Source organism: Pleurodeles waltl, chromosome 1_1 (genome assembly GCF_031143425.1).
Source record: "Pleurodeles waltl isolate 20211129_DDA chromosome 1_1, aPleWal1.hap1.20221129, whole genome shotgun sequence".
Taxonomy (NCBI): domain Eukaryota; kingdom Metazoa; phylum Chordata; class Amphibia; order Caudata; family Salamandridae; genus Pleurodeles; species Pleurodeles waltl.
Window position 1 is genome coordinate 821,928,519 of NC_090436.1, and position 72,089 is coordinate 822,000,607.

Consider the following 72,089-nt stretch of genomic DNA (forward strand, 5'->3'; position numbering starts at 1 on the left):
GGATCCATGTCACTGGCGAGGATCCAAAGTGTAGAAGGAATGACTGACTGGAGCTCCGTTGCACCCTTAAAGTAAAAACAGTATGAGCAGGCAGCATACGGGGGAGTTTCATCTAGCTGTCAGGGGGTGGAATCCCAAGGCAGAGTTGCGGGTCCCCTTGTTCAGTGGAAGGAGCAGTCATCAACCTTGCAGTGGCTAGCCCAGGGGTCTCATTGTTGGCCAGCATCAATTCATGGTGAGGTCAATGAAAGGGTCACGCTGATGTAGTTGTTGCAACAGAGCTGAGCACTCTCTACGTGTCTCAGTTGCTCAGGGCTTGCTATTCTTCTTGTGTGCTGTGGATCTAGGCCCCCCCACGGCATGAGCAGATGGTGAGCGGGGTCGCTGCTTTTGTGATGGAAGGAGACCTTTCTCCTCCTGCTCCAGTTCCAGGATCGGCAGGCTGCATCCAGGCTGCACACAACATGCATCTTGTGCATCTAGCCAAAAATAAGACAGACTTGGTGCCCCCCCACTTGTATATGACTCCTTTCTCACTGAGCAGGGTGGTGGCTGGTTCTAGGGTCCTGCACCACTGGAGAGTTATATAGGAGATAGATCTAGACTTTTGATTTATCGAAGGTGACCAATCCCTGATCCCTCACTCCAGCCATGATCAATTTCTTCTGGCGGTAATTATGAAGACAGGTCAAAATATCTTGTGGAGTCCCAATGGCACCTAATGGGTGGCCTGCACTGTGTGTGCAGTCCAAAATGAGTTCTTTGTCTGCAAGTTCCAGTACTATATGGCAAAAGAGGCATAGGATGTAGTCTTCCAGTTTGCCAGAGTCAGCCTGCATAGGGACCCCTTTTATTCAAATGTTGGATCAGCGGAACATGTTCTCTAAATCCTCCAGATGATAACGGAGATCTGCATTTGGATCCTGGAGTTCGATTAGCTGGTGTTGGTACACCTCCAATTCCTCCTCCCTGGCTTTACTACCCTGTTCCAAAGCATGGCCCCTTTGGCCCATGTCACCCAACTCATGATGAACCTCCGTAATATCTCAGCCTACTTCCTGAATCGGGCTGCTATGTCGTCCAGCAATGTAATGAAAAGAGTTTCCATAAACCTGTGTGTGACTGGGGCATCTTCGTCCATGTGGCTCTCTTAGGAGGAGACCGAGAGGGACTGTGAAGGAGTCACATGTTCTCAAGTTGAATCTATACGTTTCGAGGCAGATATAGAAAGCATGGCCTTTAATGGTGTTGTCCCTCTTGCCCCGATGGGTTGCCATGGCTACAAGCTGACCTTTCAAAGTGCAGGGTGTTCGATGAGGTATTGTGACAAAACGTGCACAGAGGATGGGGAGGACCCCCCAACCAGAATAAGGACAAAGGGCCTCCTCCAATTCACCACTCAAAGGCTCCATGTCACATCAGTGGATCAGAATAAGTGCTATCCAATGGCTGCCATCCCACCCTTCACTTTGGCCTGGAAATCAATATGGTGCATGGCAGGACAAAAAATGGTTGCAGGATGCAACACCCCGTGAGCCACCACGCTGTGTCACCAAAGCCTAGATGTCCTTGAGTGAGCAGGGCAAAGCACAATGGCGGGTGGAGGGATTCTGAGATTCTGTTGTGAGGGATCACACTCGCACCAACCTCCCCACCACACAACATAGATGAGGTCCCTTCTTTTGGTCCACAGCGCCTCCAGTCACCTCCCTGCAGATATCGCCCCCAAGCATGGTTTGGCTCTGTCTCACTTGGAGGCTGGGATGTTGAGATAGGCCCAGGCCCTGTCACTCACTCACCCACAGGCCTCAGGTAATGGCTGCTTGTCTGTCTGTGTGAACTTCAGCACACCCTCTAAGGACTGAGGGGAGGGTTGCCGGTTGTCCACAAGATGCAGGTTCCTCATCAATCTCTATGCTGCATTGCCGGTGGTACTGCCTGCCCGGTTTATGTTGCCACCGAGCGCCACTTAGCAAGGAACGGCATCCCAGGGGGATCTGTCCAACTTCTGTAGGGCCAGACCCTAGATTCCCTTGACAGTGTGTGGCCTTGCGGCCTGCAGATTTTTTTTTTACGGGGTCGAGTGCATGTCCATTCTCTGGCCTGTGTTTGGTTGCCTCACACCTCTTTCAGTCTACTGGCGGCACAAGCTGGTGATCCAGAGCTCAGCTGCTGCTCTAATTGCCTAATGGGGATTCCCCCTCACCGCAGCAACAGCAGACTCCTGGGTGGTTATTGGCAGGCCTTGGCGACCCTGTGCGTAACAGCCACCATCTTACAGGTTGGGACCATCGGGCGGCTGCTCGCAGTGCAGGAGTAGGGGGCTTCTTGTCCAATGTGATGGATCAAGGTCGTCAGCTGTTCCCCCCACTCTTCGGGCTGTAAGTTGTAGTGGCAGAGGTACCCGAGCTGCTCATTGCCTATCAGGCTTGGCAGAGCTCCAAGAGTAGGCTTCTACATGGGTGTCATCTTGGAAACGTCCCCTAGATGACTATATATAGTAGGTTCCCCATTTTCATATAAGTGCGACAATTCACTTGGCAAGTTTCAGGTGCTGATGTAGAATCTGGGTGTGCCTTTGGCACCAGACAAGGCAGTGGGCCCAACTGAAGTTATAACATTTTTAGGTGTAGAACTGGTTTCTAAAAAGATGAAAGTGTGGTGGACTGATGATAAAAAGAAGTTAGCAGCACTTTTGGACCTGATGCTAGCCAAACACAAGGATCAAGTCAGGGATATACAGTTCCTTCTGAGACATCAGAATTTTCCTTGCAGTGAGGGCAAGGAGAACTTTTTTTGGCATCTGAGTCTGGGTTTGTTGGGGGTCTTGTTGACCCACCACCGGGTTCGACTCATTTCAGGAGTGCAGGCAGATTTGAGAGCCTGGAAGGTATTTCTGAAGGGCTTTCATGATATACCCATGCAGCGATGGGGGAAGAGGCTGAAGGGTCTTTGGAACTTTTTTATGGGAATGACATAGGTGTGCTGGATCTTGACCTGAGGAATGGAAATGCAGGGACCGAAGCATTGTCTTTTTGGAATATTTTCCATTGGTAGTGGCAGTTTGTCTATGGGGCCACCATTTCACCAACAAAAAAATGCTTTTCAGTATTGACAATATATAAGTGGTCAACACAGTCAACAGACAGTCAGCCTGAGATTTATAAGTTTTACAGTTATTTGCGACTGTTTTAATGTGACATTCAGGGCAAGACACTGAAGGGGTGAACAATGGAGATGCAGATGCACTCTCTCATTTGCAGTGGCAGACATTCTGTGGGCTTGCACCCTGGGTAGAAGGGAGGAAAGTAGCAATGCCAGGGCACCTATGAAAGGTTCGAGGGGTCGTATGATGCAACTGATCAACGGTTCTTTATCAGATTCCACAAGACTGGCTTATGGTCTTGTGTGGGTAGAGATTTTGGCTTCAGGGGCTCTGAGGCAGAGCCTGACAGTGGTGAAGAGAGGAGGGTGGGAATGTGGTAAAATTGATTATGCTATTAAGTGAGCAAGTTTATCTTCACTGATCATCGCTGGTAAGTTGGCGGTCTTGGCATTCTTCGGCAAACTGTATTGGGAATATGAGCCATCAGCAGGTGAGATAGGGAAGCGGATATTGGAAGGCTGGCCATAGGAAAGTGGAGGAAGGGGCAAGGTGTGGAGACCGGTGACTTTGAGCATTTTGATGTAATTTTTTAGAACCCTTCCAGAGGAGTGTGAAGATGGGCAGGATTATTTATTAGTTTCTGTGAATATGGAGTGGTTGTATTTAATGGAATTTAGAGCGGCAGAGGTGTGGGTTCAAAGGGGAAACGGGGAAACGGGGTCTTTGGGGTGAGGACATTTGGGTTTTGGATAAAGTGGTTCAGGTGTGGTTGCCATGGGTCAAAGATGGATCAATTAGGTCAGGGAAAATGTGTCAATTAGTGGTGGTATCAATGTGAGAGAATTTACCCTCTGCATTCGTGGGAAATGTTTTTACATGGGGCGACCAGGCATGGTGAGGTTTGAAGCTCTCAGTGTCTCAAGTCTTGGGAGTGATGAAGACGGTGTTATTTGCAATGGGTTTACTGTGGCTGGATTTTGGTACCCACTCATTACGCATTGGCAATTGACTCAGAACTGCGGGAATGGTCCAGTGCAGAGATACAGTTTTTGGGGAGGTGGAGGCCCGATTGCTATAAGAGGTACTTGAGGTTGGAAAGGTCCCTACAGAAGAGTTTTCGTTTGTTGCGAGATATGTTGCAGGTCCCAGGAATGAGCACCTCGAGACCTGGATTTGTGAGTACTCCTTCATAAAATGGGCAGCTCATCAAGCCAAACAGCGAAAATGTGGGAAGCAACTTGGGTTTCATAACCTAACAAATAAAATGGTTTGGAAAAGGTGGGATGTATTGGCACAAGCTTCTACCGAAGTTGGAATTGCTAATGAGAGCATCTCCTTGCTCAAATGTATTAGTTATCCATTTAACAGTTAACAATTTTGTACATATGAAAGAGGATCTGTTGGTAATAAAAAGTATGTGGGCAGGGACAACCATTGTTTGGGCAGAGATTTTGCAGCATAAGGAGTAGAGAGGTGCCAAGAAGCCCAGAGCTATTGACAGGGCATAGGAAGTTTAATATGGAAATTAGGAGGTTTTGCAGAGTAGAAGGGATTTTCATGGTAGAACTTCCAGACAGAAAGTACAAGATAGTTTACTTCTTTAGGGATGATGGAGTATATCTATCCATTTTTGAGCTAGAGCTCAATTTGCTCCAATTGCAGAGTGTTTTGGAAGAGTTATGTTTGCCTTGCTAGGTGGTTGGAGGTGGCAGAAAAGCGCAGGTTTTTCTGGTGGTGGTTGGTTGAACACGTTTTTCAAGTTCTTTTAAGGACATTTGTCAGTTTGAGACCCATTTGAGAGATGCGGGGGCAGGGAGGGAGAAGTTGGAAGGCTAGAAGAAGACAATACTTTGAGTATGCGCAGTGATGTCTGATTCAAAACGTTCACTCGGAATGTTCATTCAGGATTGATATTTAAATCGCGCGCACAGATGACTATTGCTGTTTATGTTCAAATCGTGCACACAAAATGCTTAATGTTGCTATTTATATTCAAAGTTAAAATCGTGCACACAGAATGCTTCAGTATTGCTGAATGTAGTTTGGGTTTGCAAAGTTTGCCTTCTAGGGGGAAGACAGTAGGCCCCAAATGCCTATTGGCAGATGTGTTTGACTTCCTGCAGTATTTGGAGAAGGGGCGAGTAGCCTGGACAACGTTCAGGAAATGGTTGCTGTTTAAACAGAACGGCGCTCTTAAAGCAATAGTACCTCCCAACAGTGCGAATCATGCTTGTTATCCCTATTTAGTTTGACGCCTAAATGTTTTGAGAAGTTTATTGGGGCAGGCGAGGTGCAAATGAGTGCGGGGAATTTTCTCACAGTCAACTGTAATAGATTGCGGGCGACACGGTTGCTGATTAACCTCCTGGCCTGGGTACTACAGAACAGTTACAATCCGTGTGAACCGTAATGGCTTTTTCTCAGCTCCCTGTGAACCGGGCCACCTCTCCTGCATTATTTGTTGTATTTTTTCACTCTAGCACTTCGGATGTGCACATTCTTCAGCAGGGAGCCAGACGCAAGCAGAAGATGTCTCCCCAATAAGGTTATGTTTATGCAGCCTTAAGATTCACACATTGGGTAATATTAACAGATGCTATTTGCAGCGCTTAGAAACAGCACGCATGCAGTATGGAGTGCTATACAGAAACAAGTTGTTTATTTTTATTGAGAATGTGTTTGATTGTGATAGAGATCAAATATTACTCATACATTAATGGCATAGAGGTTAGCATATGGTAATTTACAGGCCTTCATTTAAAAGCCTTAACAGAGAAATTATCATGAAAATGTGCACAAATGGTGGTGGACAATGTGAACTCAATTCGTATTTAACATCGCATTTTGCTATGAAAGATTATGGGGGTGATTCCAACAACGCGGCCAAAATTCCGCGGCCCCCATTCTGACATTCCCACTGGGCCGGCGGGCGCTAACCAAGTTAGCGCCCGCCGGCCCAGCGGGAATGAGGCCGCAACACAGGAGCCGGATCCGAATGGAGCCGGCGGTGTTGCAGCGGTGCGACGGGTGCAGTTGCACCCGTCACGCTTTTCACTGTCTGCCATGCAGACAGTGAAAAGCAGGCCGGGGCCCTGTTAGTGGGCCCCTGCACTGCCCATGTGGCATGGGCAGTGCAGGGGCCCCAGGACACCCGTTACCGCCAGCCTCTTCCTGGCGGTGAAAACCGCCAGAAACAGGCTGGCGGTACGGGGGTCAGAATCCCCAGGGCAGCACTGCTTGCAGCTCTGCCCTGGCGGATTCTCCCAGCCGGGGCAAAACGGCGGATGACCGCCGGCCCCGGCAATCCGACCGCGGCTTTACCGCCGCGGTCAGAATGGGGATTGAAGCACCGCCAGCCTGTTGGCGGTGCTTCCGTCATTCGTGGCCCTGGCGGTCCAAGACCGCCAGGGTCAGAATGACCCCCTATGTGTATTCATAGTCGAGTGAACTACTGACATATACTAATATTAAAAGTACTATTCTTAGAGGAACAATAGAAATAAAGTATATTACGGGTATTAAATGAACATGAGTTGATCTTACTTACATTAATTTTAAATTAATTTATCAAAATGAGTTACATGTGTGCAGAAAAATAAATGCACATTTAAGCTGTTTCTAATGTCCTAAATGATGATTGCAATTAAATAATTTGCTTTGCATATTTGATTCAAATTGTAAGGTGCACAATAGGATTTATGTGTTAATAGTACTATTATGTATTTAGACTTTCTTAGCTAGACTAGGCCTGAAGATTCATTTTTGCAGCAGTACAGGAAACATACTAATCCATTCTGTTTCCATTAACCTGAATTAATCCCTAGGTTGCTGATTTGTTAGTGAATGTCCTATTGTATTAAAGTCAGAAAACATGTCTTGATCAATAACAAACGTAACAGAATTTGTTCTAGCTGCCAAACAAGATAGGAAGTCTTATTAATTTCACATGAGAAATGGTATGGTGGTCATACTGTGTTTGTTAAGAACCTGGTAGCATTTTCAATACAGGGTCTCTCTCAGAACTGAGCTTCTTGTCCTCAGGGGGAGGCCTGGTTGGTCGGGAAACCAACTAGGCCTGTGGGAGGGAAGGAGTCATGTTTGGGCACAAAGCAGGTGGATAACCTTGGCATCAAGAATACTAGGAAAATGGCGCACAACTGCACTAGCACAGTTGTGCGGCAAACATATTAGTGCGAGCTAATGCCATAGCACCATTTTAAAAAGCACCAACCCACCTTGCGTCAAATTGCGACAATGATATGCAAGGTAGGCGTCCGCTTCCTAAAAATGACGCCAGCGCCATATTTACCTCCTGATGCTAAAACAACGCTCACTTAGGAGGCAGACCTAAAGAATTACACTTAGGCCGATTGGCATAAAAATTTTATGCCATGAGGAAAAAACCATGGTGTCATCATATTGGGCATATGGTTGCCTACCCCAAGCCCCAGCATCACCACCACACACACCACTGGGACACTACAGGATGAGCGAGGCCATCCCAAGTGAGTATACATGCTTGTCTGTTGTGTGCCACTAGGGGCCACTTACATGGGGCCCCCTGGCTGGCATTGGTTGTGTTGCGGTTGTCCTGGGGACATTTGTCCCCTGTGGTGGACACTGGGGTTATGATAATGTCTCCTGTCTATGTCTATACTTAGACAGGAGTCATTTTTGGGCTTCTTGTGTGACATAAAATGACACTAAGCTCAAGAGTGGCAGAATGTCTGCAGCTAATTGGTCTAGAGTCATTCTTGGCCCACTAGCACCATTTCTCTGAACGCCATCCAGCACCAGCTAGGGTCATTTTCAATTACGCTAATCATTCCTTCGGGCCATTGTGCGTCTTTTTTTAAATATGGTGCATGGATGGCATTAAGAAATGGTGTTAGCTTGTGATAATATTTTTGATGCGCAACTATGTTAGCGCAGTTGTGCATCATTTTCCTTAAATATGGGCCTTAGTCTTTATGTTATGAGTTTCCCTTTAGTCTTATATGTCCTGTTACTTATGCTGTTCAGTACTAATATGCCCAATATATTCTGAACTGCAGCTCGTGTTCTGCACATGAACGTCAATTCACCAAACTGACAAGGGTAGCAGGAGTGACATCACTTGCCCTTTGACCTTCAGTTTCACTAACACACTCATGCTTAAACTCAAACACATTGACACATGCACCCACTCCCTCCCAAATACATACACTTTCACCTGCAAGCACCCACACGCAATATATTTTTAAGCTAATTTCTTTTACTTACCACACCTGCCAGGGAAGGTCATATACCATCTAATTGTACTCCATGTTTTATTACACTAATAGTGGTAAATAAAACATTATTCACTATTAGTATAATAAAAAAATGGATGTGGGTTAGGACTCCACTCTCTTTGTTTTCTCTTAATTATTTATTACACTAATAGTGAACAATGAAACATTGTGTATTAGTCAATATTGTTTCATTAGTCACTATTGGTGTAATAAAAAATGAGAGAAACGAAGAGTGGCGCCCTAACCGCTATCCGTAAGGACGAGCTTCCACTGTGTTCCTGGCACTGATTTTGCCCTCTGTGAGGCCAGGAGTCGCAAATGCAGTGCCTGGGGTCATAATGGGCAGGCCCGGGGTCTTAGATGAGACCCCTGGCAACCCTCAAATGACGTCCATGTTTCTGGAATGACCTGATGCAGCTGCCTGCTGATGCTGGGACGGTGAATGCTCTGTCTTGATTAAAACTTTCCTGTCTGCTGTCCCATGAGGAGCGGTATAATCTAAATGTAGTTTCTTGTTTTTTTTTTTAGCTTAGATAATTACCCCAGTGTATTTTTATAATAAGTTACCCGAATTAGATGATTTTTCCAAATTAATTTTGTCTTTTATTTTGTTTTGTTCAGATGTGTAGTCCTTTCCCACACATACAAGTCGGAATTCGTATTAGAGATAAGGATGGCCCAGCTCTTAAAACTAATTGTTAATAACAGATTTTTGATGATTTACTGATGTCACCATCATCTGCTTTGAAATCGGATTCTAATGTGCATATTATAGTTTTGTTAATTTGTGTTATTCTTTTGGAGTGTTTAATAGCATTGATGTTTAGCAGGCAATATCGTTAGACGTTTTGGTCATCCTATGGTTTTCATAAATTTTTATAATTTTGTTTTGTGCACCATTTACGTCACATTAACTTTGTGGTTGTAATAAAGCTTTATTCAGTTTGGAGTTTGATTTTGTGTTATATAATAAATTGCATTTGTATAGCGCTTACTACCCCTGGCGAGGCATGGAAGTACTTTGCATACGCTACTTGGGAGCCAAATTAGTGGTCAGTCAACCTGTTATTGGGGTTAGTTTTGCATGCTCATTCCATGCATTCTATGGTTATGGTCGATATAGATGTGATCATTAGAGGGGGGCCAGGTGAGACACAATAATTAGCTCGAATTATTAGATATTGTTATGGATTCCAAAGAGTTTTAAGACAGTTAGACATGATACTTTTTGAGTGAGACAGAAAGTAGAAAGAAGCAGAGGTTGATTTCAAAAATATAAGTGACAGAAGGCCTATTTTTCATGCAGGATTTTAAGGGTTATAACAGGTTGAAAGTTTTTGCATGCCATTTGTGGATGTAAACCTGTTGAAAGAAACAGCTTCAAAGATACTTTTCACAGTTAAAAAAAGGAAACACAAGACACCTTATTTAATACTATGCTATGAAGTTTATAAAAATTATATGCACCATAAACAATACATACCCACCAACTTAAAAATATAACAAGGTAATTTTAATGAATATAGACACATTGCAGTAACCATTAGCATATTCTGTGTCATGTTTGTCACCCATTCAGTGTCTGGTTTGGAAGCTGCTGTCCCCGCCTTCATCTGCCCCAAGAGCACCCCCACAGAACAGACACCATGTCCAGCAGAATGGATGTGTCTGGGGTCACCTTCTGCCTCCAGCATCCGTCTTTCCTTTGTGGTTAAATTAGTTATGCTATTTAAATTTGTTTATGTTTCTCATGTTATTGACTTGTGTTAAATGAATACAATTACCACACTCCTCACTAAGTCTAAAGATCCAGGCGACTTCTAGTAGGTGGGATAAGTTATGGTCTGACACCAGAGCGCGTGCTGTTTCTGAGCCCAAGGCAGGAAGAAGACCTTCACGGGAGCTCCAGCATTTGCTTTGGTGTAATGACTAATTTACTGTTTTGGTTTTGTTTCTGCCCTGCACATGTTGTTTTACCACAATAGTTTAAGTGGAATGAAAACGGTGGATGGTGTCTCACAGGGGTGTGGCTAAGAGGCATAAGTAAGACGTTTTTAGAAGCTACTTGATGGTGTAGTTAAGGGTGTGGCTCAAAATATATCAGCTGAACACTGAGCTAGAAACAGCATGGTGCTAACTAGCATTGGGATGCCTTCATATGTGTTTTCATCCAACCATATCACACAAGGAACACATGCACTTAAAGCTGACCAATTGGCTTTACCAGTGCTAGGTAGCATTGATTTTTGTTCAATATAAAAAAATGAATATCTAGTGATATTGTGGCTAGTCAGAATTACAAATACAGTATTTCAGACTAAAAATAAGAGAGTCTGAAAAAGTCTGAAAATATGTGATTGTGAATGGAAAAGCACGGTCCCCACATGGGAAACATCATGCATTAGGGGGCATGGTGGGTGGATGGAACCATACCTCATCCACATATGCCTGACCTGTGTTGCAGAAAGGGGTCTTTACTTCAAGGTGGGCTGGGGGTGGCGGCAACAAAACATCTGGGGAGCTGATGCACCAGTCTTAGTTTCACAGAAGTTATTTGTTTACAGGGGCGACAACAGGGCTATAAGGGCCCCAGACAGCAAAGGAGGCTTTCTTGGAACTAGCACCACCAACCTAGCTCAGACTTCTATGAAACATTGTGTGAGTGAACCAGTCCCCCTTTTTACGTCTGGATTTGAGAGAGCAGCCGCTGGCTGAACATATGTGATCAACAAAAATAGCTTACAGAGTACTACTGAAAGGGGAATTTAGGCTCCACTCATATGTTGGTTTCAATCAATCAATTGATATTTGTAAAGCGTGGCTACTCACCCATGAGGGTCTCAAGGCGCTGGGGGGGAGGGGCCTCATCCAAAGAGCCACATCTTTTTCCTGAAGACAGTGAACGACGTGCTTTGTCTGAGGTGCAGGGGAAGGTTGTTCCAACTCTTTGCTGCAGTGTAGGTGAAAGATCGTCCTCCGGCACTAGTTTTGCGGAAGCGAGGGATGGTGGCCAGAGCCATCTGGGTGTAGTGGATGGATCTAGCGGGGGTGTGGAAGGAGACGCCGCAGTTCAGGTAGGCTGATCCTAAGTTGTGTATGGCTTTGTACATGTGGGTGAGAAGTTTGAAGGTGATTGGCTTCTCGACCGGTAGCCAGTGAAGGCCTGGTGACAGGATTTGATTGGGCTAAAGTTCTGTAATTCCTCTGAAAAAAAAACTGCTTGTATTGCACTTTTGTCCTGTGGCAGGGCTGAATTGGTTATGGTGGTAGACCAGTGATGGTAGCTGTAGGTCTGATCCGTTTATGAAGCATTATGATAAAAGTAGTAGGATTTCTATATTTATTGTGAAAGACGTATGTTATCATCAGTCAAATTTAGGGTGCATTGTTATTAATCTATCTGAAAGCCTTTGAGGAGGATTTTGTTACATAGAGTCATACAGATTGTTGAAGTAGGGGAGGTTTTGGTGGCGTTTCCCTCCTGTGACAAACCATGCGCATAGAGGATTGGTTCTGTGAAAATCTTATTTATTAGGGTGAAATATTAGCATAGCTGGGTTTTTATCAGTGAAGCAATTAAATATAGCATTTCATTAGTTTGGTGCTTGTGTGTTGCAGGTTTTGTCGGGGTTAGAACCTCATCCTCCAAAAAGGGCCACTAACTTCAACAAAGGAAAAATGTAATAATCATGCGGACAATTGTAGACTTTAATTATTTTACCTGTATTTTTGCCTGAGGGCTGGCACTGGTGCACTAGATTGCCACAAAGGCACTGGTGTCCTGGAAACTAGGCATCAGTCTGTGGCAAAAGAAGGCGAATCCAGGATGCCAAGCAGGATGTTTGGCAGCTCCTGATCATTCTGCAGCCAGTGCTCAGGGCTCCATTGGTTACCGGAAAGGAGCACCCCTCCACAAAAATGTTTTTGACTACATAGTCTCAATTTTTGGCACACAAGTGGAGAGTGTTAATGGTTGATCATATGGATGGTAAGCAAATGGGTAACCACCCTGGATGAATGTGTGGCAATAGTAGTTTAGAAAATAGGGTAGGGGCACTGCAAAACAATAAAAAAGTATTCCTTTTCTTATCTGCACATATTTTGTATGCACATTAGCAGCTTAGGGACAGAAGTCTTGATTAAAGCCAGAGGCATTCTAGGCTGTAAATAAGTGGCTGAAATATGATGGCATAAAAATGTGAAAACCACTGTAGTTTTCTCACATCAAATAACTATTTAGGTTTTTTATCTTACAAGGGACATGGAAACTACAGGTCCACTGGAGGGTACATTAGGTATATTTAGTTATTTCTCGGTGACTCACAAAAATATTTGGTCCATAAGAGCTCCCAAAGGACAAATTAGGGAGCCCAGATAAGTACCAAACTGGCCTATCCAGGGCAATAGCTCCATGAAGAAGCATGCAATTATAATGAGTGACAGCTATTCTCCAAAAACCTTTTGGATTGAATGTCCTTTTTTATAGCACACATATTGGAAATATCGGATATAAAGTAATTTTCTTTGTTGATAATAGAATGTTAATGGTGCCCAGATATGATATGTTTTGATGCATTGCTGTCAAATATGTATTAAATGCAGCATTATGTTTCCACAGAAACACTGAGGGGCATATTTATACTCTGTTTGCGCCGGAATTGCATCATTTTTTTTAACGCAAATTTGGCGCAAAGCTAACACCATATTTATAATTTGTCGCTAGACCCGTCTAACGTCAAAATATCCCAATGTGCTGCATTTTCTGGATGCGTGAAACCGCCTTGCGTTAATGAGATGCAAGGTAGGTGTTCCTGTCCAAAAAATGACTTAAACACCCATGCGCCATATTTATCCAACCGTGCAAAAATGGCACACGGCTGGGAGGTGGAGCCAGAAAATGGCACAAATCCCGATTTGCGCCAACATTTAACGCCTGGGTCAAGGCAGGTGTTAAAATGGGGCAAACACTCCAGTACTTAAGGAAAACCCACGGAAGCAACACCAGAGCTCAAAAAGGAAGACATGGAGGTGCATGGAGCATGCACGAAGACGCAGAGCACAGGAGCAACAGCAGCACCTTCCACCACACCAACAGGGACCCCAAAGGCAACGCCGAAGACAGGAGAGGATATTCAGGACCAGGACAACCCTTCAGGGCCTCTGGGAACATGACATCATCCAGAGGTACAGACTAAACTGGCAAGCCATACAGCAGCTGCTGCACCACATTGAGCCACAGTTGGAACCCATCTTGCAGACACCCCACATCATTCCACCAGAGAACAAGCTGCTAGCTGTCCTGCAAATGTTGGCAAGTGGCTCTTTTCTAACCACTGGTGCCCTGGTTGCCGGGAACTCACAGCCCTCATTCTCTGCCTTCCTACACAAGGTACTGGATGCTATCACCTCCCTCACACCCTGCCACATCAGCTTCCCCAACACACAGCAGAAGCAGCAGATTTTTAAGCATATGCCTAAAAAAATATTGACGCAAAGCCCGTAAGCGTCATAAAATTTCATGCATCAATATAAAACGCACCTCATTTGAGACAGGAAGTGATGTAATAGGATATCCTGTTTACAGAAATGGTACAGTGGATGTACTTTCACTTTCGCTTTGCAGTCTGTGATTCTTCTAGACTGTGGGGCTGTGTAGAGAGTTGTATCTGTCCATATTGTGCTTTTGTCTCCTGTGTGCCATTTTCATTGTCATCTGTTGTTTTTGTAAGTGTCTGTGTAAATCAGTGTCAGTGTGTTTTTGTCATTTTTTGAGATTAGATTTGTCTTTGTACTGTTGGGAGTATGTTGGGAGTATGTTAGTGGGTATTGTTAGTTGGGGTATTGCTGGGCTGTTTGTGGGTTGTTTAAGTTTCCTTTCCATACCTCCTTTTCCTGTATTTCCCTCTTCACCCTTTCCTATCCCTATTATTTCTGAGATGTTTGGAAGGCCACGTCTGGGGAGAATGGGTGAGGAGACTGGTGTGCCACTTCCTCCCCCTGATGTTGGAGGCTGGTGGCAGGGTGATACAGGGGTATCACACCGAAGCTAGGAGGCTCAAGTGGTCAAAGGTGCTGTTCCACCTAAAAAGACTGTTCAACAGCCAGCGCAACGACCACCAACCGAAACATCGCTGGGCTGACATGATGGTCAGAGAGCAAGACCTGCTGGGCCACCTGTGTGTGGTGATTGGTGGCCCTGTTGGTGAGTACAAATTAGACTAATACTGTATGTACAGTCATATGCTCTGTAGTGACAGTAGCAGATTTTGTGACATGCTGCATGCAAAGTTTGTGGACATGTGGAATGTAAGTTGAACAAACTGTGGCCCTGATGAATACTATTTTTGTTATGCAAAAATTGCACAAACTTACATGAGACAACTTTATCTTGTTAATAAGTGCTGCTTTGATGTCAATAGATTATGGTAATGCGGCACAAACAAAAATATTATTCAGGGCCTGTGAGTGTACCAGGAATGAGATGTATTTCACATGCTTATGCAAGTAACCAAAGTCGTTCCCACATTTTTTAATACATGTCTGCACAGTATTCATGGCCCTACGCACAAATATCTTCCTAACCTCTGTTAATGTCTTAGGCTGATAATTCAACTTGGTTTGTGCAGCATTTAAATTAACAGGATGCCAATGTAATGCACACTTGATAATAGCTAATTTTTTTGTGCTACTTTCCATAGCTGTAGCATAAACAAGTGAAGCAAATGCTACACATAAAAAATAATAACATCTGGCCCAAAGTTCATTGTTTCTGTGTGTTTACATCTGGACAGATAATCTTTCACATGGCCAAATGTAATTGTGCCTGGATTCTACCAGATTGCAGTTGCAATACACAGGTTCCTCTTGTGGCTTTTCGGAGTAGGTGTAGAATTCCTATCATTGAGTAGCATGGCCCAACAACAATTTTTGCCTTGGGCACAATTGCTGGTTCAGAGCTGCTGCATTTGCCATCTGTGTCACTTTATAGCCAAACAATTTTCTAAAGTTAATGGGTCATCATGGGATCCCTGAACCTTGTGAATGCATGGTCAGAAAATATTTATGTGCATGATGTTGTGCAAGGGACCACTGACTGCTTCCATCATACATTTAAAGTCACAAAATAGTTTGCTAGTTTACGTTTGGTACGCCCCTGCTGATCTAGTGCAGCATATGTACAATTATTAACTTCTCAGTATGAAGACTATCGCAGACATGGTTGTATGATAAGATCAGCAGGCCAGCATTCCTGTGAGTGCCGCCATTCCCAAGGTGCTTACAAATAGAGACCCTACGTCATCAAGATTGCAGAAGTAGGACATTTGCTAAACCATGTTTCAATTAGGGGACAGTGTCAGTTCGGTTGTATAACCACAGATCACCCAACTTGGCAAAAGTAAGCTAATGAATGTGGCAAACTGTGATCTACAATACCTGATTTAGGTACACAGGGCCCAGAGGAACACATTTCAGGTGCAATGACTAAACCTGTGACCATGCATTCTGTCATGGATGATCAAATTAGACACTGTCAGCATATATTTGTTTTGATTTAGATAAACGGCCAACCCATGTTTCGAGTTACATTGTCATGAAGAAACACACAGGATCCCTGCCATCATGGTGTCATAGGGGGCATATACGGCTCTGGGTACACTGCCAATGTGGCATATGTAACCTACATACAACACAGGCACACATGTAATGGACCATTGAAAGCACAATAATTCCAGAACTAAACTCAACCCACATGAACATCACACAGTAACTCATTGTCCCTTGATGCACAAGCCACAATACCTGAGTCACTGGTATTGCAGTGCACCAGGAATGTGGCTTTGCATGTCTCTCATAATAACAAATGATGAAATGGAGTACCCTATAGAAATTATTCTGCACTAAACTGATTAATCATATTTGGCACCACATGATTGTTAGGGCGAGTGCATGTGTGCATATGTGTGTCTATCACTCATTGGAATGACTGTGTCAATGCATGTTTGCAGTAGTATGTCTGTTGTGGTGTCTACATGCCTGATGTGCTGCTCTATCATATAAAATGTCACACACAGTAATTTGGTTATCCAAGTTTTGTACAGGGAGCAGACATTGAGCACATTTCACCCTTCCATGTTTTACAGGTGGACCAGCCCCCTACACAATTGGTGAAGTGGCTCGATTTGTAGACCCAGACGTATCCAGTAAGTGTTGATATGTTTGTCCTGTGTTCTGTTTGTAGCTGTTGTGTGATTGACTCAAACCTCGGCCTCAAACAACTGGTGAACACCGCCACCCACATCGCCGGACACACGCTCGACCCTATCTTCTCCGCCAGCAAACACGTCTTCTTCAGCCACACCTCTGCCCTACACTGGACCGACCACAGCTGCGTCCACTTCACATTCCGACGCGAGACCTCCCACCTCCGCACTCAACCCATCCCTCGTCGACAGTGGAACAAGATCCCTGAAGAGCAACTCTTCTCCGCTCTCGCCGCCAACCAACCCCCCCTCACCACCGACCCCAACGACGCAGCTCTCAACCTCACAAACTGGATCTCCAACTGCGCTGACAACCTTGCTCCCCTCAAACGCACGCATCGACAGACCAACACCAAAAAACCTCTCTGGTTCTCTGACACCCTCAAAGAATCAAAGAAAACTTGTCGTGCCCTTGAGAAGGCCTGGCGCAAGGACCACACCGCTGACAACATGACCGCCCTCAAGAACGCTACACGCGAACACCACCACCTGATCCGCACTGCCAAAAGGAACTTTTTCACCGACAGACTAGACAAAAACAGCCACAACAGCAGAGAACTCTTCAGCATCGTCAAAGAGTTCTCCAACCCCAGCGCCAGCGCCAACGCCGTCACGCCCTCACAGGATTTGTGCGAATCCCTCGCCACTTTCTTCCATCGCAAGATCAGCGACCTCCACGACAGCTTCGGACACCAGACCCAACCATACACCACTGAACCCGCTTCCCCGGACATCACCCTCAACAACTGGACCCACATCAACACGGAAGAAACCAAATCCATCATGAACTCTATCCACTCCGGCGCCCCTTCGGACCCCTGCCCGCACTTCATCTTTAACAAAGCCGACGACATCATCGCCCCGCACCTCCAGACCGTCATCAACTCTTCTTTTTCTTCTGCTACCTTCCCCGAATGCTGGAAGCACGCTGAAGTCAACGCCCTACTAAAGAAACCTACGGCTGACCCAAGCGACCTGAAAAACTTCCGCCCCATCTCTCTTCTACCTTTCCCAGCCAAGGTAATAGAAAAGACCGTCAACAAACAGCTGACCACCTTCCTGGAAGACAACAACCTGCTCGACCCTTCACAAACCGGATTCCGAACCAACCACAGCACGGAAACCGCCCTCATCTCAGTCACAGACGACATCAGAACCCTGATGGACAACGGTGAAACAGTCGCCCTCATTCTCCTCAACCTCTCGGCTGCCTTTGACACCGTCTGTCACCGCACCCTAATCACCCGCCTACGCTCCACCGGGATCCAAGGCCAGGCCCTGGACTGGATCGCCTCCTTCCTCGCTAACCGCTCCCAAAGAGTTTACCTCCCTCCGTTTCGCTCAGAACCCACCAAGATCATCTGCGGCGTACCTCAAGGCTCATCGCTCAGCCCGACACTCTTCAATGTCTACATGAGCCCCCTCGCCGACATCGTACGCAAGCACGACATCATCATCACCTCCTACGCCGACGACACCCAACTTGTGCTCTCCCTCACCAAGGACCCCGCCAGCGCCAAGACCAACCTACAAGAGGGTATGAAGGACGTCGCAGATTGGATGAGGCTCAGCCGCCTAAAGCTGAACTCTGAAAAAGCGGAAGTCCTCATCCTCGGCAACACCCCGTCCGCCTGGGACGACTCCTGGTGGCCCACGGCCCTCGGCACCGCACCGACCCCCGCAGACCACGCCCGCAACCTCGGCTTCATCTTGGACCCTCTTCTCACCATGACCAAGCAAGTCAACGCCGTGTCCTCCGCCTGCTTCCTCACTCTCCGCATGCTCCGCAAGATCTTCCGCTGGATCCCCGCCGACACCAGAAAAACCGTGACCCACGCCCTTGTCACGAGTCGCCTGGACTACGGCAATACCCTCTACGCCGGGACCACCGCCAAACTCCAAAACCGCCTGCAACGCATCCAAAACGCCTCGGCCCGCCTCATCCTCGACGTACCCCGCAACAGCCACATCTCCGCACACCTGAGACACCTGCATTGGCTCCCAGTCAGCAAAAGGATCACCTTCCGTCTTCTCACCCACGCACACAAAGCCCTCCACAACAAGGGACCGGAATACCTCAACAGACGCCTCAGCTTCTACGTCCCCACCCGCCCCCTCCGCTCCGCTGGCCTCGCACTTGCTGCCGTCCCTCGCACCCGCCGCTCCACGGCGGGTGGGAGATCTTTCTCCTTCCTGGCGGCCAAGACCTGGAACTCCCTCCCCACCAGCCTCAGGACCACCCAGGACCACTCCGCTTTCCGGAGACTCCTAAAGACTTGGCTGTTCGAGCAGCGATAACCCCCCCTTTCCCCCCTAGCGCCTTGAGACCCGCACGGGTGAGTAGCGCGCTTTATAAATGTTAATGATTTGATTTGATTGACTCCTGTATGTTTGACTCATTGCAAGGTATGATGTGCTGGCACATGATCTGATATGTGACTTGACTGCAGGTTGACATTTTGTTCCATGTTTGAGTTGGACATTCTGTGGCGGAGAGTCATATATTGGGAGTCGAGTGCTGAGCTATAGGCATGGGCAGGTGAACAGGGTGATTGTTTGCTACATGTATGCCAATGATTAATTTGGAGGTGGCCAGTTTCATGATTTAGTCAGCAAGTCATACCCTGATTCACACAGACCAATGATGCCGAAGTATTAGCCACAGACTTGAGCATCCCTGTTAAGTAATGAACATGTAGGACTGTATGTTTGACTTCCTAGCAGCATCTAGCTCCACATGTTGTTGTCCATTTATGTGGCACTTGAGTGAAATGTCATATGTGTGTCTGCAGCTCAAGCCCAGATGGGTGCTTGCATCTATGTGCTTGTTTTTGGAAAGGTATCAGTGGGATCTAATGATGTTGAAAATTGTCTGCAATTAGAAACATAAATGTGGATGTGATTGTCCAATATTTGAGTCAATCCTAGTTGGCAGCCCTCCTTACCTGTGGTGGACTGACTAAACTCTTGGACAGCTGTCCAAAGCTTTCTGGCTGTCCTTGATGTTTGAAAGTATGTGTTGCATGTCCATCCCCCCTGAGGAACATGGTTAGGGTCAGGAAATATGTGCACCTAGGTGTGAGGATCCCAGTGTAGAAGACAGACATGTAATTCAAACATTCATTTGTTCCAACCTAGGATGCCCACTCATGATTAGCAACTGCATACCGTCCAGGCAATTTTATTTACAAATCACAGGTCTTGTGGGCCTTGCTTGTCATTCAGAAGATAGACATTAGTTGACCTGATACATGTAGAGCACTTGCAGCATTTGTTATGTGACTAACAGCAGTACAATGATGCACAGATCATTTAAGTATGTACACACCTTTTTGTGCATTGCTGTGCTGTTAGATAGTAGATGTGTAGGCTGCGCTGGCCTGTCATTCCTCAGGGACATTCTATGATCTGTACTGTGATTTGGACTGTATGTGCTATTTTTGAGGAAGTGTTACAATATCATCTGAAGATGTATCACATAATGATGTCACTAATGTTTGGCTTTCTCTATTTTTACAGCTGCCAACAAGAATGCCCATGAGATCAGGGAATTCTAGAGGTGGGCAATGCGTTACCGCCACATACTAGATGTGGAGTCTGGGTTCCGCAATATGGCACGCCGGTATCGCCATGAGAGAGCCACATGGGTCTGGAGGGCATTTGCCCAAGGGGGGCCAGCCTTGCCCACAACAGCCGCCACCACCACCACTACAGCTCAGACCACAGTCACCCAAAGGATGACAGCCACTGTTGCAGGTTCCTCAACCTCATCTGCTCCAGGCCCACAGGCAGCAGCTCCTCCACCTCCCCCTCCAAACACGGCACCGGCACCATCAGTGGCATCAACAAGTGGAACACAGACAACCCCAGCTGCTGTGATCGACAATGTTGAATTTCAGAACATGAGACGTGACATGCAGCGGATGTTGTGCAGGATGGACAGGCTGCAGCAGGAGGTGTCCCGCAATGGCAGGAGACTGTGGGGTATTGAGAAGATCCTGCGGAGGGCCAATTTATGTCTTTTGGATCCTCACCCGTGGTTCCCTCCCCTCCCTCCGCTTTCCTGGTTCTTATCTTTAGTGGGTTTAGGGGGCTTCGTGTTAGGTTAGAATAGGCTGTTAGTTTAGTTAGTATAAGTGGGTTGGGGGTGGAGGGGGTTCTATTATTGTATGTTTTTTTGGGGATGGGTGGGGGATGATGTTGGGGTTTATGTGTAATAAAAATAAAAAACAATTAAATATATAAATATATATATATATATATTTGTTTAGGATAAGTTAGTATGTGTTTAGGTTAGTATATATTGTCCTACATGTTTCCCGTCATATAAGGGGAGTGAGGGGGTGATGTTTAGAGTGTTTAGTTAAATGTGATACGTAAGTTTAGCTTAGGGTAGTTAGGGCCAGTTGTGGGTAATGTGTAGTTAGGATAGGTTAGGTTAGTTAAGGTGTTTCCCCTAGTTTTAGTATCCTTTAATTTTGTGAAATAAAGTTTTAGGTACTCCTTTCCAGTATGTGTCATATGACTGGGGATAAGGGCCTTGGCATGGGTGAACAGTGTCAATTTGGTATTTGCATTTGTGTTCCATCCTGCATCAGAATCCCATTATTGACATGGTTATTCCCAATTCCTAATGTGCTGTCACATTGCCAGCTACACCAAAGCTACTTCTCTATGCATCTGCCATCCATTGCACCCACCAGTCAAGGTTACTATGGTTCCCAATGTGTTGTGAAGTTTGGATGTGTTTTTAAATCTGTCATCGTTTGAGTCCTGATTTGGAATCTTCGGCACTGTGGTACGTCTGCCTGCAGCCTGATGTTCATGTGAACCCTGATAAGCTGAGTGATGTTATACTCTTATGTAGTAATGTATACATAAATCACACCTATAATTTCTTACATTGTAGTCCCAGGTTACATATTTGTCCATACACTCGTACACATCCATTCCTGCTGTATGGTGTGTGTGTGTGTGATGAAAGTTTATAGTCAGATGTCACATACATAAAGATTGTACTGAACTGAATGTTGGCCACATTGAGTTTCAGCTGATACATACCTTGAAGCTGACTTATTCTTTCCTACATAGCATTATGCTGTTTGTTTTCATTTCACTTCAGAAATAAGCCTCAGGAAGCACAGATGATGATACAATCTAGACTCCAGTGCATAGTTATCAGCCCACAATCTTTCAACACAGTTGTACTGACAATCTATGGCCATTGACATGTGACATACATCACTAATCTCCTACACAGTTGATGTGTCACATGACACAGAGACAAAGTGGTTGTGTAAGTGTTATTTATTTTAAAGTGCTGTAGTGTAATAATTACATAGTCCAGGATTGTGAGTCCATTATGGTCACGCCTTCTATTGTGATGCAACACAAGTGCAATGGGACATGTCATTGGACATGCTGGTGTGAAGTATCATACAGTGCAGAGGAACATGAATTGCCAATGAGTTAGTAAGAGACAATCACAGAGCGTAGTGTCTAGGTAAACAGTGTGCTGGAGAACAGTGCATGTGACCAACTGTGGCAAGACTGGCATGTTAACAAGCACAGGACCTGGGAAATCAGTGCCCATGTGGCATGGACTGGTGCTACCGGGTACTCCTACGGGTGAAGGTAATCTGTCCCACGTCTTCATCTTCTGATGTGTGTGTCTTCTCCTCTGCCCTTGGTGGTGGTGGGTTTGAAGGGGCAACACACACTTCAGTGTTTGAAGACGTGGAGTCAGAATTTCCGGCAGCTGCCAACTGTGGGGCTATTAAGGGCATTACTGCAGCAAGGAGGAGCTCCTGGTTCTTGAGTATAGCAGCTACATCACTGTGGTAGGCAGCCAGGTCAGCCCTGAGGGGATCATGATTGCATTCCTGCATGCAGTGAAGGTTTGGGATGCCAGGTGTTGGACAACTCCCTTACTGCTGTGGTGAATTCCCTTACACATTGTTGTAGTCCTTGCAGGATGGATGGTAGCGCTTGCATGGCTGCTGCCCGTTCTGCAGATGACATCATGCACGGGTGCATCCCTTCAAGACTAGCTGCCAAATTTTGCATCCCCACTTGCACCTCCTTGGCCAGCTCCCGCTGTACTCCCACTACTGTCCTCTCAAAGGTGGTACCAGTGTCCTCAGAGTCCTCAGCTGGGTTGGAGCTGGCAGGTCGTACTATTGGGGTGGTGGGTGGACCCTCTGTGATGGCTGCTACTTCTGTGCTCCTCCTTGCGACTGAAGGTGGGGTCTGGAGGGTTCCAAGGACATCTTGGAGGGTCTGTTGGCTAATGTTTGTCAGCTCCTCCTCCATGTCATCAGGGAAGTCCAGGACAGGCATATTCCCAGCATAGCCATTGTCCTCTGCAATGAGATATTGTACAATTAGTGTGTCTGTGTTGTGGCATTTGTAATGTGACGTTACTGACTTCCTATTAGTGGAACACTGTAATCTTGGTTCCTGTTCATTGTTCCTTTCATTAAGATTAGCATTCTTCCAGGCCTATGCCCCACCTGCATGTCACATGTACTGTGGGCAGTTTGGGCACTTGTCTGCGTCACATCCTCTAGGTGTATGTTCTGTCCAAATTGTATGTTGCCACCTTATTGTCCTACTCAACCCTCCGTCTACTTCCATTATCATGGTGAGGCCTTGCACTGGCTGTGGGTGTTCTGATGTCACTTGCACCACACTTAACAATCTAGAACTGACGAGTCTCAGATATTTCACATCCACTTATATGTTGCTGAGACCTAGCATATACTATTTACAGCATTGGCATGGCACGATACATGTGTCAGCATTGGTAGTGTGTAATGTTGATGTTGGGGAATGTGTGCTACACTGGATTGCAGTGATGGTCCTGGCAGTGTTCCATTTCCTCTTATGACTGTGCGGGTGTGTTTAACTAGCTAGACACATATTTCCTAACCCTCAATGCTGTTGTCTTAGCAGTATGACAGTTGGGATGTTGCAAAGTGGCATTGCAGCTATTGTAACACAGGCACGGGGTAGACCCTGAAAAGTGCAGCATGGGTATGACATTACTGCTGTGTACTTCATAATGTAAGTAACAATACCTGATGTTTATTGCGCCTTTAGACATGAGCATTTGACAGGATTGGCACTTTGTTAGGAATTACAGGAGATTGATAACGTTGTCATCCTGAACCCTCTATTTTGGTTGTGTTTGATCCATGGGCACGTAACTACAATTAGCTACTTGACCTGCACACACAGCATAGGTGGTAGTGCAACTGTTGTCAATGGTAAATTCCACTTGCGGATATGGCCTGACACTGGTAATTGAGCCCTAGTTCATGTAGCGACAATACCAGCTGTTGTGTGACAGCAGGCCAGTTTTACATTGTACCCTACCCTCCTGGACTGCCTTTGCCTTTCCAACCACCTTGGCATGGCAGAGTACCCCCATGCAAAGGTTGTTGGTGTAGTGTTGTGCTGTACCCCTGGTTTCCCCTGCACAGCCCATGCACCCATGCCGTGCCCCCTTGCCCTTTCCACTAATTGATTATCATGGCTGACATGCATTGTGTAGTAGGTATGTCCCCCCCTGCTTAGAGTTAACATTTATGCATTTTTGTCCCCCATGCAACTTACCCTGCATCTGTGTGGTTTCCTGGTAGTCTGCGCTGTCCTGTCCTTGAATCCCTGTGACGATCTCCTCTGGGATGACGGCTGCCACCATCTCCTCCATGTGGTCCAGGGCCTCCTGAGGTGCTGGACTCCCACCTCCAGTCTGCAGTGCTGCCTTCCTGTTCATTTCCATTTTTTCCTTGGTCCTGCGCTTGCAGTCATGCCAGCATTTCTATCACTCAGTGACTGTTCTCCGTACTTCTGCCACACTGTTTATCTTGTCGACAATTTGTTACCAAATTGCCTCTCTCCTCCCAATTGGCAATTTAGAGGTGACAAAAAGTTGATGCTGGTGTTCCTTCACCTCTTTCACCAGTATTTCATACTCTGCACTGAACCAGCACTTCCTTTTCTTCTTCTCCCTCTCCTGTGTCTTGTCTGAGACCTCCTGGCTGGTTCCTGGTCAGTTGTAGTCTTCCTGGGGTCTCTCATGGCTTTTGGGATCCATTTTGGGGCTCCTTCGCACATTTTGCTGTGTTTGTGCCGCTTTTTGACGCTATTGTGGGGAAAAAAGGCGCGTATCCGGTTTGCGACGTCGTAAACCGGATTAAAGTCATTTTTGCCATGTTACCGTCGTTTGTCTTTATGACGTGGAGCAATGGTTTGAGTAAAAAAAAAAATGACTCTAACCCGTGGTTTGCGCCACGGAGCGTCAAAGTAGAAATTTGACGCCCGGGTGGCGCAAAGAAATTGCGTTAGCCGGCGTTAAACTTTTTGACGCAAACCTGCATCAGCGCAGTTTTGCGTCAAAAAGTATAAATATGGGACTGAATGTCACCTTCGGTTGTGTGTGGACCAAGGAGTACCTTTTCCATTTCTCTGCTGCATATAAACATTACAAAGATCTATGAAATGGGTTATGTCCTTTTGCCAGTGTCACCCTTGTCACCCTATTTACATCACTTTCCTTTGCCTCAATCTTAGTCACTTCTCTTTTTCTCCCCACATCCATCTTTCAGAAGTCCCTCCATCTGCATGTCTCACACTTCACCCCCTTCCTCTATATATCTCTTTTCAATCTCACACCATTCACACACACCCATGTACATAAGCCCCTCAAAAGCTGTAAACACTGCATTTTGTTTACCTTTGTGAGTTTCAATATTTCAACAGTGCACCTCATTCATACACTTTCCCCAAGGAATCATAATTATAATTAGCACATATATAACCATTACTCAGTGTGCTCTGCTGAGAGGCTAAGGATAGGATGAGCATTTATTCTCAACAGCTTTATGACCTAGCAGCAGACATTGTGAGAAACTCACAATATCTTCAGCCTTAACTCCAAAGAGTAAACATTTAGTGCCAGATGTAGGACCGTATGTTTTGCTACTTGCAATTTGCAACTCATTTGCGAGTCGCAAAACAAAATGTACAACAATGTCAATGACAATGTTTGCGATTTCCAATGGGGTCGCATATGACCTACCTCATCAATATTCATGAGGTAGTTCACAATTTGCGACCTCATTGGGAATGGCCGCACTCACAGGGATGGTGGCCTGCTGGGGACAGCAGACCACCATGTCTGAGACTGCTTTTTCTATAAAGCAGTTTTTTTTAAATGCAGCCCGTTTTCCTTAAAGGAAAATGGGATTCATTTCAATAAGAAAAATTAAGTTTTCTTTTCATTTTTTCAGAGTAGGCAGTGGTCCATAAGACCGCTGCCTGCTCTGACAACATATTTTTGCTTCCATTCACAAAGGGGAAGGGGTCCCATTGGGCCCCCTTCCCATTTGAGAATGAGTTAATACCAGTTTGAAATTGGTGTTAACTGCGATTGTTTTGCGACCGTATTCAAGGTCACAAAACTATCATACATCCCACTGCGAGATGCAATTAGGAAGGGATGCCTTCGGGAACGCCCTTTCCTAACTACGAGTCGCAATACCTATTTTGCGAGTTGGTAATTGCATACCTACTCTCAAAATAGGGATGGTACATCGTACCTGCCCATTTTGAGGTCGCAAATGGAGATTTTTGATGTTTGTGACCGCATAAAAGGCATCACACATTGGGTCCTTAATTGCTTATGCACTAATTTGTTGAGCAGGTGATCAGTGGTGTTGCTTGTAAGTGAGGGATGTTACTATATGGCCTGCTAGGGATCGTTTCAATGTAAATTTTTAATACAGGGCACTGGCAGGACAGCCACTCACCCTCATCCTACTTCAGCAATCTTTAGGCTGTGCATGAGGAAATAACTTCCTTGTGAGATACCTCCAACCTAGTAGGGTTTAGCAAATCATCTCAGCAGCAGACTTGGTGAAGCTTCCTTGTCGGAAGAATACAAAACCAACTCTCCTATATGGATATATATAGGACAGATTTTTTTTAAATAAGTAAATGCAATTTGTTTTACAGAAATCAATTATTTAAATTGAAGGTTAGCATTGGTGGAGCATCAACACCTCTTTGCCCATCATTAGTGCACCTGAAAGCAATTTTAACTTCATGCAGTACCAATGCCTCGACCCCCAGGCTCCAAGGCTACTGCTATGTAATTACTTTCATACCTAAATCTACCAGTCTCTGTCATATCATATAACTGCCTGCTTTCATTGCAGAAAATATCATATTATTTTGCTCAAGGTGAGAACCTAGGTATCCTTTTTTGGGTGTGATCCTGCGTAACCCATCAGGCCACACCCACCCACTTTCCTTTGCCTACAAGAGTTGTGGTCAAAGAGTAATAAACGAGAGCTCCTTGCACCTTATGGAGATTCTCACACTCACAGGCCACGCCTAGAAAAAATATACCAACAATTAATCTTCAAATAACAATAAATCGCTATGTTCAAAACAAGAAGGTGGAAATAGTGTGCTACTATCCTGCTTAGATCAGACCATCCCTAATACAGTCACAGAAACAAGGTAAGAGAAGGCATGCCATACAGTACTATTATTACCTAATGAAAATAAGCATGCCAACTGAATAAACAAGCATTGGCAAAACAAAAAGTTCATGGTTTGTCATGAACCCCATCACCCCCACTTTCGAAACTTGAGCAGGTCTGGGAGGCAGAATCAGTAAGTGATTCCAGTAACAGAAAACATGTTATTTATTGATTTCTTAACTTTGATCATATATGCTGGTAGCCACGTAAAAGTGCATCAACACAACTGCAAGTTGATAGTACAACAGAGCTGAAGACTGGGTAGCACATAGAACAAGACAGCACAAAAGGAATGAAAGACGGGACAGATGGAGGGAAACGCAGAAGGATAGCAAAAAGGATGCCTGGATGGATAGAGACCCAAAGAAGGATGGAGAGAAGGAATGATGGATGTATGGGTGTGTGGCTGGATTTCTGGATTTCTGGGTAAAAAAGGCAGAAACATTGATGGAGCAAAGGAAAAAAGGAAAAAGGGAAAAAGGGAAGAAGATCAAAAAAAAGAATGAAAGAAAAAAGAAAGGAAGAAAGAAAGAAAAAAGGAGAAAACGTCTCAAAGAAGCATGGAGGGAAGAAAAGAAGGAAATATGGAGAAGGACAGAGAGAAGGCTGGAGAGAGGGAAAGAAAGATAAAAGAAGTAGGGAAAAACAAGAATGACACAAAGAGAATTAAAGGCTAGAAGGAAGGAAAGATATACTGGGGTTACCTTCAACATCTCTGATGTGGATAAGCCTTGTCTTTCATGTGAGTGCCATTTCACGACTGCCTGCAAAACCGATAGCTGTATTTGCCAATCATATGTTCTGGAAAATGCATAACGTGGCCCCAGTTTTTCAAAATGTTTTGAAAGGCATTATCTCTTCAACATCTTCGAGGAATGCAGCCTCAGTAGTTAGCCCTTAATGAATTTGATTATTTCATGTGTACTGTAAGAACCTTCTATCAAACCACTAACTTTCTGGACAGATTGTTTGAAAAACTTGAGGTGCAATATGCACCATCTGACCATATGGTTTTCTGAATACCTTTGGAGGTGGGGGAAACGACTACCCCTCCCCAACACTGACCATCTCTAACATTACTCACTTAATGCCATTTCGGGTATGGTTGACAGTGGGTGAAAGTGGGGAATATTTCATGTTTATCCTACTCTTCAGCAATAAGTGTGGGTTTTACTATGCTAACACGTGCACATAAGCATATTAAAGACAGACAAATTGTCGAATGATAGCCTTATTGAAGCTATCAGTGTCATCAATGCACGCAGCTTTTCTTTTCTTTTACATCGAAGAGATGGAGAATGGCATGGGTACCTTAATTGCAGTCCATAATTAAATATATTGAAGGCAAGGGAGTTTTAAATGTACTGTATAGACTCTTTCTAGGCAGCTAAACAAATACATTTTTTTTAAAACACCCAGTCTCATTGGCGCTAATGAGAAGCAACCCGCAAGGAAGAGTGAAGGAGAGTTGAAAGAAGAGGGAAGTAAGATGAGGTTGTACAAGATGCAAACAGGGGAAGAAGGGAGAGGTCAGGCAGGAGGAATGGAAGGGTTGTGGTTGGTAGAATGAGGAGCGCACTGGTGGGATAGCGAAAGGAAAGAGAATGGCTTTCAGGAGAAAAGAAGAGCAAGATGCACATGAAAGAGGGATGGGCAAAATGGAACTAGTAGAAGAGGACTGAGAGGCCTTCAGTTGAAAAGTAGTCTATCTAGAAGATCACAGCAGGCATTACATTGGAGGTGGAAAGATACATACTAACAGCCAATAGTAACATGTGAGAGACAAATACTTCTATGGGCTGACCCAAGACATGAGTGACAAAATTTCAAGCCAATGGCTGAAAGAGGCTGATAAAAAAAAACTGTGATTGACACTGGCATCATACACAGATGAGGAAAAAAAGGGCATTTGGTCCAGACAGGGGGTCGTTATAGTCAGCACCTATTTTTGCATCTGAGCTAAGAAACGTGGCTTTAATACTTCAGACCCACTATGAGAAGACCTTGAAGCAGCTGCTGAGGCCAGATGTGAAACTCCGCTATGGCCCACCATCTAAAGTCCCCAGACACTGCAAGGTCTGCTGAGAGGTCATTGCCTAATTACATAACATGTTTGTAAACAGCTCTAGTTAAATGTACTAACACACTCAAAAGATATTGTTGGTTCCAATAACCTGCTTACCTTTTACCATACTCCCTATCCTGCTTCTTTGAGCTGGACAAAGGGCCTCATTTAGAGTTTGATGCATGCGGTGCTCCTTTCAGAAACTGCCTGTAAAATCTGTCCTGCTTCATGGAGGTCCGTTCGCCCGAATCAGATTTTGACACTTTTGGCAGACAAAACTCCATCAAATCTCCGCCGACTCTGTCAGTTTTATAATATCAGCAGGCATAAGTCCGCCCACTGTAGTTGCAGTTGCTTTGTATTGACCTCCACACCTAAGATGGTGGAAATGAAATATAAAAAGCCCAGAAACTGCCCAAAAAATACCTATGATTCAAAAACGATGTTGATTTTTCTGTGAGATGTCAGAGTGTACCTCGCTGTGCTGAGGAGGAGCAAGCCAGTGAACATAAAAAAACGAAGGTAGGTTGCTATTGTATGTAGAGCTTGTAAAGACGTATGTTTTATATAGTCACCTAGCCATTCCTTCGTTCTGGCCTCAATGTCTCTAAGGTCAGTTACACCAACCTGGTTTATGGGGGCCATTCGGAGCATCTTTGACATTTCCAATATTAGCTGTTCATATTAATATATTTTGATATTTATCAATGTTTTGAATTTATAATACATCACTGTTTATTATTCAATGATTGATGATTATGAATATATCTGTCATTTTTGTATTTAAAATATTATTAATGTACTAAGTAATTTTTTAACTATTATGCTGTTTGACTTGTTTCATCATGCTTATGGACAATGTATAAATACTGAGTAAACAAAATTTGTTTTCTTCATGTGCTGTTCAAAACTATTTCTATGCTTACCTACCATATGTTGCATGTTTTTAAACTTTGTTTTCCTAATGGATTCATCAATTTTAAATTAATATATATACAATATATTTACAAAACTATTACAATCTCCCTTTCTAAATGTGTTTTCAATTATTGTTGAATTCTACAGCAAATAAATGACTAATTTTACTTAGTACATACGTTCTTTTTTCACATATTTGAAAAATAATATTTTCATATTTAAACTTCATACTAATTGAATGTGTTTCACATACCTTGAAAAAATAAGAAAACATTAATTAAATAAACAATGTATATCCATCATTTTTTGTAGATACATCATCCAAAATTGGCTACAGCCATTTCTCTTTCCTCCTAATGACAACAACTTTTTTTCTCCTCAGAGGCATAGTTTCCCTTCGGGAGCTGATGTTATCCAGGTACCTTTTTCATTCTAGTTTGGGATTGGGAGGAATTTCTTTTGAGGGGTATGAGAAGGATCATCCTGGATGGGAGTTTGATTACAGTAGCTAAGGAGGTGTCTGTTGTATGAGTGTGGGTTTGTGTTTGGAGGTGTTCTGTTGTTCTTGTATTTGTTTATGAATGTGTTTGCTTCTGTGGGTGGTTGTATCTGTGTGTCTCTTTGGTTGTGTGTGAAAGTTGCTATGTGTGGGTTTCAATAGATGTGTGGGGTTGTGTTTCAGGCTGCATATGTGTGATTTTGAGTATGTGTCTGTGTTGACTTCTTGTGTATACTTTGGCAGCTTTTTTGGTTTTGTGTTTGGGGGTATGCTGTTCAGTTTTGCTTGTAGTATGTGGATGTTTGTTTGGTAGCATGTGTTGCTGTTTCTGATGGGTTGGTAGGGGTGGGTTTAGTGGAAAGGGTAGATTTTGAGGTAGGGGAGGGTTTAATGGTATAGGAGTAAGGATGGTGGGTTTTGTGGTAAGGGAAATATTTGAAAGACTGGGTTATGTTTAGGGCTTTTAGAGGAAGAAGGATGGTGGTGGGTTTAGGAGTAAGATTCGTTTTAGGAACAGGGGTTGGCGTGTGGGTATGGTAGGAAGCAGGCTTGCTGGTGGGTTTAGGGGTAAGGCTAGTTTTAGGGACAGGGGAGGATTTAAGGATATGGGAGGAACCATGATGGGTTGTGGGTTTGTGGTTAAGGTTAGCTTTTAGGAACAGGGGAGGGTTTGGGTGCATGGGAGGAAGCAGAATGGGCGGTGGGTTTAGAGTAAGGGTAGGGTTTTGGCGTATGGGAGAAAACAGGATGAGGGTGGATTTAGGGGTAAAGGTAGGTTTAGTTCCATGAGTGTTTAGGGCAAGGGAAGATGTTGTGTCATGTGTGCCTGTTTGTTGTGATGCTGTTGTTTGAGTGAATGTGTGTATGTTAGAGACTTGTGTGTAAGGGCGTGTATGCAATACATGCAGTTTCTGATTTGTTTCAGCTGTAAAGTGTATGTGTGTTGCGCTTGATGTCATATCTGATGTTGAGGGAGTGTCTGAAAGTGTTGAAGTATGAGGAATAGGCTCTGGGTGTTAAGTAAGTATAGGACTGGCAACTGATGTAGGTAAAGTGGTAAGGTTGGGATCAAGAATAGGAGGAGGAAAGGGGATTGCAGTGGTGTCAGAAGAGGCATTTGCATAACATAATCCTCTCTGTAGGTCAGACATAGCAGTGTGAATGCCAGCCAGTATGCTTATTACTTGAGTAACATGTTCCACAACATCCTGGATGGCATTTAGTACTGCAGTCAGGCCACCAGGTAGGCTTCTTAAAATTGCAACTGCCTCTTCTGACAACAGTACTGCTGGCATGGGTGCATTAGGAGAGGTACCTAGGGCCCATCTTCAGGCTGGCATAGGTACTGGGGATACAGGGCTAAGGTTGGAGATGGTACTGCTGGTGGTGGCTGACACTGGAAGATATGATTGCCCATTATTGTTCTTTTCTGCCACCACGAGGGGCTGATCAGTGTTGGTGGTCTTAGAATCTGTTGTGGTGCTGGCTTCCTTGCCAGCCCCCTCATCTTCTGTGCCACTGGGTCTTTCTGTATCTGTGATTTTGTGTTTAGATTCCCTACTATCCTGATTGTCCCCAATTGGTTGGCCGATGTCTCCTTCGCGTGCTTCTGAAGACAACATTTTTGTTTCAAGATAATAGATTTATTTATTTAATATCTAAATTTGTTTGAAAATCTAAGACTTCCCAAGATTAGACATACAACACAATATAATTTCACCAACATTTCATTATAATTTGATGCCAAAAGCAGTCTCCGTAATGCACTAGTTAACCTGCATACGTCATGTTTGCTATTAGGCTAATAATTTCCAATTTAACACATTTTGGTTTGAATTATATCAGCAATTAGGAAAGCACAAATAAAGCACTTTTGTCATTCTGAAGTATGAGGGAAAGAAAGATGTTAACAGGAATAAAAACAAATCAAAACACTTTTCTTGGTGATGCGCAAATGACAACTATTCACTGAAACCCGATTTCTACACATATTCATTTTTGGGCTATATATTTTTACTAGTAAAACTGCATGTCTATGCAAATTAGTGCCCATTTCAACGGAAAATGCGGGCTGTAAATGACAATGTGCTACCTTACCAGTGTTCCAAAATGTAGCACCAACTACACATGCCACACCCTTGCCACTCTCCTGCTGAATGGGTGTGGTGTATCCGCATGGAACGGCAGCAATAAAACAAACGCACTCCAAAAGGTTAGTTGCTCCACACACTGGGGAAAGCCTCCCCAGGATATTTATTAGTTAAACAATTAAACAATTAAGGTACTAATTACCTCCGTCACGGACTCAACCATCGGGAGGGGGAATTAACACCATTCCCCTTCCTTTATTCCTCGATGGCAGAGCCCTCTAAACACAACATTCCTCCTTTACCAAAATTGTAAACATCACCAAATCATATACCACACAACAACAACAACAAAAAAAACATAAAATCAATTCACTACAAAATCACGAAACCTGGTAGAACATTGTGGACGAGGACGTAGATTGTATGGACCATCCCCACGGGTAGAGGTAATCGGACCAACCTGTCCGGATCCAGATGCAATAGATTCCCCAACCAACCGATCACCTGAGCCATGGTCCAACTCCATACTACCACCAGGGTTTTGCACATCAGCACTCTGACCACCAGCAATAAAAGCACCATTAGATTCACAACCTGAACTTTGCAACATAACATCATCATAATCTTGATCCCCAGATGAAACATCTATTGGCACTGGAAAGTCCGAAGCATAGACCTTTTTGTAAAAAGAAATGTTCCGGGTAATTGACTCCGGACCCCGTTTAGCAGTAATCATAGTCCCCTTAACATCACTCACCACCCAAGGATCCTTCTCAAAGGGCAATAAAAACTTACTTCCCCCTTTCCTACATTTCACCAACACCATATCACCAACACATATGTCACGTTCCTTAGCCCCCCTCTTCCGGGACATCTTATCATTACTGTCTTTCCTCCGTGATAATGCTTTCCCCACCTGTTGGTGCAGCTCATTGTGTTCCAAAATAGTAGGAATGGTATCCCGCACTGGTCTATTGATACAAATAGTACTTGGCACTTCTCCAGTAACAATATGAGGAGTCAGACGATATTCTCTTAAAAACTTATACACAGCACACTCCACATTCTGGCCTTCAGAAACGGCTATACGCAGTACTTTATTCAAAGTCCTCATAAATCTCTCCACTTCTCCATTTGCTTGAGGCCACCGAGGAGTAGTTTTTCTATGCACAATTCCCCTAGATGGTAAATAATCAGCAAAGTCCTGGCTGGAAAATGGAGGACCATTATCAGTACGGATCTCCTGCAACAGACCGTGAGTGGCCATGATTTTCTCCAGCCGTGGAATCACATGAGCTGCAGTGATATTTCGAGAAATCATCTATCACCACAAAGGTGTGATGACCATCTGGCAAACTGCCAAAATCAGCACTAGCTTTAAACCGAGGAACAGGAGGAATAGGCTCAGTAATAATCGGTGGAGGCTGTTCACCAGGACCACCAGCTTGACACATCATACACTGCCGTACCAGCCTCTCCACTTGATCATCCAGTCCCGGGAACCACACTTTTCTTCTCAATCTGGTTTTAGTTTTCACCATGCCTTGATGAGAGGCATGGGCGAGGTCCACAACTAACTGTTGTAACGCCATAGGTATGACAAGCCTGTGCCCTCTCAACAAACATCCATCAGATGGCATAACCAGTTCATGTCGAACTTTATATAATGAGGACAACATGGTACGTGCTGCAGCTGTTCGAAGAGCCAAATTCCTCAAGAGGGAATGCCACTTTCCAGATGCCACAGCTGATATCACCAACTGTAAGCACTCATCCTCCTTCATGGCTAATCGAATATCATCAAGAGACATAGGCAATGGACGAGACCGTTCTACGATTAAACGTACATATTCCTCAACATCCTCGGCATCTGCCACCTCTCGAGATGTAGCAGGTCTAGCATGTCGTGACAGATAGTCAGCAGGATTCAAACTACCAGGACGAAATACCACCAAGAAATGATAGTCTTGTAATTGCAAAATCCACTTTTCAATACGTGGTGGTGGCTTAGAGGAAGATCCATTAAACAACGGAATCAAAGGTTTATGATCAGTATACACAACAAATGGCTGACCATACAAATAAAGATGAAAATGTCTACATCCCCAGTGGACAGCAATGGACTCTTTTTCGATCTGTGAATAACGTTGCTCAGTATCTGTCAAAGCTCTACTGGCATATGCCACAGAAGCCCATTCCCCATCCGCCTGTTTTTGGGCCAACACGGCTCCTAAACCGGTAGGACTAGCATCAACCGACAGTTCAGACTCTTTAATAGGATCAAAGTAAACCAAGGTGGTGTGTTCCGAGAGCGCCAAGTTAGTGGCCTGAAAAGCAGCTTCCTGATCAGGCCCCCACTCCCAAACAGCATCAGTTTTGATCAGATCTCTCAAAGGTGCCGTTAAAGCTGTCAAATTCTTAATAAAGCGCCCACAGTAATTCAGCATACCCAAATAACTGCGAACACCAGACACATTGATGGGAGCCAGAGCAACTTGAATGTCCTTAACTTTATCAGGATCAGGTAACACTCCATCTCCTGAAAACCTATATCCAAAGAAAGCCGCTTCTGATTGCAAGAACAAACACTTATCTTTGTGAATTGTCAAACCATTTTCATGTAGTCTCTGAAATGTGGCCCTCAATCGTACTAAATGTTCTTCTTTACTTGGCGCATGCACCAAGATATCATCACTGACATTGATGACCCCTGTCAGACCAGCAAGCACTCCACGGATAGTATCCTGAAAAACTTCAGTAGCACTAGAAATCCCAAAACTTAACCGTTTATAGCGCCTAAGACCCATATGAGTTGAAAATGTTGTAATGTCCCTGGAATCTAGATGCAATAGCAACTGATGGTATCCTGCCCTTAGATCCATCTTTGAAAACCATTTCGATCCTGACACCTCAGCAACAAGATCATCCACAGTAGGTGTCAAATGCTGTACACGCTTAATAGCGACATTGGGCAGGTGCATGTCAACACAAATCCTCACCTCCCCTGGCTGACGGGGCTTTCTCGCAACCACAATGGGTGACACCCAAGGCGTAGGTCCATCAACTTTTTCAATAATATCAGCAAGTTCCAGTTTTTTTAATTCATCCTCCACCTTAGGCCTCAGATGGAATGCAACCCTCCGATGCTTCAAAGCCACAGGTTGTATAGATTTATCAATATGTAAACGAACCATACGATCCTTCAGACAACCAATGCCTTCAAACAAAGATTGAAACTCAGTCAATAAGTTCTCCACAGTCCCCAAATGAACACTAAAGGCAAAGGATATAAGATTAAGTTGTTCTGCAGTCCGGCAGCTTAATAACATATCTGACCCCATGGTGGTAACAAACACTTTTGCTGGGATTGACTGGTCTTCATGAGACAGGACCGTAGTAAACACCCCCGCCAACGGCAATGGCTTTGAAGATGCAAATGTATAGACCTGAGTTGTTGTAGGCCGTAAAGGGGGCTGAAAAGGAATGCGCTGCAAAACTGAAGTTGCTATAACATTGATAGAAGCACCAGTATCAATTAGCGCATCAACTTTATAACCAGCCAACAAAACTGAACATCGTGGCACTCGCTTCCTAGGATGACCACCAGGCTGCAATGCATGGATCATATGAACGGCACCCTCACCATTATCGTCATCATCCATGACAACGCCCGGCTGCACCGAATGAACAGCTTTGAATTTCTGTGGTCGAGAACGGGCATGGATTTACAAACTTTAGCAAAATGATTGAGTTTCTGGCAATTAGAACATGTCTTGCCTTACGCCGGACACACCCCTTGATGAGGGAAAGGACCCCAGCAAGAATAACAGAAACGGGGCAACGTAGAAGTCCAAGGTTTATACTTCCTTCTCTCCCCAGGTGTAGTAGTGACAACATTCACCGGCTCCACTTTCACCTGAGTCTGCAATGCTGTTTCCATGTGAGCTGCACGCTCTTTAGACAGTTCTTTAGATCGTCCCAATGTGAGGACATTCACCATTGACATACCAGGCACTTGAAGTATATGTTCCCTTAACTTCACAGAGGTACACCCCTGTATAAACTGTGCACGCACTTCATCCTCAACATCCACCAAAGTGCAAGTGCGAGCCAAATCCTTAAGTCTAGCGTAAAAGGCATCCACTGATTCATGCGGAAATTGCCTCGCTTGTCGAAGAAGAAACCGTTCATAATCAGGATTAGCAAAAGGTTCAAAATGCGCAGTCAGAGCCTGTTTCAATGATTGATAAGTATATGGCGGACCCTCCTCCACTACGGAGCGGCCCAATTTATGAACCGCCGCACCCCCAAGATGTAACAACATGGGGCAGCGCCGATCATTCTCCACAGCCGCTGCAGCAAAATAAGTCTCCAAACGATCCACTCATTCCTCCCACCGGGCACCGAGAGCAGACGGAGGGCCATCAATGACAAAAGGCTCCAATGCAGGGATAGATACCATAATGACACCACCCCAAAAAAAAAACACCAAATAAAGTGGCAATCACACTGCCCCACCAAACTCCTAAAACACATCCCTGGGAAGGGGGAAAAAAAACACCTCCCAGGACACCAGCAATGGAGGGCAGGACACACCACCCGGAAAGAGGGGAAAAAAAAAACCCACCAAAAACTCTCACCAGGCAAAAACAACAAACTGGAACACAGGATGCACACTGATGCAAAAAAAAACGGGCAGAATCCGTGAGGAAACAGGCATCAGCAAAATAATTCTCCAAACGCGAACCAAGCAGCAGCCTCCAGGCACTGCCAGACGCGTGTCAAGCGGTTTCCAGGCAACAGGGAAACCCACACGCAGCGCCGAAGGTCCCCCAGCAACACAGGAAGCAGCTTCCCCCGCGGCGCTGGACAGCGTCAAAGAATAAACACGGGAGCGCTTCAGCACGCACTCCTCTGTACAGTTCCTCCAGCACAAAGCAGGAGAGCCACAAGGAAAAGCCCAACAGGTCCGACCGCCTCGTCGCCAATCTGTGGTGTATCCGCATGGAACCAAAAGGTTAGTTGCTCCACACACTGGGGAAAGCCTCCCCAGGATATTTATTAGTTAAACAATTAAACAATTAAGATACTAATTACCTCCATCACGGACTCAACCATCGGGAGGGGGAATTAACACCATTCCCCTTCCTTTATTCCTCGATGGCAGAGCCCTCTAAACATAACAAATGGGCATGGCACATTTTCTACACTTGTTTTTTTCCTATGACTCTTGGGTCGTTCACAATCTTCATGACTTAAGTGATAGTAATGCCAGCACCCCTAACTCCAATACAATTTGTTCCAGCAGCTCTGCATCCTGGACACGCTACCCTGTCCCGCACGTGAAAGAAACCTGGAACCCTGCAAAACCCAATGATAGGGAACGGCACAGCTAGGTACCTTGCAGCAATTTTCTTATGAAGCTCTACCTCACAGAAGCCCCATCAGTGTATCAAAAGGTGCTGGCGGGCTAAATGGAGTGGCAGATCCCACGCATCTCGTCCTTTTAAATTAAAAAAAAGCCCTGAGTACAGACTGCTTCCGGCCTCTCTTTGTGTTCTTGCTTATCTTACCCTTTGAAAAGAACAACAAAGCTTTCCCCAAAGTAAACACAGCAACATTCCCTGCCAGAAGCTAGTTGGTGTGTAGGGTGGGTGTGTGTAGATGGGGGGGATGGTGGGGGTCTGGGTGAAGGCGGAGTCACCTACCTGTTCCATGAAACTTTCGTTTCTACGTGTTTGTCGTATGTCAGTCTGGATTGCTCCAAGACTACCTCCTAGCTCAAATAGTCGCTCTGTTTTTAAACATCCATATTTGCAGCTTCACTGCCGAGGACGGTTCTGTTGCAGCATCTCTTTAACTCTTTCTTTGTCTATACCTCGCCCAGGGTGTTTGGCTGTTTTTGTTTTAATGTGGAAGATGGTTCCACTTACACCCTTATTAAAAGTGGACCCCTGCGGGGGAGGGGGCGTCCTTGGGAGGCAGAGAAGAGTCCGAGTGGCACTGCTATGGGAGAGGTCTCATGTGTGGCATCGTCACGATCTGTCTTTTCAGCCCCTGGCTGCCTGCTGAGTATGCAGATTTCTCAAGTACCAAAACACTCCGTGTCACCCTTTTTGATCACGTGCAACCCATGCTTCCCGTGTCTGTGTTTTTAAATGCAAATGGCGGCTTTGACGCGAGTCTCCTTGAACTCTGGGGAGCCAATTGCCTTAAAGCTGGCTTTAAAACAAAGTTATCCTGTGAGTAATAGGAGCAAATACTCAGAGAAAGAGTAGCAATTTAAGAAAAATGCGTACATCCGAGAACATGGAAGGGTAAGCTCTGCGGTTTGAAAGGAGATGGGGAAGCGGGTTGTTTTATTAGGGCGAAAATAAAGATGATTAATATTAAAAGAGCTTGAACGAAAGAAGAGCGCACCAATAAAAAAAGACTACCGGACCCATATGCACAGTGCAGCAGGTAAAAATACAGATGCGTTCATTCTGTGTTAACCACATTAAGTAAAGAGGTTTTAATGACTAACAGCGTATTTCCTAATGTTATTTCACCGGTATTATTCCTCTCGGAAAATCAGCTACACGTTGATTCTGCATTTCCCATAACACAGACACTACAAACGGGGTAGTGAAAACGAACTAGCAAGCTGGAATTGTAACCAAGACAAACAATGGCGCCCATAAACTCAACATACCATAAACTGTCTTGGGGATTATGAAAATCATTAATCGTTTCAATGCAGGAGGTGAACGGTGACATGTCTCCTTGTAATCTAAGACCGTAGACATCATGTTTACGTACCTTACCGTATGGACACCAGTGCGCTGTCTTGTGAGTATGAGAGGATAATAAAAGTTAGAATGACGAAATCCAGCAGTGTGATTTTACGTGCGCAGACACTGTCAAGAAAAAGGGTGATTGATAGATAGATAGATAGATAGATAGATAGATAGATAGATAGATAGATAGATAGATAGATAGATAGATAGATAGATAAAAGAAAATGCAGATGTGCGGCCAGGAAGTGTGTAGATTTGTTTTTTTATCTCTTTTTTTGTTTCAGTCGATGTTTGTGTGTACTATAAACTCGACATTCACAATAAGTATTCCTACACGTGCAGCAAAATTGGTATAATTTTGGGCTCCGGCCTGGGAAATAAAGTTGAGAGGGAAAAGGTGGCTCTTGGACCGCGAGAGCTGAGTTATAATCCAGGTTTAAAAGCGTCACGAAATCAAGTGATTGTCATCAAACTTTGTGCCGCGATTGTGGTTAGAAAGAGTCAGTGAGTCAAAGGGTGCGTAGAGCCCGAGGTTTGATAAAAGATCTTGCACCCGACACCTTTCGGGTTACGAAGCGGATCGGTGTCAGCCGGGCAGGGTCACCAGTGGTGCAAGCACTACTGAGCAAACAGAAAGGCTATCTGTGGAAGGCACCGCTGATCACCGGATAAATATACTTATTTTATGAGGCAGGCTCTCCTTGTACCTCCGAGTGTCGGTCCTGCTCTAAGAACAGAAGAGATGGTTCTACTCCATGTGTGAATAACTCACGCAGTCCTTTCATTTTGTTTTCTCGTTGCACCATCTGGAACCCCGCAGTTTTTTATTTCCGTGTATAATTGCAGGATGACAGAAACTGGAAACGAATCGAACTGCACTATTACAAGGAGACATGTCCTTATGAATAAAACAGAACATCGCTATGGACGATGCCTGTCGCCCCTGATATTTCCAATCTAGTAGCTCAAACACTGAATGTTCAAGTGAACAAAAATAAAAAATAAACGGGCGCTTTCGTTGTGTAAGCAATAATCCCCATTCGGGCAACCCCCGACTCCGTGTATGATCCAGTGTATCTGCACAACGCAGAAGTACAGAGGCAGGTTTTCACATGCGGCTCACCCCCTTTACCAGTTAGACATGGCGCAGCTGGATGCAGGGGACGGAATATTGCCCTTTGGAAGTGGGGTAATTTCCAGGAGACCCCTTCGCTTCTTGAGCGGTTATGAGTCGAGTCGTGTTTAATGATTGCAGGTGCTATTGTTATCACCAGACTTCTCGGTAAGGTATGAGTGGGACGTTGTCAAGCTGTGACCAACGTGTCAAGAGTTTGAATCTCAGCAAGGCTAACTCCGCTCTTCAGCCCTCAGAGTTGATAAACCGATTACCTTTAATAATAGTTGCACAGGTTTACAATGCTTAAACGGCGAAACTGATATTAAGCGCTGAAAATTATTACTGAGTTTTCTACTGCACGTGCGCACATGGAAAGTCTTTTCTAGATGCACGTGACATTAATGTAGGCCCATGTAATCCGCCCATTAAAGCCCCGCTCCAGGGATGTGAGAAATGTTCGGCCTTGGCCCCCCTCTGGAAGTTCCCATCAGCCTCCACCCTCAATCCCCGGGTCTTCTTCCTGTGCTGTGGTCTGTAATTAAGGCCCATTGCGTCGCGCTCTACTCTCAAAGGCCCGGTGCAGGGGGCTGTTATTGTTATCCTTTCCCAGGCCCTCCGCCCCCAGCGCTCCAACACCCCGCGCTCAGGGGCCATTTCCTCGAGCCCTTCATATGCAGATGTTCGCACCTCGAGCGGCTGCGGGTGGGGTCCTTCCAGGCCGGACCTTTTCCATGGCCAAGACCACCTGCCAGGGAGCTAGCATTGACCGGGCGGGTGAGTTGAGGAGGGAGGAGGGGGCTGGAGGGTTCTACAATAGCTCCGGTACTGGCCTTGCCTTTTTTGCCTCATCCCTTCTGTACAGTCGGATTCGTGCCCCCGCGCTCCCTCCCCCCCCCCTTTTGACTTACTCACTAACTAATATAAGTTCCATGTGCGCTTTTAGGAGCCCAGTTTAGATACCTACAGCAACCACTCCAACAGGCACCTGTGCACAGTGCTCTCATGTACACCTGCTATATACTACACAGCCCTTAGAAGCAAACCAACACGTATATCTAACAGCAGTGCGCACAGCTTAGCAAAAAAAAAAAAAAAAAGATCAGGGTCACTGTGCGGGATGGTTCTGTCCATCGTGCAATTTGGCAACCCTACCGCTGCACACCACTTAGAAGACGAGAGAGTATGTGAACAAGATGGGTTTGTATAACTAAGAAACCCGCAGCTCTGCAGCGACAGCGCCCAGCACCGTTGTGAACCTAGGGCTCTGTGCGCCACGTACTTGAGTACTCGTCTGTAGTACAGTCTATGACTAAAAGGAGCTTCGTTTTGCACGTCAGTTAACCAGAGCGCGATACAGAGTACTCCAGTGTCCAAGAAACTTAATCGCTTCTCTTGTAAATGATCGCTTTTTATTCGATTTTCCCCTTTGCACCACCCTAACGTTTATTTTATTTTCGTTTACTTTATAAATCACAGTACATTTAATTTGAATCGTTTAAAAGAAATAATGTGACCACCAGTTTATGAAAAGACACCTATATACATAAATAAAGCGCGCTATACAAGTATCGTTTGAAAAAAATAAAAACAAAAATTGTAAAAACTGAGATGTTCTGTGTGGCTCTGTGGTCTTGTGTTTTTTTAATTTTGTTACTGCCCCTTAGATTTTTCACTCAGTTGCAACAGGTGAAGCGTCACGCCCACATTTTGTAAGCGGATGATGTGCGTGATAGAGAAACGTCCCCCATTTCAACAATGTGACCATTATTTGCTCCCGAGATGCTCGCTGTTGGTCTTTTTATCTCCCGCTGGTGTTTTTGCTTCACTGGCGTTATTACAGCACAAAGTACTGTCTTAGGAAACTTAGAAGCAGGAAATGCATGGATGACTATGCTGGAATTCGATCCTGCGCCTGAATACATGGAACTCGGCGTTACTTCCGCCACCCTCTCTTATGTCAGCGTCGCCTAATGACGGCACCAGCTGGACGCCTCCAGATGCGTAGCGAGCACGTGTATAGCACTGTTTACATTGTGTATTTTTATACTTCCACTGCGCTGTTTCTTAATATAAAACAAATAAACGTGAACTAGGTAAGATATTCGCGGAAATACGCCAGTTAGCGCTAAAACCTAATAGTGTGCACAGAGAATTTTTTTATCAGTACGTCTCAATACGAGCAAGAAACTTCAATACAATGCGCAGAAACCCCAATTGGATGCATACATATATATTGCAGTTTTATACAGCGCCCCGAAGATATTAGAGCGCTTTATGTGAGCACCATTTACATTACACAAGGACACTTTCAATGGAGGGTTGTGTGATTCCAATTATACCGTTGATAGCTTCTCCTATAAGGGTGCAATTGTAACTGTCCTCTGCGGTCTACTGCCATGTCTTTCCAGGGCCTGCTGGCAATAGCATGGCACGATCACCCTACCCTTTTTTTCGAAAACATAGGCTACAATAGTGCATGCTCGTCGGTCTTAGTGTTCTAACAGGAGGTCACATTTGTGTCCAATCAAAGCTGTGCCTGTGCTTTTCTAAACTCGACATCAAAGCTGGTACAGGTTCTGTGATTTCTCGTGAAACACGCTTTTTATCCAACGCACTTACTCTCTTTCCTGGTACCCATGCGGCTTGACCAGCCCGTTGCACACTCCATATTTTACCTGACTAAATAAAACCTGACACTTTTGTTCACAGAATAACACGTCCACGTCCATCAGGTGCCGCGGCTAAGCAGTACCCTTAGGAGCACATTCAGATGTTACGGTCATGGACGATACGTCAATATCTCACGTCTGTCATTCCTGTGCGGGAAAATCCCCCAATACATCCACCTTAGCGCCGACACCTGCGGTGCACACTCTTGTCTATGCAGCTTACAAGCCATGTGCCTCCCTACGGCGCACGGTGTTTACCGTCCGTATCTCTGATAGCTGGACATGGCTGGGTACTGTCCTTGAGAGGATGTAAGACCTCTTCGTCCCTCTCAAGCTGCTCTCGTGTGCCTTCTACTGCTGCAGGCAAGCCTCATGTGACATCTGTCTTCAAATCTGCTCTCGACAGGCTAACGTACCTACTGTAAATCACGGGTGGAAGTCTGCAAAACCGACGCAGGGTCTCAATCTCCCTACGATGTGCATATAGTATCCCGGCTCTGGGACACTAAAAAGTACATGAAGCCACAAAGTGCTAGTGGTCGTCATATAGAAGCAAGACTATTTGCGTAGCTATCAGGGTGCATTTCTGTCCATGGATATTTCTCTACCTATTTATTTATCTGCTTCTTTGCAGCATGGCGCACCTTACATTTTCGAAATACAGTGTCCACACATCCCTTGTTAGTTTATGACCCTCCTGACTCCCTGCGACCTCACTCCGCCCCCAGGCTCCACAAACAGACAGCCCTGTGATTGGCCAGAGCTTACACACCTCGCCCCACCTAGCTGAGCATCTCCTTCGCCCCTCCCCTGTGAGAAATCAAATAAATAAGTGTCCGTGGTACAGACTTCAGGAACATTACACTAGTCTTCATCCGGCACGACAGGTGCGCCGGCAATAACTATCCCGCGGGGCCCGGAGCCACATTAAGTACAATCTCTTCAGCAGTGGCATCCCGAGAGAACCCCTACTACCAGATCCAGGAGCCTATAGCATCAGTCCCTGCTGGCAGTGCCAGCCCTTGCTGCCACCACTGCCACTCCAGCCATGAGCCTGCGCGCAGAGCCCGACTCCGCCGAGACTGGCCTGCAGGCCACCGACCCCGAGGAAGAGGAGGAGGAGATCGACATCCTGGGCGGCTGCGAGGCCGACGAGCCCCCCGGGCACCCCTACTTCCCGAATGGCCCTGCAGAGACCGAAAGCGACTGCTCGGAGGAGAGCGAGGGCAGCTTCAGCAGCGAGGCGCCGCAGCGCCCCCTGGCGGCCGGCCGCGCCTCCGTCAAGCCGCCCTTCTCCTACATCGCGCTCATCACCATGGCCATCCTGCAGAGCCCGCGCCGCCGCCTCACCCTGGGCGCCATCTGCGACTTCATCCGCCGCCGCTTCCCCTACTACCGCGAGCGCTTCCCGGCCTGGCAGAACTCCATCCGCCACAACCTCTCCCTCAACGACTGCTTCGTCAAGATCCCCCGCGAGCCGCGCGACCCGGGCAAGGGCAACTACTGGGCGCTGGACCCCGCCTCGGAGGGCATGTTCGACAACGGTAGCTTCCTGCGCCGCCGCAAGCGCTTCAAGCGCCGCCCGCACCCGCGGCCCGGCCTGCTGCTCTGCCCGCCGCTGCTGCAGTACTACCCGCCCGCCTGCTACGGGGCGCCGGCCCTGCCGCCCCTCCTGACGGCGCCCGCCTTCCCGGACGCGGCCGAGGGGCCCGCCCGGCAGGGGGCGCCGGAGAGCAGCGCGAGGCCCCGCAGCTCCTTCACCATTGACAGTATCATAGGCAAGGCCGGGCCGGCGGAAGCGGCCCTCCCTCCGGCCTGGGACTACTACCAGCTGCTGCGGGGCTGCGCCCCCGGACTGGACCCCGCCGCCCTCGGGGGGCAGTGGTGGCCCAGCAAAGGCGCAGTGAGCGGGGCGCTTCTGGGGTACCCCCTGCTTCCCGCGGGCGGGATGCGCTGATGAGGGGGCAAACGTTTCACAGGTGGTGCTCACGTAGGCTACGAACTAAACCGCTGGCCTGATGGTCAAGTCGCGGGTCCTGAACTGAAATCAACTGACCAAAGGAAGAGGTGTCGGGACTAATAAACACAGGCATAAGCCGAAGCCAGGGGGCCCGAATATTAGCCAAAGGTGTTGAACCCAAGGAGCTGGACTAGACCATCGCTTCTCCGCCGAAGGCTGCCTGCCGCCAGTGGACCTTATGTTGATTTTAAGGAGCCGGCAGAGTCTGTTAATGTGTTTTGTGATATATGTATGTTGTCATTTTGAGGACCGAGTGTTAATCAGGGCATGACCCCAGGGTACCGAGATCCAGGGAATAAAGGTAGCCTTAAGGCCCCCTGTGTGTGAAACGAGGTACCACGGCGGAGGGAATTCCGGACACTTGAAGCGCTTCCCTGCCCTCAGATATAAGCACCTCCATTGTCCAGGGAAGCTTTTCCCTCGACGTGTTATGTATTTGTGCGTTATGTGTCTGCTTTGACCTATGTTTTTGTATTCGTTTCAGAGCCGTAATATAAACAGAAAAAAATTTCATTTATCAAAATATTTATTTAAACCCTGTGGGTTTCCGAGTTGTTTGTTACAGTGTTAAAATACGAAAATGTCCACATAAACCTGTCCATACTACGTTGCTTGTCTTGATTTTTTCAGTTTAACAATTATTCGTTGCGACTGAAGGGCAAAAGTGTCGGGAACGTCCCTTACCATTGCCCAGAATATGGGAGTGCTCCTTTAGAATCTTTCAGGCATCTCTTTTGAGCGCCGTATTCGAGATTCACCGTCTCTAGTCTGTATGGGAACCTGGCGCCTAATCTGTTCTTGGGCAGCTAAGTAAGTTTCATGGCGGGGTGGAAGATTCTTTAATAAAAGTCTGCTATTTGACAGAAAAGGTCATACAAACGATCCGAAGTTCCTGGCGTCTAGAAAGCCAATTTGTGTTTTTACCGGCGTGAAAGAGGACAACGTTTTTGAAATTTCAAGATCATCTTCTGTGAGGCCTTCTACAGTAGTATAAACATGTCACGTGTCTGCATTGTTTACAAGAAGAACTGCCAGGAGTAGTTCTCGAATAAGAGGTGCTTTTTGTGTGCAATGTAATGAAATGATGGTGGGGTTATGGCGCACATGATGTGCAAGCCATCCACCAACCAAATTCTCATAGTCTGTTTCAGCAATGCTGTCTCCATCCAGGTACATAATACATTGCCAGAACACATCGAAACGACCTCACAGCCTAACCAGCTTAGCGTGGGTAGAAGAACACAATTATCCTCCTTCTTGGGAAGAGTTTGTGGAAGTAACAGCAAAAAAGCATAAGAGCAATGTTACAATGACACTAGGGCGGCAGAGGTTGGCGGTTGGAGTTCACATACTGAGCTTGAGAGTTTCTCGCTCTCTCTCGCTGACACACAAACAGACTCTCTCTCTTTCGCTCTCTCTCTCTCTCCATCCGTTCAAAGCGCACTCTCTCTCTCTCTCTGTCTACCTCTTCGCAGGCTCTTTGAAGTGTCGTGCATCATATTCAGGGCCGCAGGAATTATGCTCCCTGTTTTGCGGTAGCAGTGTCTGCATAATTTTCAGATTTTAACAATTAATAGTTTCTAGATCAAACGGCTCAAACGTCACTAAAATGCCTTTCCCCCTGATGTTGAACAAAGTTTGACCGGTCACCCGTCTGTTGCCTATTGCTGTATTTGCCTGTTAAATCTGAAGGAAAGGGTTCAACCTTTGCGCAAACATTGTTAATGTGTAAAAATGGGCAAAACAAGGAACCAATACTATCACATAATATGCCGCATTATGTCGCATAATTTGTCTTTTCTTGCCGGATAATTTATTCCACCGTGCCCCATAATTTGGTCCTTCACTATCGCATAATTCAAATGTCCCAGATCATAACCATAACCACGTTAGGCATTGCCGGACATGTTCGTGAACACGCACAACCACTGCTGTACTGAGTCGTACACCTCAGGATCATGGACATTGAGTGTAACATTGGTCAGTGCGGATAATCAAAATGGAGAGTTATTTCATTTTACCCGAGCCCAGCTGGTGTAGTGTCCTGCTAAAACGGTGAAATGTAACGCACCGTTAATTAGATGTGTCTGCCTCTGCCCTGTCCATCATAGAAGAATAACTTGCTGGGTGGCGCATCATACCGCACGCCTTGCTTTACGCATTACAGAGTAGGCGTGACTATTAGCAGATTTAAAGTAAATATCGGAACTGTGAAAGGTACCTGTAGTTTTAATGTGATCGTAAACCGTTCTGCAGAGTTGAGGCGCCAAAATAAAACGGCACCAGGCGGTTTCGGGTTCTACACCACCCTAGAGAGGAAACCAGGTTTACATCCTCTTGCAGCCGGCATCGTTCCGCCTCAGTTCACATAACCCGTCTTCTCGATGTAGGCTCCGTGTAGTGCTCAGAAAGTCGGGATCGACCCTTGTCTGAATAATACATTTCATTATACGTTTGGCGGCATGTGCAAAACCCCTTGAGTTCCGTTAATTCCCCCGGCGTTTCTGAACAAAATATGGGCGAATGCACTGGGGCTACACGCTTTAGATGCGTCATTTTGCCGCTGGGATAACCACGAAAAGCGCAGAGCCATAAACACCTCTTCAAATTGAAGCTGCTTCCGTTTCGTGTTTATTTGAGACGTTTGAACCCTTCTTCGTGTTTTTTCTTAGAGTTTGTTTCCTGTATCAACTGCATCCATTTGAGGAGTTGAATATTCGAACAAGTCCAATGTTGATGTTCACCATAACGTAGAACACTATTAAAGAATCTTCTCTATAGCGTGTGGTTGGGTAGTTTCAGAAAAATAAAAACGTGAAAGAGCGCGGGCTGGCCCTTCAAGGGGAAACTAAACATCAATAAAAGTAAGCAATTACGCGACTAGCTTTTTAATTTCGTCCCATACATTGTTTTGTGTTTTATTGCAGTAATTCAAATGTATGATTTTGAACTTGTATTGTTACAAAGTTTACAAAAAAAAGAAGCCGTTTCCAAAAGCCCGCTCTGGGAACAGAGACCCAGGACAATCTCGGGAACTGTAGGAGAAAACCACAGCTTGAGGTGGGAGAGTGACAGTCTCGCCCCCTAAGACTTTGAATAGGTGCATAGCCGAGGTGTCAGGGTCCCTTGTGCAATAAAAATTGCCCTCCCAGATGTATTAAAATACAGACAGAATTCACCCCGACGTCCCTGCACTGATGCCAGGTGCTCCCTCGCTTGCGACCCCGAGATCCCCTCCTCATTCTACCGCCCTTTCCTTGTGCACTACCTTTTCTCCACCCCTCTCTTTCAAACTCCCCTCCTTATCTCTACCCCTTTCTCTGTGTCAGCTGTCTCTCATTTTGGATGTATTTCCCTCCTCGCCCCCCACCCCAAACCTTATTTCTGGTCCCGTTCTTTTGATCTTTTCCTTGCCCTGCCCCTCTTGCTCTTTCTTGTCTCATTTCGCTTTCTGACTTATCTTTAACTCCTCCCTCTCCTCGCACAATCTAATTTATGTCTTTCACCCCATTCCTTTCTTTCATTTATTTCCTCTCTAGCCTCAATTTCGAGTTATTCTCTACTACCTATGTTCCGCCCTCCAAGAGCAAACACAGCCCCCCAGGTAGGCTCCATGTTTGAACATTCTGAGCTGGCAGTCTGTAAAATAGCTGCAGGCCGGGCCGGTACCACTGCACCGGCTGCACCACTGGTGGCTACGCCCCTGCCAGCGAGGGGTCCCGCCCGTATAGAGCAACGACCGATACACTGTCACGCGCACACGTCCTAGTGAGAAGGCGCAGCTCGGCACCTTTGGACTGTTCCATCTCCATCACTGGCCTTTGTTGACCCTTGACACGGGCACCTGCCCTGGGGATGTCACTGCACCAGCAATGAGGGCGAGCTCACCGTGGAAGTGCGGAGATGGCTTACACAACCGACCCGGAACTTCCTCTACCCACTCTCGGTGGAGAGGGTGCAAATACACACAGAGTAATCTTTTAGGCGAAAAGCGACACATTTAATAGAGCAAGTCTAGGTGACCCCGCCCCCCATGGATACCCATGTCTCAGAAGCCTAACTTCCGTGGAGTAATAAGAAGGGGATACAATCAAGGCGCAAGTCCCAGAAAAAACAAGAGAAGGGGGTGGGGGGACTAACCAAGTAGGCATTATGCTAGTTATATCATGCGTGTTATCACGGCTTGTAACATCGCACCTGGCATCACAGGAAGTAGCATCACAACCCGTGACTTCACAGTGAGTGACATTGGATCTTAAGACTTCACACACATGTTTAGCGAGTTTATCATGGGTACAACATGAGTGCTTTACAATATTTTGAAAATTACATTTATAGTCGGGGTTGTGCTAAAAAAGTGACGCAACTGTCACAAAATCTGGGCCTCAATTTATATGTTTAGGCCATATTTATTGCCAAGTGGTGCAGCAAATCGCCTTGCTGCACTGAGCTGCGTCACGGGGAAATGGCTGGAATACACCATGTTTATCCCACTATGCTTCATTCCTGTCCTTTCCCCAGCGCTGGTGCAGAATGGGCTGCCTAGTCCCAGTGCAGGCACCCTTGTATGATGGAGCAAAACAATCCCCTAAGGCTTTTCCCTCTTTCTATGTATGCTTATGCAGCACACATAGAGGAAAAAATGAGGAGAAAGAAAGATATTGCTTCTAGTTGGGCCTCACCTGGACAGGCACATTTTTTGAAGCATTCCCGGTCTACCACTTCTGGTAAATCAGGGAATGCATTGAAATTCATGGATGTTGCGTGGGAACACTCACACAACACACATGGAACGTCTTCCTGATGCAAAGTAAGGCAACACAACGATTTGCGCTGTGTTGCTTTACTCAAGATTTATCAAGCCACTCTGGGCTTTCGAAGTGGACTTGTGTGGCTTCATAAATCTCATTTTGGGCTGGCGTCACTCTTGAGAGAGACGCAAACATCGTCGTAACTATGCCCCTAAATTTATAAACTCGGCTAAAGATCACCAGAAGTAGACACCGAATGCCACAATCCACAATACTTACACCCAACCACAGAAGAGCATCTTCACCAAGATCCACACCAGACACCATCCACGACACTCACCATGGCACCCCCAAACACCCACGCTTCACAGTAAGGGAGCTAAGGACCATGGTGGACTAGATCCTAAAGGTCGAGCCACAACATTTCAGGGCTCAGTTGCAGCACACACCCATCACCAGGAAGATGGAGCTATGGCAGACAATAGTCAACAGGGTCAATGCAGTGGGACACAATCCACACACCAGGGACGACATCTGCAAGAGATGGAACAACCTGTGGGGGAAGGTCAGGGCCATGGCATCTAGGTACCACATTGCAGTCCAGAAGACTGGGGGAGGACCTCCACCAACACCACCCAACTTCACTGACTGGGAGGAAAAGATACTGGCCATCCTACACCCTGAGGGACTCACTGGACTCACTGGAGGAATGGACTCGGGTAAGTCGTCTACATTTACCCCATATCCATCACAGCTGTAATGCATTCACCACCCCCCCACCCCACCAACACCCACCAGAACCACTACCCCACCCAGCCCACAGGCACTGAATCCACTCCTACTGCATGCCCACAAAGCCACTAACAGGCCCACATCTCTCCCCCTGTGCACAGCCACCCACTCCTGCAAGGAAACACAATGGCCTATAACACCCACAATGCACCCCCACATCCTAAGCTAAAAGCAATGCTAACCCCACTAAAGCATCCTGCATGGCCCCAAAGTGTGTAAGCTGCACAAATCCACCCAGGTCCCTGCCCCCCATCTGACCATGATAATGTAACAGACATGTCCATTTCCCCCAACAGGTACCACCACCCATGCCCCCCTGACGGACAGGACAAGGTGTGGCAGTGTCCCCCAGTGAGACAGAGGCACCTCGCAGGACACTGGGGATGGAACCCTGGACACTGATGATCAGGCTAGCCCCTCACACAGTCCTGGACTTTTACCATCGAGCAGCCCCACCCAGGATACCACTGACTCCCCTACCACCCAGCCAATAACATCAGCCCAGGGCAACTGTCCCCACACCTGTGTAGCCAGGCCACAGACTGGTGGAATACAAGTACAGAGGCCACAGTCACCCCCTACCAACAGGCAGGAAGAGGATGGCCCCAGTACAGTGGTCCCACCAGACCTGTGCAGGGGACACAGGCACAGGGGGCTAGGCCCAGTGGGAGGGCATCAGTGGGCCAGGTGGGAGGCCACAGGATGGATGCTGCAGCCTAGGACGTGATCTCTGAGGTCCTGGGAGCCTACCACCATAATCAGGACAGATTGGCCCAGATAGTATGTACCCTAGAGCAGAGTCAGAGGATGCAGCAAGCACACCACCAAGAGGCCATGGAGCAGGGGAAACTGCACAATGCCACAATGGCCAGCAGAGCACTGCTGCAGCTTAAACCCCTCCATTCGGCCCATTCCCACAATGATACACAACATTTTTTTGTTAATTGTTGGAAAACTTTTGGCCGCAGTTTATTGAGGGATTGTTTACAGCATGTCTGCCCTTCTTTTATGAGGGCCATAAATCATTAAGGCGTATTGTTGTTAAGGGCAATAATTTGCTTAGCTTTGATACATTTGTGTCATAATTGTTTTGCATTTTAACAACTTTATACTTGACGATAATTATCTTGTTACATGCCGTTTGCTCTTTGCTTTTAATCAATCTCCCGTGTTGGTCTTCTGCTTTTATTCCTTTTTAAATAGGAGGGTACTTGTTTCTCTTTAGGCTTAGCTCGCGACCTTGTTTTTGTCCTTGTGTCCTGCTCTCTGGCGGACCGGGGCTGTGAGTGCAGTGTTTCCGAGTACCTCCCCTGACTGCCTTACCCTGCCGTGAGGCATCCCAAGGTAAGTAGCACTGCCACGCCGCTGCGTTGGGTCTGGCCTTTGTAGTTCTTTATCACTCCGTTAACCCAGCCTGCGACGCTCTGGGTGACTGGTGTTCCTGTTCGGTGTGGGTGGGTGTCGTCTGCTCCTTGGCTGCCCGGTCTCTTGTGAATGCTTTGCTCCGGGCAACTCCTTATCCTCCCACTTGTTGCCCTCAGGGTGTTTGTTGCTTTTTAAAAAAATGCAATCCCCCCATTGGGCCCTTTGCCCTGTCGTTGCCCCCCTTCCTTTTCGCTTCGGCCTAACGTCTAACTTACGATGCAACCGGAAAGGCTGGGGGGGGGGGTGTTTGCTTGTTTTGGGGCACTTCCGCCCCTTTGATCCCTTTGTTTCTTGCGCGCCAAACCCGGCACAGTTTTTTGCTTGGGGCCGCGGTGTGGTTTCCGCTCCGGCCTCCTCGAGCTCCCTGTAGTCGCGGGCCTTCGCTCCAAACCCCCCCAGACGGCCCATTCCCGCAATGATACACACATTTTTTTTGTTAATTGTTGGAAAACTTTAGGCCGCAGTTTATTGAGGGATTGTTTACAGCATGTCCGTCCTTCTTTTATGAGGGCCATAAATCATTAAGACGCTTTGTTGTTAAGGGCAATAATTTGCTTAGCTTTGATACATTTGTGTCATAATTGTTTTGCATTTTAACAACTTTATGCTTGACGATAATTATCTTGTTACATGCCGTTTGCTCTTTGCTTTCAATCAATCTCCTGTGTTGGTCTTCAGCCGTTATTACTTTTTAAGTAGGAGGGTGCCCGTTTCCCTTTAGGCTTAGCTCGCTACCTTGTTTTAGTCCTTGTGTCCCGCTCTCCCGCGGACCTGGGCTGCGAGTTCCGTGTTTCCGAGTACCTCCCCTGACTGCCTTATCCTGCCGTGAGGCATCCCAAGGTAAGTAGCCCTGCCACCCTGCTGCGTTGGGTGTGGCCTTTGTAGTTCTTTATCACTCCTTTCCGCCACGCCGCCCTTTGGGTTACCGCTCAAGGGCGGCTCCCCCATTCTGTCTGAGTTACTCGCAGCCGGCGAGCCGTAAGGCGGTCCACAGGTTACTCCAAAAAACCTCTGTCCCCTGTCGGGACAGGTGTACCCCGCCTGATGCGAAGTACTCCGGCCTCTGCAGGTTGATCAGCCCATGTCTGATGCTTTCCCAGCCGTTTTGGATGCAAAATGTTTTGGCTGCTACGTTCACTTTTTTCCGTGACCTGTCCAATGCGCCTGCTGATATGGCCCCCCTCCAATTCTGCCTGGGAATGATTTCTGACCAAATCAATGTAGCCTTGCCCAATCGTCTAGCTGCTGATGTGAGATTTGCCCTCATGCTTTCCATCAGATCTCTTCTGCCCTGCTGCACCAGCTTGTTTCCCCCCAGGTGGATAATCAGAACGTCGGGGTCAGGATGCTGAGAGGCCAAGAGCTCCTTGAGTCTGTCCGTGAAATGCTCCCATCTCATGCCTGGGAAGCCAAACCATTTTATGTTTGTCCGCCGGGGGCGTTGCATGTTTGTGGGGGCTACCGACTCCCACCAAGACTGGGCTCTATGTATTAAAGAATGACCGACCACCCATACCGTTCTATGTTCACCTGTGGGTGGAAAAGGACAATGAGGGCATGACTGTTGGGGTTTTAGGGCTGGACTTCTCTATGCTGCTTCCTAATGTAGCCTTTGTAGGCTTTGGAGCTCCATCTCCAGATTGCTTTTATGCCTGGCTCTGGCACGTCGTGGCGTGCTGCCGTTGTTGCTGCCCCTATCCTGAAGGAGTGGGTACCAAATTTGCTGGCGTGGAGCCCCACCCTGGTCAGTGCCCTCCTGAGTACTGTTTTGAATTTGTTTGCTCCTTGGCTGCCCGGTCTCTTGTGAATGCTTTACTCCGGGCAGCTCCTTATAAGTCCACTTGTTGCCCTCAGGGTGTTCGTTGCTTTTTAAAAAAATGCAATCCCCCCATTGGGCCCTTTGCCCTGTTGTTGCCCCCCTTACTTTCCGCCTAATGTCTAACTTATGATGCGGACGGAAAGGCTGAGGGGGGTGTTTGCTTGTTTGGGGGCACTTCCGCCCCTTTGATCCCTTTGTTTCTTGCGCGCCAAACCCGGCGCAGTTTTTTGCTCAGGGCCGCGGTGTGGTTTCCGCTCCAGCCTCCTCAAGTTCCCTGTGGTCGCGGGCCTTCATCCCGTCTAAACACAGCCTGAGGCACACACAGAACAGGAAGCCCCCACTACAGCACAGGAGACAGACCGGATCATCAGCAGCAACTTCACATGCACTTCCCTCTGAGGAAATACAGGTGACATCCATCTCATCCCCTACAGGCAAACAACAGGCCCCCAAACGGACCCTCAGGCCAAGATATGGGACAGGAACACCTGCCAAGAACAAGGCCCCCTCTAAGAAGTGACTCTGCTAAAAACTGTCCACCAACTATCCCACTCAATCAACCACCAAACAGTGCTACCAATAATTCAAAACTCATTTAAGCATGGATGGACCTACCAATACAGACAACAATGCTGCCACCATGTTGCCATTTTGGATAACCACCATTGACCCACTACCATCACTGTAATTTGCACTATTTTATCCCTGCACCAAATAAAACGCATATCACACCTGTTACAATGTCCCCTGTCATTATGTGTGAACAAAGTGAAGTATGGATGCAACTGCTTGATAACTCCTTTATTTGTACCTGCGTAGCATGAAAAGCATCTCTCGCCTTACATGTTGTTGTGCCGAAATATGTTTAGAAAAAATGCACTGAATTGTAATTCTGTCCTACGCAGACCTGGACACAGTGGCAATTAGTATTAATCCAACCCCCCCACAGATGAAAAGGCACACTGACAGTATGATGCACAGACACCAATCTCATCCACTTGTCCCACATAGTTACTGGAAGTAGAGTTGTATCAGTTGGGTCCTCAAATGTACATTTTCCCCTTCCTCATCATCACCATCACCCTCGCCCCCTCTCTGAGGAAGCTGGTCTGGATATATAGCACCCTCCTCCTCCAAGAGGGGGATAGAATTTCTCACAGCCACGTTGTGCAGCATGCAGCAGGCCACCACTATTCTACACACATTTTCAGGCCCATAGGCCAGGGAACCGCCAGAGATATGTAGACAACGAAATCTAGCCTTAAGAAGACCTATTGTGCGCTCTATCACCCATCCATGGGCCTCATTGTAATTCCTCTCTGCATCTGTTCCAGGATTCCTCACTGGTGTCAGGAGCCAACGCAAGTTGGGATAGGCAGAATCACCTAGAAAAAGGTTCACAACACAACTTAAAATGAAAAGCCTCAGAGGCAGACAGCCTGGCTGTCTGCAAGGTGGCAAGAAGTGACTGAAACACCTACCTATGATTCACCCTCTGTCCTCTTGTAGTTGTTCCATCTTCTGTGGCACACTACTTTTCCTCAGCACAAATGAATTATGGACTGAACCAGGGAACATGGCATTCACATGTGTGACGTACTGGTCTGCAGTACACACCAATTGAATGTTCATGGAGTGAAAGTTCTTCTGGTTTTTGTACACCTGTTCACTGATTCTTGGGGGGATGATAGGTTTGTGGGTGCCATCAATGACACCTATCACATGGGGTATGTTGGCAAAGGCATAGAAGTCTGACTTGATAGCAGGGAGGTCAGTACTTTGGGGAAAACTCACATGGGACTGCATTCAGGAATCTTGTCAGTATAATGCTAAACATTGGCTGTGAAAAACCAGCACCCATGCCCACTGTCACTTGAAACGAGCCCGTGGCCAGGAAATGGAGTGCAGAAAGCATCTGCATTTCAGAAGGGATGGCATGCTGATCATGATTTGCCGGAGTCAGTGCAGGATCCAGTAATGCACAAAGTTCAAGAATAGTTGCACAGGTGAGCCTGTAATTGATAATGATGTTACGCTCCACCATGGTCCGCAAATCCACAAATAGTCTGTGCACCAACGGGGCCCTTCCTCGCCACAAGGGTCTGTACTTAGGAGGAGTTTGAAACATGTGTGAGGAACACACATACATCGGCACACATTGTCAGTCATTGAGCACTGCTGGCTTGATTGTCGTTGACACAAATGCATAGTGTGCATGACATAACAGCAACTTGACCACAATGATAGATCAGGGCTTGTCAGGTGAGGTAATGTTAATTATCACATGCCTATGGGTGTTTGGGGAACACTAGGGGGCTGCATTGTGCTGATGGGAGTTTTATAAATGCATAGTTTTTCTCAAAATGTCTGCCCCATGTAATCCAGAACTATCGTTGTGGAAGTGACCTCATACTGCTAGCGGTTGACGTAACATCGTAAGGTGGTGTTTACCACCGTGCGCAAATTCATTGGTTAACATGGATGTCAATGGGGAATCCTAGCGTATCATGATCGCCGCCGGCTGTGACGGTGCACACCGCCGCGGTGCGTACGCGAACTCGTCACCCCAACTTCACTTGACTCCCTGATCTTGTGCAAGAAGGTACTATACTAAGTGTACTACTGTGTCCTGCCTCTGGTCATGGAAGTGGCACGTGTTGCAGGGAAAAGGGCACCGGCCTTCACCCAAGAGCAATTGGAGAGGCTCGTGGATGGAGTCCTGCCCCTGTATGCCGAACTCTACGGACGGCCAGAGGTACAGGTGAGTAGGAGGATTGGGGGCCATGGATGTGTGTAATGGTTGGTGTTGGCAGCATACATGTGTACACCTCTGACACTAGATGGACCAGGGTTCCTGACATGCTGCGTGAGTATGTGCTATTAGTCCGTTTGTACTGTCCGTCCCATAGTGGATGTATAGCTGTATATGATTGGCCAGTGCCTGACCTCTGTGTTACATTTCTGTGTGTCCCTTTTAGGTAAGCGCCCACCAGAAGAGTGCACTTTGGCATGCCATCGCCAAGGAGGTGCGGACCCTGGGAGTCTACAACCGGCAGAGCACCCACTGGAGGAAGAGGTGGGAGGACCTGCGGCGCTGGGCGTGAAAAATCTGCAAGGCCCAGCTGGGAAGTCCTCCCAACGGGGAAGGGGTGCCCATCGGGCACTGACCCCCCTTATGCTACGCATCCTGGCGGTGGCGTATCCAGGCCTGGATGGGCGCTTGAAGGCTGCATAGCACTCACTAAGGGGTGAGTACACATACCATATTTTTGACCCTTGATGGATGTTTGTGTGTGCATTCGGGTTTATGCTGCTAAGTTGCAGGGACTCTGACTGATGTCCATCTACATTATGGCCCCGTGGGGAGTAGGGGTGTTTTGGTCAGGTCTCCTACACGTCGGGTCCTTAAGTTATCTGTGGAATGGCTGTAGAGCAGTGTTCTGGGCACTAGTCAGGGGCATAGCCATGGGTATAGCTGCCTGTTGGAGGGTCTTCTGGGTCTTCTGGGTGGGTGTATGTATGAACCACTATGTTAACTCCATTCAGCTATTTACTAATCTCTCAGATTTTTTGCCTCCCCATCCCTGTTCTCTTGTGTTGTCTGTGCACATTAGCATCATCTGGCGAGGGAGCTGAGGCACCGGCGAGTGGGGATGCAGCAGTCCACGAATCCTCGGAGGCAGAGTCATCCGATGCCAAGGGGACCAGTGGGTTGGAGGGCGAGGGGAGTACCACGGGGAGGCAACTACCACTGGAGGTAGTGACTCCAATACCTCCTCCGATGGGGGCTCCCTGGCGGTGGCGGACCCTTGTGGGCCCACACCCACTGCGTCATCTTCCGCCACCCCATACCATCACTGCCCTCGCATTTGCTCCCCACCAAGTTGCCCGTGCCCGCTTACCCAGAAGGGTGGGTGTCTCCTTCGCCCTCGGCACCTCTTCCCCTGCCCAGTCAGCCCTGCTGCCCTCACGGAGGAGGCTATTGACCTCCTGAGAACCATCTCTGTAGGACAGACAACCATTGACAATGCCATCCAGGGCTAGCATCAGAGATGCAGCAGACCAAGGCCTGTCTGGATGGCATTCACAGTGCTGTGTCTAGCCTAAAGAGATCTTTTCAGGCACTGGCCTCCTCTTTGACGGCAGCCAGTGTCCCTGGTCATTCCGTCCCACCTCCAACCTCCGCTACCCCTTCCAACACCCCACTCCCTTCACCTGTTCAAAGCACACATTCTGACACGCAGGCACACACCTCAACACACAAGAAGAACACTTCAAAACACAAGCACCACACCTCCCACCACAAGCATTCACACAGCCAAAATACACATGCACACACAGCAACATCCACTTCCCCCAGTGTGCGCACCACTTCCGCCTCCATATCTGTACCATCTACATACACACCCCCAGGCACTGCACCTTCATTCACTGTTGCTTACCCTATTCCTGCAGTCACCACAATAGCACACATCCATACATGCACCCCAGACACCACACCTGCACTCACCACAAAAAATTTGGTTGACACATGCAGCACTTCACCAGACTTGCAGACAACCAGACAACATACATTCACCCTGACAGCCTGTCTTGTCCCACTGTGTCCACCGCCCCTCCTCCCAAAACACTCAAACTCACCAAAACACCCACCCATCACACATCCACCACACCTCAGCATACTGTCCAGTCACCTGCACCTACAAAACGCACACCTACACCACTTACGACCACTCCCTCTACCTCCACTCCCACGCTTTCTTCTAGGCCCAACTCAATTGCACCAAAGAAACTTTTCCTCTCCTGTGCTGACCTATTTCAACCCACTGCACACTTCCTTTCCCTATCCACTCCTTTCAAGTCACAGCCCACCCCTGTCTGCCCTTCACATTCCCGTGCCACTTCCCCAGAGAGGAAGAAACCCCACGCTGAGCCTGTTCCATCTGGCTCCACCAGGTCCAAGCACACTCCCTCATCCTTCCAAGGCCAAACCCAAACCTCCTCCACCTTCCGAATGAAAATCTAAGCCCCACCCCCTTCGTAAATCTCCACCCCCACCACCCCCTGCCCCTGTTTCCTGAGGTGCCTGGATACCCCATTGTTGCCCCTATGAGGTCGAGTACCGTAGCAATTGTGGGAGTCAGGTTGGGGCCATTGTGGCCCATGGGACTTCTTGCACTATGGACTGGCCATTGGCCTTATATCCAATTTGTTTGCTCAGAAAGCAGAATTAAAAGTTAATGTGTGGCCTGTGTTTTTGGCTTCACACTCTGGATCCCTGGTCTCTCGTTTCATTGTTTGTGGGTGTGGGGCACATGGATGTACTTTGGACAGGTTGGATTTGCCTTGTGTCCGGTAAGTCCCTCTTGCTGTGGGGTGTATGGCTTGTGCTGCTGTGAAGGGTTATGGGAGCGTTGCAGGGAGGGTGGAGTGGGATGGTCTGTAACTGTGCCCTTTCTTGCCTGGTTTCGTAGGTTGCGGTACTTACCGTCATCGTCTTCGTCAGCAGTCTCGGTCGTGGAGGTATATGGCAAGGAGAAGGGCTGGCATGATGTGCAGCTCTCTATCCATGTCTGCTTCGGCGTGTTGTGTTAGCCTCAGGTGAGTGTTTCCTTATATTTGGTTTGTTTCCGCCTGGATTTGCATAGCGGTGGTTCCCGCCCCGGAACTGACGCGGTCTAGTGGTCCGTTATTTGATGGGCGGGTAGGGCTTTTCCGTCGGCCTGTGGGCGGGCTCTGCCATCGTTGTCGGCACTCCTCTGCAGGTGTTAGGTGGTTTTCAGGAGGCCTGTGTTTCAGTTGGTTCATTATTTGGCGGTCCGGACTGCACCTCTGTTGGCGGTTTTTACCGCTGGCGGCGGCGGTGCGGTGTTTACTGCGTGTTCATAATGAGAGCCTAAGTGCAGACAGAGTTCATTCATTGCCATTGCACCGGCGAGTCACCCCTAAGTTAGGTCTCCTGTAGCCCAGAAGGCAGGGTGCACTGTGTTATGAGTGTGGACATTTATGCACAAGCAGCATATAAAACTTTGTGATAACACGGGCTGGCACGTGGGCAGTCCCCAGATGTCCAGCTCCATGATGGCCCACCCGATTCCCCTTCTGTTTGGAATCACACACTGTACTTTTTAACCCTGATCATGATCCTCGTGCCCGGGATTAACTAGCATGTACTCTGGTGGCGTCCTTAGCGGATGCCCACCAAGATACCAGCTTTCCCCTGCCTTGGCTGGCTCTCCTGAGCCATTTTGTTGCCAAGACAAGAGTCTGCCCTCCTGCTGGATGTGGTAACACTTCCCCTAGAATGGAGACAAAGGGCCTGGGCAGGAAGGAGGTCACACCTCCTCCTGGATAGGAAGGCTAGTTTTTGCAGTAATCAAGGCGGTGAGCCTTAAAGGCTTCACCACCCTTAATGTGTAATCTCTTGTTCTACACTTGAGGACAAAACTCTTCCCACCCTGACCATGCTGGAAGGTGGGAAAATTAGCTATTCAGGACGAGTACACACCCAAAAGAATAGCCACACCTTTAGGGTAGGCTAGAGGGTCTATACAGGCAAGGAGGGTTCTGCCATGTTGGCAAACCCTAGGAATAGTGAGTTCTGGGAAGATAAGCAACATCAACATACTCCCACAGGAAGTCGTCACTTCAGAGGCAGGCTAGCGGTAGGGACCAGTAGTCCATTGGCCAGTGTCAGCTACACCCTTAATGCCTCCTAAACCGGGATGTAAAAGGCTCTCATGCCACCAGAACTGCAGTTTTGACTATTAAATCAAGAAGAGGCACAAAAAAGACGTCGTCACTGACAACAGGACTTCAGACTGCCCCAGTGCAAAGAGAGGACAGTTAAGTGCCCTGAGGAAACCATATACTGGAACTGTGTGATCGATGTGTGTCCATGGTGAAAACCCATTGCCTCCAGCAAGAGGGGCTCCAGTGGATGCCAGAAACCCAAATCAAACTCCCCTGAGTGTTGGTACCAGTCACCTGCAACCTGCAGATGAAACGTCATGCTGCATTCCCAGGCCCTTTTTGAGTGAGCCTAAAGAAAGGTAGTGAACTGCACCCTGGGAGTGGTGGTGAGGCTCTCATGAAGTTTCGAGCCACTTCCCCCTTCCAGATGACCTCCAACTGACAAGGTAACCGTGGACTCAATTGCCACTGCAAAGGCTTGTCTGCCGCCAAACTGGTGACAAGCAACTTCTTGGACACCACCGACTCCAGAGCAGGTCCCCAGTATAGTAACCAACATCAGCAACAACCCCACTCCTGTGAATCTGCATTGTGAAGGAGGCATCATCGAAAGGAGCAGCAAAGCATCTTTGGCACTACCGGTCCCCATGATTGACAGCTTCAAGGCCACCTCTGCACCCAGACCCACCGGATGTGGTGGCAAAGTTCCAGATAGTGAATCCAGTTCCTGTGACCCCAAAGGCCTCTACCTCCCGAGGGTGCAGTGTGAGTCCACCCCAAAGTGTGCATTTGCCAACTGCTGCATTTTGACAGAGCTCACAGATCTCGTCAGTGCCAAGGACAGCCAGAGCACCTCTGCAGCCTGGCTCCCTGGGCAAGGTAACTATTTACTGAATGTTGAGTCTTGGTCTAGGGGCCTGTAAGACTTTAACGCCAAATGGGTTCCCAGGGCATCTCCCTATAATTGACCGATAACGCACTAAGGACCTCATTATGAGTTTGGCGGTCTGACTGTCAAACTGCCGCAGTGGCAGCCTCCAAAAGACTGCCATGTTGGTGGTCATACAGACCGCCGTATTACGAGTTACACAGCCAAGCCCACCAAAATCCCGACACTGTCAGGACTCTGGAGGGCGGAAAAGAGGCGGTCTGATCACCAGTACCGCCAGCCCGCCAACCAACCACCAAATCTATTACAAGTCGAAAATCGCTATGGCGGTCTTGCCCTGGCAGTCTTCCAATGGCGATGCAAACCACAGCGGTCAGCGGTCTCCCAAGTCATACACAACACCACATTGGATAGATTTGAAAACAACACAGCTGACACAGATTTCCACACCTGATACACCTACCAACCACACTAAAAAACACATCCCTTCACACACCGCAGTTCTTTGCATCTACAACCACACACACACACCAACAGTAGTGCAAAGATTAGAATAGACACCACTCCACCTCACAGAAGCCATACATCTCACATCCTCACTACACCCCCAACACATATTTGCACCCTATCACAACATTCACTGCACGTCACCCACTCATCACACAGCATCTACAATTTTTGTTCTTATTTCCCCACCTTTTTTTCTATTACCATGTCACCAGAAAAACAGCAGCGCCACATCTATTTGTAGCCCATGTCCAGCAGACTACTATCGCTAGGAAAATGGAAATGTGGCAAAGGATAGTCAGCAGAGTAAATTCTGTAGGCAGCTCCCCGTGCACAAGGGACAACATCAGGAAGAGGTGGAACAACCTCTGGGGGAAGGTCCATTCCACAGCCACTAGGCACCAGCTGGCAGTACTGAAGAAAAGAGGTGGTTCCCCACCTTCTCCCCCATAGTTCACATCATAGGAGGAGAAGGTCTTGGCCATCCTGCATCCTGAGGGATTGACAGGAATACATCGGGGAGTGGAGTCAGGTAAGTCACACCTACAAAATTAGCTCAACTAAATGTATTGGCATGCATCTCACACCACTCACCAGCCCAATGTCCACCAGTCCATAGACCCCTCTCTGGCCTCCAATATCCCAAGTACACTTATCTGGGGGAACAACATCTCTGTATACTGGGTGTACCTCAGGGATTGACAGTGCTACACGTCCCACCAGGCACTGTTTCACCATTACTAATACCAGAACAGGGTATCCTACTAAAAATTACCTCATTTGACAACTCCACATTGGACTGTATCAACCTGATGGCCATTTAAATGTATAGTGTGTGGGTAGGACAGTCAAAGACAGGAATGATAAGGCCAGCAGGCACTGGTAATGTCACACCACTGAGCCACAACTGTGTTCTCTCGTACTATGACCATTCTTCCTCTAATCAGCCATTCAACTGTATTCACCTGAGGGGATTTCCAATGTATAGTGTGTGGAAAGGACAGGCAACAATGATAAGGCCAGGAGGTACTGGGACCCTGACTACACTTTGCCAATACAGTATACTCTGGTACTATGACCATTGAACCTCTACTCAGCTATTCAACTGCACTCACCTGAGGGGATCTCAATTGTATATTGTGTGGGGGAGGGGAGGGCACAGCCAGCAGGCACTGTCTACCCAATACAAAACACCTGCCCACCATGCATCTGTTCAAAAATCCTCCCACATCAACTCACAATGAAAATCTACTTACCTGAGAGGATGACTTATGTATGCTGTGTGTAGTACTTGGTGCGACTTTACTGTAAATCCCAGAGGAACAGTCCCTCTGACTACAATTAACAGGACACTGTCCACATGACATTGTGCTGCTGTCTGTTAACTCACCAATGCAGTTTACACACCTCAAAGGGAGCAAGAAACAGACCATGCTATACTCTATGATGTGCACAATCAACGAGATCTGTTGTGAGCTGTTAACCCCATAGCTGCTGGGCCTTTCCCCGTCCCCCAGTGCTGAGCCCTTTTCTGGCTATTTGGGGTACTTTGCACTAAGCTTTCATAACATTTTGTCCACATAAGCTATCCACGACAAATTTGCGTCCCTTTTTTTTCAACATCCTAGGGATTCAAAAGGTACCCAGAGTTTGTGGGTTCCCCTGGAGGAGACCAAGAAATTAGCCAAAATAAAGCTAAAATGTTGTTGTTTTCAGAACAATTGGAAAAAAGGGTTGCAGAAGAAAGCATGTGGTTTTTCCCCCTGAAAATGGCATCAACAAAGGGTTTGCAGTGCGAAAATCACCATATTCCCATCTTTCAGGAAGAGGCAGACTTGAATCAGAAAACCACATTTCTCAACACAATTTTGGCATTTTACTGGGACATACACCATGTTTACTATTTTTTGTGCTTTTAGCCTCCTTCCAGTTAGTGACAGAAATGGGTGTGAAACCAATGCTGGATCCATGACAGCTAAACATTTCTGAAAAGCAGACAACATTTTGAATTCAGCAAGGGGTCATTTGTGTAGATCCTACAAGGTTTTCCTTCAGAAAATAACAGCTGAACTAAAATAAATATTGAAATTGAGGTGAAAAAAACAGCCATTTTCTCCACGTTTTACTCTGTAACCTGTCCCTGCGATGTCATATTTTAAAAAAGTAATATACCGCTATGTCCGATGGACTCTTCTGATTGCAAAGATATATAGGGCTTATAGGTTCATCAAGAGCCCTAGGTACCCAGAGCCAATAAAGAAGCTGCACTTTGCAATGGGTTTTCATTGTATACCGGGTGTACAGCAATTTATTTGGTGAAATATGAAGAGTGAAAAATAGGTATCAAGAAAACCTTTGTATTTCCAAAATGGGCACAAGATAAGGTGTTGAGAAGCAGTGGTTATTTGCACATCTCTGAATTCTGGGGTGCCCAGGCCAGCATGTGAATTACAGGGACATTTTCAAATAGACACCTTTTTTACACACTGTTTTACATTGGAAGGAAAAAATGTAGAGAAAGACAAGGGCTAATAACACCTGTTCTACTATTCTGTGTTCCCCCAAGTCTTCCGATAAAAATGGTACCTCACTTGCGTGCGTAGGCCTAATGCCTTCGACAGGAAACGCAACATGGACACATCACATTTTTATATTGAAATCTGACTTTTTTTGGAAAGTGCCCAGCTGTGGGTTCTGGCCTCTAGCTAATCCGGCACCTAGGGAAACCTACCAAACCTGTGCATGTTTAAAAACTAGACACCTGGGAAAATTCAGGAGGGGGTGACTTGTGGGGCTTGCACCAGGCTCTGTTACCCAGAATCCTTTGCAAACCTCAAAATTTGGCCAAAAAAACACTTTTCCCTCAGATTTCGGTGCTGAAAAGTTCTGGAATCTGCAAGGAGCCACAAACTTTCTTACACCCAGCATTCCCCCAAGTCTCCTGATAAAAATTGTACCTCACTTATGTGGGTAAGCCTAGTGCCCGGTACAGGAAATGCCCCAAAACACAACGTGGACACATCAAATTTTTTGGAAGAAAACTGACGTGTTTTTTGCAAAGTGCCTAGTTGTGGATTTTAGACTCTAGCTCAGCCGGCACCTAGGGAAACCTAGCAAACCTATACATTTTTGGAAACTAGACATCTAGGGGAATTCAGAACGGGGTTACTTGTGGGGCTCTCACCAGGTTCTGTGACCCAGAATACTTTGCAAACCTCAAAAGGTGGCAAAAAACACCCTTTCCTCCTATTTTGGTGATGGAAAGTTTTGGAATCTGTGAGGAGCCACAAACTTCCTTCCACCCAGCATTCCCCTAAGCCTCCCGATAAAAACTGTACCTCACTTGTGTGGGTAGGCCAAGTGCCAGGGACAGGAAAACCCCAAAACGCAACATGGACACATCTAATTTTTACATTGAAAACTGACGTGTTTTTTGGAAATTGCCTAGCTGTGGATTTTGGTCTCTAGCTCGGCCGGTACCTAGGAAAACCTACCAAACCTGTGCATTTGTGAAAACTAGACACCTAGGGGAACCCAGGATGGGGTAACTTGTGGCGCTCTCACCAGGTTCTGTTACCCAGAATCCTTTGCAAACCTCAATACTTGGCAAAAACACGTTTTCTTCACATTTCGGTGATAGAAAGTTCTGAAATTTCCTCTACCAAGCATTCCCCCAAGTCTTCCTATAAAAATGGTACCTCACTTGTGTGTGTAGGCCTAGTTCCCGTGATAGGAATAGATCACACAATGGTAAATGTTGGTCCTTACATGAGGACAACTGTTGACTCTGGGGTGATCCATTCCTGACACTGGCACTCAAGTGGGGTAGCGTTTGTATCAAGACAGGTGGGGAAACACTCAGTGGTAGGAATTTTGTGGATCCGAGCATCTCCCTGTAGTTTGTGTGACAGAAATGCAAGATAAAATTGAGTTTTCATTCAACATTTCACCTTTGCAGGGTATTCTGGGTAAGAAAACTTTGGGCAATCCACACAAGTCATACTTCTGTGGACTCCCCTGGATGTCTAGTTTCCAGAAATGTCTGGGTTTGGTAGGCTTTCCTATAAGGCCGCCGAGTCCAGGACCAAAAACGCAGGTGCCTGCCTAACAAAACCAGTTTGTTTTGTTATAGATAATTTTGATGTCTCCACAATACGATTTGGGTGGAGGAATTGTGGAGCTCCCAAGAGAGCACTCTCTCTGTGCTTGCCGCCACATGCACCTGCTCTCTGAGTTGGCTATCCCGCTTTTGTCCCGCTGCACAGACTGTGCTTGCGAAGGGACAGCAGGACTGTCCTCATCACCTCCTTCATAATCACTGGAAGAGGAATTATCAAATGGGACTTCTCCAACTGAAAAATCACTCCCAGAGTCTGCGCCATTGTCCTATCCGTCAGATGCTGTCTCAGTATCTGCTGTCTCAGTCTCTGATCCTACATCAGAGCTGTCCTCTATAACCAGAGTGAGGGCTTGAGCAGCAGTCATCCAGCGAGATGCCATCTCAGCTACTGGCTAAACTGTTGCTCTAAAACACTAGCCTACCTACAAAGTCACAAAATTGCAGTTGTGTGTGTGTGTGATACGTGCAACAGTAGAGGTCACCTTACCTTCGCTTCTTCCCTCAATCAGCACGTTCTTTCAAGACACTCAAAAAAAGACACACTATTAATTCACCTTGTCACATACCAATCGTCACAGTCTTTAGCGCCTCTATCGCCCAGTCCAGCAATCATTATTGGTGCTCCCACTCCCATGACCTCCTACTCAGGTTTCCTCACTACCACCCAGAAAAAGTGGCCTTCATCTCTCCATAGCCCCTCCGCACATACATTTCATTTGTATTATAGCGCAGGTAATGGCTGACTTTACTAATGCACTCAGCTATTTACATAAAATACAGATTTGATATTTGCAGTAGACATATAAACCTTTTGCGCTACTTTATGGCATCAAAACTGGCCCTAGACAAAAGTCAGATCCATTTGTAGCAGAAACATAATCACAAGACCTACTTGACTTTTTTATTGCTGCCTAAAAGCTATAGTTGAAACTGAAACGCGTCAGTTGAAGTATGTGCATTGCTTTGAAGACGCAAGCTGCAACTGCAAGAGAACTGGTGGTGAATATATATATATATATATATATATATATATATATATATATATATATATATATATATGTGCACTCCATATTCAGCGTGCCATTCCTGCGCCTGACCGTCAGAGGTGCAAGTCAACTGACGATCGCCACCACGTCTAATATTGTCACTTGCTTGATATCTGAGTACAGAGGGAATTAATCATATGAACTTACAAATGTGTATTTTATGAGAATATCATATGTGGCTGCATAAGAATGTATATGAAAGTTATTGACATGTTCAAAGAATTATATATAAGCCACTATAGATTATAGATAAAATAAGTTTCAGGGTGGAGACTTTAGTACGGAGCAATATGGTTATTATCCCTTTCAGGTATGAATTTTATTACCATAGTCATCGCCTGTTGATCTCGGGTCGAAAACATTGGCACTTTCTCTGAGTCTGAGTTTAGAGGGAATTAATTATGTTAACTTACAAATGCGTATTTTACGATTATATTAGAAGTGACTGTGCAAGAACATATACGAAAGTTAATAACATGTTCAATATAATCATATATTTTGGTTTAGATTATAGACAAAACAAGTTTCAGGGTGTAGACTTCATTATGGAGAATCATAGTTACTATTCCGTCTGGGCATGAGTTTCATTTTCATAGTCATCGTTTTGTTGATTTCAGGTCATTTGTAATTGCAAACGCACAAAATTTGTTATCAGTAGGAATTCGAATTGCAGTGCACATTATTCATTATACAATGTCGAACGACTGTCTTTTACAAAGTTTAGGAACTAATTTCACAGTATTTGTGTTTTGTTAGTGTTTAATGGGATCACATGATATATAAGCAATGCCAAGATGGCGACTGCTAGGCTGACGAAGGCGGGTAACGTTGAAACGCGTTCCTGTGTGTAAATAAATCACATAACTCACTGTGCCTGTGGAGTGCCGTCCTTCCGTATCTCAGGAAGAAAGTGTGAATATATATATATATATATATATATATATATATATATATATATATATATATATATATTTATATAGATCACTTTTATATGTGGGTGTGGTTTTCCTGGGGGCTATATATATATATATATATATATATATATACATATCTATGTATAGATATATATATCTACATAGATATGTCTATATATAGATCTATATATATATATAGATCTATATATATTTTTTTTTGCTGTATGGTTTCCTTGGGGGCCATAGTGGCCCCCAGGGAAACCATACAACTATTTTAAAAAATGATTGCCCCTACAGGAGGTTGCCCTGCTCACGGGTGACCCCCTGTCAATTTTTTTTTTATATTCCTGTTTTAGAATTTTTTTAATCCCTGGGGGGCATGATCGGGCACAATCGCGCCCCCCAGGGGTAAACCTACCTTAAAAAAAAAAAGCCCCCCAGGGGAGGTGGGGGAGGCCCATTGGCCGAGGGGGCCAACCCCCCCAAGTGAAATCCCTGGTGTCTAGTGGGGGTTTCCTAGCCCTCGATCGCAGCTGCTCTGCGATCGAGGGCCAGGAAACCCATTCAGGAAGGCCTTGTTTGAAAGGGGAGAGTCTTCCCTTTCAAACAAGGCCTACCTGAATGTCTGAAAGGCGGTTTGAGGCTGTTTTCCCCACTGGAGCAGAAAGCGGCCACAAGGCTGCTTCCTGCTCCGATAGAGAAAACAGATAGTGACAGGGGGCGGGGGAGATACAGAAGATCTTCTGTGTCTCCCAGGATATTTTTTAACCTCCTCCCTGATGTCGGCCAGTGGTTGTGACCCGCACTGTGGGGGTTAACCCAATATGTAAATAGTGTGGGCAAGAAGGACAGCCCAACCTGTGTGCAATATCAATGAAAGACACATAAAGGTAACACGATGCTTCATCTAAATGCATGTAGCAATATACAAGTTTACAATGCACTGACCAATTGTTGACAACTAACATATGCAACTACATGGTTCTGTGTCTGCATGCATGGCAGTCTACTAGGTCCCAGGATGACCTAAGCCATACCATGCCCAGCCACTGTTTTGACTGCACTGCTGGAATTATAGGAGTCCATGAACAGGTAACCAAGTACCAAGATACTCACACAACCTGTAGCAAGGTGACTTGAAATAGAATTGCTCACTACCCCAAACATCAGGTCTATGCAGGTGATAGCAGGTGCGCCTCTCACATAAAGGGAAACATGCAAAGCCAAAGTGCATTTGGCTTCAGCAAATGTCACTGTAAACTGCTGGAGATACATGTCCCAATACAACCTGTACCATACTGTCTCTTGTTCAACAGGTCTATCTGCCTCTGGGAATATGGCGATCCCTCAAGAGACTGCCACTTCCCTCATCGATGAAGCCCTCAGTCAGGATACAACTCCTGGACGTGTGAACGTTGAGGATGGTGCTGAGTCCATCAGGGGAACCTGGTCAGACAACACCAGTCAGCCTCACCCTGACCACATAAACCCCTCCAATCACCATTGCGAAAACATCTCAGGCAACCAGTCTCTAACAAACCTGTGTCCCGAGGACAAATTCCACCATTTTGTGCCCCCCAGTCCAGGTACCTGCGTCCCATCTAGACACCTCAGACAATGATGGACCTGTACCCAGTGGTAGGGGCCAAACAGTGCCAAGGGCGTAGGCACGTGGGGGTAGGGTGCATGGGGAGGATGGTGTGGGCCAGCGGCATGATGCTGCTGGGGATGGGTTTGGCCTGGACACCATCACACAAGTCTTGGGAGCCTATCACCAGTCCCAAGGCATGATGGGCCAGGTTCTCATCAAACTCCGGGAGATAAAACTGCTGCAAAGAGATTACCACCAGGAACTCTTGCAACAGTGGGAGACCCACAGTGCCACCTTGGCCTCCCTAACAAAGGTGCTGAAGGGAATCAACACCACCCTGAGCAAGGATAGAGGACAACACCACACTCCTTCTACTGGCCCCCTGACATCAGCCCCTTCAATATCTGTGGCAGCCAGTGAAAGGGAGGCCCTGCCGGGGGGAGGGGCTGTAGGAAAGTAGCCTCTTTCTAGCATGGTTACCCCGCTATTGGGCTGTTTGTGAGTGTGTGTCCGTGCGTTTTTACTGTGTCACTGAGATCCTGCTAGCCAGGACCCCAGTGCTCATAGTTTATGGCCTAATGTGTATGCCTGTGTAGTGCCTAACTGTGTCACTGAGGCTCTGCTAACCAAAACCTCAGTGCTTATGCTCTCTCTGCTTTTACATTTGTCACTGTAGTCACATGTCTAAGATCATGGAATTGTTCCCCCATCCCAAATCCCCAGGGGTGGTGCCCAGAGCTCCTCCAGTGTGTCCCAGACTTCAGCCATCTTGCTTTGCAAGGTGTGGGGGCACTCTGGAGAGTTCTGAGGGGCCAGTGCCAGCAGGTGACGTCAGAGACCCCTCCTGATAGGCCACACCTGATAAGGTAGCCAATCCCCCTCTCAGGGCTATTTAGGGTCTCTCCTGTGGGTTCTCTTCAAATTCTGCTTGCAAGTTTCCTTCAGGAATCCTCTGCAACAACTTCAGACTCTTCTGACCTCAGATCAACCGCAGCCTGCTCCAAGAAATGCTGTAACTGCAACAAAGTGTCTACAAGAGACAGTTTTCTTCAGTAACCTCAGCTCCAAGTCAGCAACTGTAACAGTTTCCACTGTGTACGTGCTCTGGGGACTTCCTGTCTTCATCCTGTGCCAGGTGGACTGAAGAAATCTCCAGTGGAGTGACAGAGTCACTCCCCGGCTCCAAGCAGGCACCTTCCAATGTGACAACTGGTATCCTGGGAATCCTCTCACGGCAACAAGCTTGCTCCTAAGGACACAGAGGGTGGACATCGTCGACATAGACTGCCCTGAGGCCCTGCTGACACAATATGGAGGGGGTAAGACCTTGCCTTCCCTGAGAACTATGGTACTCCTGTGTATTGTGTCTTCTTCAGCTCCTGAGGCCTCTGTGCACTCTTTGCAAAATTCTTTCATGCACAGCCTGGCCCAGGTCACCAGCACTCCACCCTGCGATGCTCAACTCACTGAGTTGTTCTCCATTGGCGTGGTGCCTTCTTTTGTTGTGCTGCATTAACTGCATTTTGCACCTCCTTTGAACCCAGATCCTGTGGCTTTAGGGGGTGCTGGCTGGCATCCTGAGGGCTCTCTAAAATTCTGAGAGCCCCCTCTTCCTCCTCACACAGAGTTGAGACCCCCAGGTCCCTCCTGGATCCATCCAGCACCATTTTGATGAAAAATGCACTTTTGCTGTAGCCAAGGCTTGTTGTTGCCTACCAACACGAAATCTCATCTGCAGCAATCTTTACACCATGGGACATCTTTTGCATTATGCAGGAACCCTCTGGCATCTTCCTAGGGTGCATTTCTGCAGTCTTCTACTAACTGGGGTCTCTTCTTTTGCACCTTCTTCTGGGTTGGCAGGGGCTGCTGTCCTTCCTCGAACTTCTTTCGACTTCTGGACTTGGTCCTCTTCCTTTGCAGGTCTTCAGGTCCAATAATCCAGCAGCTGTTCTTTGCAGACTTGGTTGGCTGCTGCAAAATCCCAAAAACGAGGAGTAGTGTGTCCTAAGGAAACTTCCAGTACTTTACTCCTGCTTTTCTGGGCTCTGGGGTGGGGTAATTTACTTACCTTTACTGTATTCGTACTCTCCCAGCGATTCTGCACACACCACACTTGTCTAGGGGGGAATTTGTGATTCACATTCCATTTTTTTAGTGTGTGGTTAATGTTGCCCCACACCTATTTTCTC

At 46.6% G+C, this 72,089-nt stretch overlaps 1 protein-coding gene across 1 annotated transcript; it reads left to right on the forward strand.

The window, feature by feature from the left end:
• Positions 1 to 44,188: 44,188 nt before the first annotated feature.
• Positions 44,189 to 45,964, forward strand: LOC138284875 (forkhead box protein D5-B-like). Its single transcript, XM_069224138.1, has one exon. It carries the CDS (start codon positions 44,379 to 44,381, stop codon positions 45,285 to 45,287), a length of 909 nt encoding a protein of 302 aa, XP_069080239.1. The 5' UTR covers positions 44,189 to 44,378; the 3' UTR covers positions 45,288 to 45,964.
• The last annotated feature ends 26,125 nt before the right edge of the window (positions 45,965 to 72,089 follow it).

What these genes read in the sequence shown, in the direction of transcription:
- LOC138284875 (XM_069224138.1), top strand. Translation starts at nt 44,379, where the DNA reads ATGAGCCTGCGCGCAGAGCCCGACTCCGCCGAGACTGGCCTGCAGGCC.